Source organism: Falco rusticolus, chromosome 2, assembly GCF_015220075.1.
Source record: "Falco rusticolus isolate bFalRus1 chromosome 2, bFalRus1.pri, whole genome shotgun sequence".
NCBI lineage: Eukaryota > Metazoa > Chordata > Aves > Falconiformes > Falconidae > Falco > Falco rusticolus.
In genome coordinates this window covers 110,280,684-110,352,772 of record NC_051188.1, presented here as the reverse complement: position 1 = coordinate 110,352,772, position 72,089 = coordinate 110,280,684, and the positions used below count along the sequence as shown (strand labels likewise).

Sequence of the window (72,089 nt, the reverse complement as noted above, 5' to 3'; positions counted from 1 at the left end):
GTAATATATACTGCTTAACATTTTTGAAGGCTGGCCATTCAAGACCTGTCCTTCAAGGATGCCTTTTTGCTCCTGCTCCAATTACACTTGCTTAAGAGAGAAAGAGTGGGAAAAAAGACAAAACAAATGGCCCACAACAGGCTTCTGGTTGATAGCATGGATTCAGGGGACCTTGTTGTAGTGAACAGATATTACTTTCCAATACTTCTACACTAAAATTTTGCTGTCAGCAAGAATCCATATTTTTGCTGAAAAATAAAACAAGATTGTTTAGCCAGATGTATTACAATAAACCTTGGAGTGTGACTGGGAAGAACACATGGCTAAAAAAGAAATAAATCTGTAAGTTAAATGTATTTATTGCCCTTTGATATAATACAGGTTTTTATGTTCATGTTTTATGTTTTATGTTATTGCATCAACTTAAATGTAATGTCTGACCAAAAAAGAAAACACTTGAAAAGGGATAATATAAAAAATAAAAAGAGAGAGAAAAAGGAGAGAGATATGATTAAAATCTGTGCTAATAGGTTGAGATCTGGTTTGCTAGAGGCATGATTAGCATTGGAGAACAACCAGAATATACGAATTAGATGACAGCTTCATGGTAATAATGGAGTTGTGCCATTAGTGTGCGTTTCCAGAGCTGCAGAAAAATAAAAATATGATCAGTTCTTAAGGAGATTTGTTTTAAAGTGACTGATACAACTACTAGGTTTTCTACTAGATATGAATTGCAGAGATAAGATTAACCTGAATTGTCACAGGTTTTAAGACTTGGGGATTTGCTACATACCTATAATGAATTATAATGTAAACCATCTATCACAGTGCCAGGCAGCACGGCAGTTTCTTCTTTTTTTTTTTTTTTTTTTTCTCCACCCTCACCCCCCCTACCCCTTCTTCTTTATTTAGAATAATATAAATGGAAGCAACTCCTATTTCAGTTCAAGAGGTTCTTGCCTTTCTAAAACTCTGGCAATTTTCTGAGTCATGGGAGAGCATAAAGGCAGGTGGTTCCAATCTAAGTCTTTTGCTTCACCGATGTCTTGAAGATTTTTTTGAATGCTGTCTCCTCTATGAAGTGTTCTAAATTTGCATGACGATGGTTAGTAAGATAGAAAGCTTTAAGGATTATTGATAGAGCAAGTGTGAGAGTGGTGTGGATTCCTGTAACCATGCCATAGGTTAATAAAGTCAAGGAGTTTTATTTTATAAACTCCTTTTATGTTTTATGACAGAAACTCTGTGCCTTGTTTTTTCATCTTAAGAATAATGAGTATATTTATTGATTCCAAAAAGATATTGGGAGGCTTCATTAAATAAGTATTGCCTTTTACAGAAATACAACTAAATCTTACCAATGAAGCATGTATTAGCTAAAAGCTAGGTGTTGATTTGAAGTCAAAAGTGACAGACCATTTTATTGAAGGAATACTTGATGTCATTTAGTAAAACACTGAGGTTTTCTTTTATTAATATTTTGTAGGTTCCTAAGTATTGAGTATAAGATACTTGCAGAACTGTAAATGACTGCTACTATTTACCCATTCTGCTTTCTGCGTGTAGGTTCTGGCAGCTCATCAAAAGTAGTAGGAAAATTCCAATAAGTCTTCTTGGATTTTGTACGTGCAGTATATGAAACAAAAGACATTCTTGTAGCTTAAGTATCTTATATGGGAGTAATCTTGAATGAAATGGCTGGTATTTTTATTTGGCGTTCCTTTTTCAAAGACAAATAATCTGCAGCTGGTTAAAAGCCTGGTAGTTCCAGTGGCAAGTTAAAGGTAAATCTGTCAGCTGAGAGCAGATAACCATCCTGCATTGATCTAGCTGAGGAATTAGCTTCAGCAGCACTGCGCCATGGATGCTGCCAGAAATGAAGTGAAAGATGCTGGGAACTGTGATGTTCCCACTAATTCTCCTGATAATGATACTGGAAATGATGATCCTCATCATGGAAGTGATTAGCCTGCATTTAAAGGATCTGCACCTGCTTTTATTGAGTTCAGAGCAGCTCTGAAAAGGGTTAAAGTTAGCTGCTAACAGTGTATTTGCAGTTTAGCAGGAGTAAGCACTCTGGGAGTAAGCACTCTTTTGTCCCCTCCGCTCCTCCCTCTTTTTTTAACAACAATTAATTTCAGCAATTACTCATCCTCTTTTCTGGTTTATTGCTTGAATACCACTAAGGCCACCTTTGCACCAGTGTTGCAATACTAGTATCAATTAATTGGAGGCTTCCTGCACAGCTTCCACAAACTGTACTGATTACTGACATGGGTGGTATTACTGGAGCATAACAGACACAGGAGATGCAAGGGAAGAAGAGGCTTAAGGCTGGAGCTGCCAAAAGAAGTATCTGTGAGGCCATCTTAAGATGCCAAATCCCAGCAAGCAGAACTGGCTCAGAAGTAGGCTACAAATATGCAGCCTCTGTATAACATGAGCATCAATTTCAGTGATTTAGTATTCCTGTGACAGAGGCAGTCATGCATCCGTTCAGCCCACGCTTGGAGACGATCAGCTGGGATCTAGAAGCTTCACAAGTGCATGAATTCAGGGCTGACCCTGCCATAAGCTGGATGACAAACACAGCATTTCAGTTTGGATTGAACTCCGCATCACTCTGGCTTCCAGACTAGAGCTGGCTTGTTTCTTATTGATTTGGAGGACAAGCCACTAGAATTAGTACCCGTGGGGAAATGAGTTTGTCTGACTGATCTCCCTAGTAAGAGTAAAGTGGGGATAACATTATGCAGTGTGTAAAGATATAAAGAAATTAAAAAAAAACAACAATGGTGTCTTCAATGAAAAGCAGCAGAAAAAATATTCCATTTCTTTTGTCTTTTTCATGTAATCTAGTGTGCTGTAACTGAGAGAATATTTACTTTTTGCTGTGTTATGAAGTAATAAGGGTAAAACACTTTAATTTGTAATTAACTTTTTATTTTAAAATGACTGGGGTGGACAAGTGGTAAAAAAAAAAATCTTGCTTATAATGGTTGGAGAACCATTTAAAATATTTCATTCAGGACAGTATGCAGTGTGGAGAAAAACCTAGGCATACTAGTTTTTTCACATTGTTCAAAAGGTTTTTAAGGTCAGAATAGATTATTCTGGTAAGAACTTGATCTCCCGTCTGTAGCACGTGCCACAAAACTTAACTTGTGAAAGGAGTTTCATTTTCTTTTTACTGCCTTTAGCCTACCCTGACTAACTTACTGTGAATATTCAAGATCTGACAGGCTTCAAGGAAAATATGCTAGAATTTAAAAAACATACCCATCAAATTGAATGGGTAGATAGTCTAAGTCCAGTATGATATTTTCAGGGGAATCAATCGCTACAGAATTGCTCTTTTCATTAGTGTTTATATGTGCACATACTTCCTATTCATCCCAAGTGATTAAACACTTAGCAAGAATAGTTTACCTTCTCATAGTCTTTACTGACCTAATTACTCCAGTGGATGAATTAACATTTCTGAAGATGTTTTCTTGCACAGCTCAAGTTTTTCACTTGAGGCTTATATTGGCCTTTAAAGACATCCATCATAGGCCTTATGGCACACAACATGCACAAATAAAAAATATTATTTTCACATCAGAAAGGAGGATAGGTAGCAAAAATCAGGTAGTCACCATCACCAGCTTCCATTTTCTGGTGACTTCCTCAGTCTTTTGAAACAAACAAATAAAATAAACCACACCACACCCCAAAAGCAGGCAGCGCTCATTTTAGAGATACCGTAGAAACAGTATATTGACTAGGTGAAGGATTACATTTGAGATCCCCTTACTCCACTAGTTTCTACAGCCAACTCTACTACCGCTAGCTCTTTTGTAATGTTTGTTGCTTGTATTTTAGGGCTTCCAGTGCCAAAAGGTTTAGGGGAACGTCTGAGGAGAAATATTGTGTTAAGTCAGGTTAGGTAGAAGGAGACTCTTCTCACTTATTTATCATTGTTTGGTCTTTAATGTTCTCAGCGTGGGGAAAAAATATCATTTGGGCAAGCCTTTTTTACCTATTCGGGTGTACTTAAGGGCTTGCCTGTAATGGAACGTGGCATAAGAGTGAAATGGAACAGGCACCCTCAGCTACAAGCTACGGCATAGACACAAGCAGGTGAGTTACCTCTTGGCCAAGCCCAGTTATGCTGGCACCTAAGGAAAAGTGACAAGATTATTGGGGCAGCTTTGACAGCATTAGCATGGATCAAAGGCTTTTATGTCAGCTTAGGGCCTACAGCAGAGATGACCCAGTTAAGAGGAGTGCCCAAGTTGAGCGATACTTGTGCTTCACATGTCTGCGTGAGGAAAACAAGCAGATCCCCTTGACTAACCATGTTAGTGCTGCTGACTGCCCTCGCTGTACCTCGAGGATTTTTCAGCTTTGTTGCTATGCCAGTGGGGTTGCATGTGGGGGTTGGTGGATGCATGTGCATCAGGCTGTCCTTTGGCTTGTTGGGAGCGTGGTGGATTACTCTCACAATTTCATGTTTCGGCTGCACTTGCAGAGAACTTCTTCAACAGCTATAGCAGCTATTTTTAAGCAGCCACAAGAAACTGATTTGTCTGTCAGTGCAAGAGAATGTGCTCTGCAAAGCAGTAAGCTACATATCTGGGTCACGCTGTATGGTGTAAGGCAACCGTGTGCAGTTCAGTCAGGAATTAGCTATCAAATGTTGTTTTTTTGGGGGAAGGAAAAAAGAATCCTCAAACAGTGGGGAAGGACTCATCTTTGGGATAAAAATCACCATATGCTAAGCTTCTCTTTTGCCACAAGCTAGACAGCCATACTTTAAAGACTGTCGAGGAATAAAATTGATCAGTCTCTTTATTCCACAGTTTTTAATGAAAAAGGAAAAGCAAGCACTTTTTTTCATTGGTTGAGGCTTTGTTCTGGACATCAATAACAGGAACAGGTACCCTTTTTTAAATCATCCTAGCCTATGTATATTGCTATTGTAATTTTAAAAGCATTGGTGGGGGCGGGGGGTGGCGACGCATTTTCATTAAAACAGTAACCTAGCCTAGCATCCTTTAGGGTAGGAGAGGGACAGAAAAGCTGTCTTTACCCCTCCTGTGGGAGCCTGAGACAGGTAAGCTTGTTAGCTCCACCACTGGTCTCAAACGGCTTCACTGGAAAATGAATTCACTAACCACTGGCTGTACTGGGTCATGGAGGGAAGAGTCATGTCCCTCAGCTTCCATGAGACTCCCACCTTGAAAATATGTAAACCATGAAGCTATGAAAACTGCAGCTCAGATAGCTGAGCAAGCTGTAGGCTCTCCTGGAGAGTGGAAAGAGGCTGACCTGTAGTGAGAACAATGCTGTGGGAAGATTGCCACGCTGAGGAAAGCACAAATAATTTCAGCCCAGGAATCCAGTGAGAAACTGGAAGACATTGCAGTGTTTGCTGCTTGAGACCATGGTCTTAGGCTTGAATCTGCCCCTCAGAGAAGGTGGCAGGGCATAATTACTACTCCTTTGACAGTACAATCCTTTACTGGGGAGAAAAATGTCTGTCTTTTATCTAACTATGAAGTCCAGGCAGGTCAGAAATGGATCAGATCGATCTGTACTGCTGAATCCTTCTAAAGCAGATTCAGATAACATGCTGATAACATTCCTAAATTAAATTTTAGGTTAGTGGCTTTTAAATGACAGAAGAAATTCCATCCTGTCTCTTTGGCTTGCTGAGGACCTGCCAATTAGGTATTTGTTGATGTGGATTGACCAGGGTTCGATGCTGAAGTAGAATTGGTAGAGCTTTGCTGGCAAGTACACGTGCAATACAAAGCAGCAGCAGAGGGAACTCATGACTTTACATTTCAGGATCTTGCAACAGCATGGCAGTAGGGGCAGCAGCGTTGACATGGTCAGAGCACAACCATCTATCTGAAGACAGAAGGCAAGACAGGGAACACAAAGCTCCAGAAGCTAATGAAGTGTCATCATTGTGCCCTTCTCGCCTGGCATGGCCAGGACTGGTGGACCACAGACACCACACACCTGAGAGGAATGTGTGGCTCGTGACAGCAGATCTCCAATGGGTGGATAGAAACAGAACAGAACATGGCATGAGAAAAAACTACAACGACCACTGACTTAAGAGGAATTAAGAATGTCCATGGATTGTTGCGTTATATTGCCATCCTATTTTTCTTCCTAATTTTCTTTAGTACAGCAAGTTATTGTAAGTTTTTAGCTTGAGTGGTGCCCTAATACAAAATCTTTGAAGATAAAAGACATAGCAATTGGATCAAGGCTGCTCTGAATCTTTGTTTCCTTTAATGTTTGGGGGTTAAAATATCTAGCTGGCTTGGATAGAAGTGAGTTGGAAAAGGCAGAAGTTTCATTCGTTGTTTCATATAAGTTCATCAGACTGGATTGGAGCTAATTGGTTTATGTAAAAACCAAACCAAACCAAAAAACCCCAAACTCCAAAGAAACCCACAAAACCATGAGAAGTCCAGCATGATTATTTTCATTCTGTTCTCCTATGACAGTCAAATGGCAGTGACCTAAAACCTAGAAACTATATTTCCTATATTCAAGGCAGGTACAAGATAGCCATGTCTGCCTTTTGAATGCTTTACTAGGAAATTTCTCTTTACTTCCCTTCTTCCCTTTTCCCCCCTCTCCTCCAGTCCCTGGTCAGTGCAGCTGCCTCCTGGCTGCCAGGAGCACTGACATGTGGCATTGTTGTGTTGGGGCTGTTGGTTCCGAAGAGGCTCATTAGCTGCCACTCTGTTCCCCCAAATACACTCAGGTTCCCTACTTTATTATACCCTCCTCATGAAGTGTTCGGCTGAACTGTAGCTCCCTTTTTTGCAAGTCCTGGCTTTCTGAATGTAGTCCAAAGCTCATTAACACTATTTATTTCTGCAGGGGGTTGTAATCCAGTCAACGGCAAAACAGATTAAGTCAAATAGACCTCTTCCTCACACTACGCAGAACTGTATCTCTTGAGGTTATCGAGGTGCCTATTACATTTTTAGATGTTTTCCAAGATCAAATAATTAAATATATATATTTATGTAATTTAAAGGATACAACTTTGTTTTGACACTCCACATTCACCATTGTAGTGCCAGTTGTGCTATTGTTTAAGTGGGCAGCAAGATATGTTTGCTGGATTGAGAAGACAGTATCTGATTTGCATGTTTTTGAATAGAAGCTGATGTTACAGGGTTTAGGTAGTTCTGCTTCTGAGTTTAGTGTGCCAGGAGAATTAAAGCTGTAATATAAGGATGATTCTAATCCATTCATCTGACATGATATACATAAAATACTGTATGTCACTTGTTTGTATTTTGGTGATTTGATATTACGGAATGAGGGAAAAGGGATATTATGGCATATATATAATTCACAAATAAGAGCTTCCCCCCCCCCCCCATCCCCCCCCAGAGACTTAGGACCAGTGCTATGATGATTATAAAAAGAGATAATTTAACATACTAATAAATGCATGTACAAGACTTCAAGATGCAAAACCTTACTTTGGATTCTTAGGGTTTTTTCAGCATGCAGAACTTCAACTCATATACTGTGATCATAATCCAGCCAAATGTCCTCATGTCCTCAATGTCCTCAAGAAGGGAAGAATGGAAATGCTCCATTTTTATGAGGGTGAAACTTTGTACTCCTGGCATATTGCAAGTCTGCAAAATAACTCAGACCTCCATTAAGGGATTCCAGCACTGTATTTTCATAACCTTTTACATTCATGTCTATGCAGGAGCCAGTATGTGGAAGAGTTTGCATGGAAAACTTTGCATCTTTCCACTGTTTTTATGCAAAAATGTAAAAATCTCCATCTGGCAGCATGCACTGATACCTATTGGCCAGTTCTGTTGCTGAGACTTAAAAGCTATAGCTAAGGTTAACCAGTACCTTTTAAATATTATATTCAGATTTTGAAGACCATACGATGTAAAATACTGTTTCACTAATGCACTTTTTGCATTCAGATTGTGTGTGAGGTAGAAATTAAAGTCTTTGCTGAACTTAAACTTAACTGTTCCTTTTTATAAAGGTTGGTGAGTTTGCAGGGAATTACATCAATCTGGAGTCAACCCTTAAATCTGCCTTGCAGGCATAGTATAAAACTTTCCCTTTGATCATGTCTGTGAGTTTTGTTCAAAAAATAATAATAACAGGATGTCTACTCTGCAAAAGTGTAACAACTTTAAGCAGATATCTGAAAGCCCCTGTACTATTCTAGCAAAATTAGTTATTGAACTTGAATAATAAGCATGTAGGAAGGGATTGCAGGGTAGAGGACCCACTTGAGTCAAGTGTTTCTATGACAGAATTAATAAAAGCTACTGTAGCTTTAGCTCAGTGTTCTCTGATGTAATTACATGACTTAGGAAACCTTGTGAAGTGATGTTGAACTTGTAATTTTCATTCTGTTTCCTTCTTTTTTTTTTTTTTTTTTTAGATGTCTAGTGCATATAGGATTCAAGTTGAAATTGTGCTTAAATATATTGAGTGGCCATAGGCTATTTTATTATAAATAATACTATACACATTTATAAATTATGGACAGATAGGGTTACAAAACCAGAATAGTCTGAATAGTCAGAATAGTAGTCCCTCAAGTAGCACCTGGGGCAAAATCCATTATATGTTATCTGTGTCTACCTTGAAATTGCAAGTAAGATTTTTCTTTTCAGCAAAATGAAGTGTTTGAAATTCTTTCACTCAAATTCATTTTGTTATGGAATCTTACAAAATAAAAGGATTGGCCAAAGCTTTAGACATTACGTTGTAAAAATGAGTATTTCTTATTTTCTTGTTTAACCTGCTCTGTATTTTATGTTTCATATATAAAGTATGGAAAATAAGCACAGCAACAAAGAAGCATCTGTCATTAGAAAAAATGAAAGCAAGGTATATACTAACTCTAGGAAAGACTCTCATGTTAAGGTTAAGGTTAAAGCCAGGCCATAAAGGAAGGTGGCTGGACAGGCAATTAAAGCTCTTGTGTAGAATTCTCTACTAATTTTCCTTAGTAGATTTAGCCAAAATTTCTATTCCTGTAACTGGCCACAGACACAGGGCACCTGGTAATTACTGTGTTCTGCTCCAGTAAAGGAATGCTTTGCAGAGAGGGTTATGTGGGGTTTACTTCTAAAAATTGTGAAGGTGTTTGAGCTAAATGATTCTACATGCATGTAAAAATCATTGTGTTGTTCACCACCTCTCCAAAGATAGAGTTCACAGGTTTTTGTACCCTCAACAAATAACAATTTTCCTAACCAAATTTGCCTTATACCAACACATAACTCTGTACCACATATTTATTCTGTCCTGACAATCACTGTACTTTTGAAAAGCAATCTGCCTGGTTATGTGAGAGAATGCAGTAATGCTACCCATGCATTTTCAGAATTTGTTAAAAAAAAATTAAAGGAACAATATAGATTTACAGAACTGCACAAGTGGCAGAAGTTAAAAGATGTTCATGTTCTGGCTGGAGCTTATCAGAAGCACGTCTTGAAGTCTCTGTTTCAAATCATATTGGTGGATGTGGCTGTTGGGTTTGCAGAAAGCCGTAGTGACTGACCTTTACAGAGGCAGAGTGACTGGCTGCTGGTGACTCAAGTCACACCAGTAGGGCCTTCACCTCTCTGGAAATCAAATTGTAGCAGTACATGAGATCTTTTCTATCAGTGGAAGGAGAAGTTGTTTCCTTCCAGTGAGTTCTGGTGGACTTTTGATATTTTCCTGCCAAGTGATGGGTTTATCTGCAGCCCAAAGACAGAGCACAAGGAAGGCTCTGGAGCTGGTTTGTGAGGTCCTTCTCTGCCCCTAACCATGGCCCAATTTATCGCTGCTCCGGGCCTGTGTAACTACCTGTCTTTCCAGAAAGCTACCAAGGGTGAAGGATCTGGCAGTGAGTGTGAAAGCTCTGAAAAAGGAGTGACCTCACTTTTTTGGGGATGGCCTGGCACTCCTGGACCCTCCTGAAAACCAGACAGGTCTATGCTGCCATTTGTGTCCCCAAGGAAGCAATAGGCTTTTGTCCCAGAGACCTCATTACTGTGAAAAGGATAAGGTAAAGGTCTTTCCCTTGGGGATGGTAGTCTGAGGCTGGGAGTCATTTAGGGAAATAATTTCTGACTAACTCTTAATGTATCTAACTCTTATATGTTAAATTTTTATGCCTTAGAAGTCTACAGACTTCCTAATATGGAAATATATTATAAGTGGGTAATCAGATTTATTTTCAGGGGTAATTTTGCCACAACAATTCTAGAAAGTTGGTATTTTAAAATGAAGGCAGAGATTTTTCTCAAAGCAGTGCTGAGTAATTACAGTCTTCCTGGTGCTCATATATTGCTCTAAGTTCATTTTATTACCCAATGCATCTTTCCTTCTTCCAATTAGCTTCAAATAATTCCCATGCTTGAACCTTAGAGCAGCGTTTCAGAGTTATAGGGATGACATTACACAGCCTGTCCTCCAGGCTTGGAAAGCATATTTCTTTTAGGGTGCAAGGAAAACAAATGGACTAAGCTTCTGTAGGCTGTTGCGTAGAAATACCTCCAAGTATCTTCAGATTACTGTTTCACATCCAAGCAGAGAGGCTTTTAAGTCAGAAGGAGCCTTTTCTGATATAGGCACAACCTTGCGCATTTTAAAAGCCTGCCTGCTTGCAGAATCTTCACCTATGTTCAGATCGGAGGCTGACATAAATAAAAACGTGTGGTTTGGAAAGTTGTGTACTTAGGCACTCTAGTTCTGGGCAATATTTCTATGTCAAAAGAATTTCCTTTTGGGGGGACTGTTATTAAAGGCTTGGGATAATTTGGGGCACCTGGAAGTGGAAAAAATAAACACTGAACCATGGGATCAATGCCATAATCTATTTTTATACTTTATTGTTGTATTACTTTGGATTAATTTGCTACTCTGCAGTCCTGCCAGTGACTGGGGGACATCTTCATCAGTGCTTGGACCTGAGGAGCCATTTTGTCTTCATCTCTATACAGTAATTACTGGTGTAGTGGGGTGGTCCTACTGCATATGGGCTTCCCCTATCAGCTGTACTTACTAGAGTTGTTCTTAATTTGTTGTAATGAAGGGAGGGTCAAGGAACAGAGTGATGGATGGAAGAAGCAGTGACTGTACCATTGTGTTTGCCATAATATCAGGGTGGTGGTAGGTGCAAGGAACAGAAGGTGATGAATAGAAGAGGAAGTGATTGTATTATGTCGTTGTGATTTGAGGGACGTTTTGATGCCTTAATAGCACAGACTATTTTCCACTCAAATGGAGAAAAAACCCTCTAAGGCTAAAGTCCTACTTTACCTTTATATGCATTCTGAAGTTGGATTGGAACTTTAGTTTCCTTTCTGATCTACATATGCTAGTGTACATTCATATGTTTGCACTAAGTTTATTAACATTATAACCTTTTTTCTGTCATGTATAATCTTTGAAGAGTGGGGATGAAAATATGCTCATAAAAATTACCTCTTGCCATAACTCTTATCCCACATCCTATCATAAAACAACATCCAACATCCTTATTCGTAACAGGAGATATAGACTGAGTTACTCTCTGCACTGTATGATATTTTAACTGTATAATCGCTTCACTGGTTAACAATGTTAACTACGATGTGATTCGTGGCAGCACTCCTGCAAGTATCTTTCAGTAAATCAAAGTAGATGTGCCGGGGCTGTTACTCAAATTACTTCACAAATATTTACAGAAGTATATCAAGCCCACTGAATTATAGCTACTAAATTGCTGGGAATGTACTCATGAAAACAAATCCTGTTTGTATAAGAAAGAAGGTACAATCACTCTTCAAACTGTATGATAAATCTTACTGCTCTGAAAAGGTTGAAAGTCATTTGCATTTGGCAGAGGTAATGAAATGCATCTTAATGGACTTAAATGTTCAGCATTGTTAATAAAGAACAGCAGAATATAACCATTTTATGGGTGTGATCAGGTGGGTTCTGTGAAATTAAGGCTCCATTCTGCAGCTGGATCTTGTTCATTGCCAAAACTCTTATTTCTTTGTGGCAGCAAATCATGCAATAGACTTGCAGACAAATATAGCATCATAGCTATTATCGAAATAAACAAGATTCATTTGTTTAGTCAGCAAATGTATGCTTAACAAAGAATACAGACTACTACATTTTCAGAATCACTGTTAACTTGATTGGTAAATTGGTCTCTTTAAAGAATTTCACTGAACTCAGGAACAATAAAATATAATAGAATTGGTATCCCCAGGGGTTTGCATGTTCCTATGTGATTGTGAGAAATTAGCCTTACCACAGCAACTGTACCCAAAGGTAGTTCTATGTAGTCTCTCTCTTTTAAGACATAGCTAACATTTGAAAATGTGCAATATTCTTCATTTCTTTTAAAACTTGTTTTAAAATAATAAGCTAATTTCATGTGCAGCTTTGCAGACTCAGAGTGCAATCCTTTCCTATTAGAAAATGAAGCTATGCCATAATAAGGTCTGGATGCTATTTCAGAATAATATTAATACTCATTGTTCTTTTGTGCCAGGGAACATGGTTGCCCCAGGTGGAAACTTCTTTCCTTCTGAAGAAAAATAGTTAACTTTATTTTTTTCTGCCCCTTCTCCCTTTCATCATAAAAATAATTGTCATTTGTCTATGAGATGTTTATTCCATCTCAGTACCAGTGCAGAATAAAAATAAATGCCCTTCATACCTTAAAATGTTTATACCACCTAGCTACACTGTGTATGTGCACGACAATGCGTACACCCAGGGAAGGGGAATGAAGCCATTAAAAATTAATATGATTCTTACTATAGGAGTCTCTGTATGGAAAGTCATCTGTTTCCATCTGTTACAAGTTATTGATACATACTGATGTTTAAATTGTTGAGGCGCTTCTTTTTTAGACTTTGACTATAGATGTATTGTTTATTTAGGGCTCAGTTCTTCACCAACTTTGTAATACTTGGTTGTATTTTTTCCTAGTTAACAGGTACACAGGCATAAATTATAAAACAAATAACCAGCAAAAAAGGCAAGGAACAGGCTGTTGTATAAGTCAGCACCTGCTTTTGACTTTCTCTTCTGAGTTATTTTGAACTCCAGAGAAACAAACTGACACGGACTCCTCCCTCTCCTATAAGAAACAGCAAAAAGATCTACTCGGGTGATCAACTTGTGCAGCACTATGCTGTCTTTCAAAAGAGTTGGAGGGATTATCATGTGAAGCCCAAGAACGGTAAGCTCCGCTTGTTATTTATGGCTATTTGCATTCTAGGAAAATCTATCAAATCATGTAGAGGAGAGTAAACCCCACATCTAGCATGCTTCTGCCAGACCCTCTTTAAAACATCCAGAAGCCAGAAAGAGCAAGAGGGATGCCAGCGCTCCCTTGGAAGTGTGACTTATTTTTATGTATTCTCTTTTTCTTGTTGCAGACACCTCTTTGTTGCCTTGTCTGCCTTCGGTGCCAAGTCGCTTCCTCCACTGCAGAGCTGCCTTATCCTCCATGCACCCAGGTGGCCAGCCCCACAGCCACGGTCAAAAGCTTCCACTGTTTCAGCCCCAAGGGAGCCTACTCTGCAGATCCTGTGCTGCCCAAGCAAATACCATCCAGCTTCTTAACAGGCCAAAAGGTCTTTTGGGAAGGTCAGAATTGTTTCATCCACCTGAGTGCTCTTTTCTGAAGCAAACAGTTTTGATGCTCTGAACACCAGCATTTATATCTAGTCCCCAAAGAGCAGCATCTTTTTGAACTGAGGAATCAATGATGTTACCTAGGTGGATTATTTGAAGATAGTTTTGTTGTTGCTGTGTAACCTTAGTTCAGTGACAGGCACTATATGATGGGGTAATTCTTCTGATTCATTTGCTGTCTCTTTTGTTTGTTTTATCGTGCCTCACTAACCAGTCCTTTGCTTCTGACAATAGCTTATATGATCTTTCTTTCAGTTAGATCATATTGTATGATTACAGAGACATTTATTAATGCTTCTCTGTGATATTCAAATGCAAGCAATACAATAGAATATATGCCAGGGTACTTTAGCTTAGACCCAAACCGAAATAAGAAAAAAAGCTGGCCCATGATTTGTAATTTTTTGACAACAGAAGGACTTTGTGTGTCGTATGATACCGTTTTAAGTATAAAGTATGCCTAAAAGTTGCTTATATTACTTTAATATTTCAGAAGTAAACAGCTGGGTATGAAGGCGGCAGACAAACCTGTATAAATTATGTAAACCTGAAAGCAGAAGAATTGCATGTATAGTGGTCAGGGCTTTTTAACTCAAGAAACAACATGGAAAAAGAACAGCAGAATTATTCTGTGACATTCACACTCTGAGATAACAGCAGAAATAAGTAGAGTGCTTTGAAATTCACCACCTATACCAGGAATATTTTTAAAACTGGAATCACCTTTTTTTCCTCTTATTAAATACTAAACACAACTACTCAATGAAGGAGGTGCATTTGAAATTTAAAGAAATTCAAGGGGTCACTTTACAACCACAGTTCCAGAGGAATTCTGGTTTGAATAACAAAACCAAAAAAAAGGTTTCCTCTTTCCCTAGGATCACACATGATAATTGGTCTTCAGCTGCTCGCAGAGCAGCAGGAAGGGCCAGTCTCTGGGTGCAATGTATTTGAGAGACAGCTTTGGTTTCAATTCTGAATTGGGTTCTTGTGGTGTGAGGAATGTTCTGAATATTTACATGTGTTTTTTCCTAGAACAGTATTGTTCTGAAATGTGCTATGTTTCTGGATTGACATAATTGCTCTGTTGGAGCCCTTTGAGTCTCTCAGATAAATGCAAAACTGATGCAAGAGTCTTAAAATGTGTATTGTGTGAATTCCCTTTACTTATCTGACTAACCTTCATTTTTGGAACGATTATAATCTGTTGTGTATATCTGTCATTAAAAGCTCATTCAAAAGCTCATCTGTAAGCTAACAGATTGTGACAGCTTCTTTATTTTTTTGAGCAGTCTGAGATAGCATGTGCATGAATTTGTACAGACCTTGGAATCCATGGATTATTCATTGATCATGAATATGTGCTAGAACTGCAAGCTGAAAATCCCCTTGAGACTTTTATTGGAGATGTTACTGCATTTTCAGCCTCGCTTTGAGACAAAATAACATCTCAATCATTTTTATTTTTCTCCTTGAATAGTCAGCATATAGCATTTGAAGAAAGTCTGTAAAGGTAGCTTCATCACCATTGTGCTAGAAAAGTAATTTCTCTTCCATTTTGGGTGTTGTATGTTTTCTTAGGAAAGCTGCCCCATGGAAATGTGTGGGGGAGGTGGGGGGTGGTGTGTGTGTGTGTGCCCTTGCTGGGCAGGTAGGAGAGTCACAGCGGCTGGTTAGAAGGGGGAGAAAGTGCCACACTGAATGCAGTGATTCGCTGTCTTGGGACAGAGAGAGAAATCATCACAGGGACGCACAGGGGTGCTCAAGTATTTTCATAGGGTGGAATGGATTGCACAGAGCTCTCATTTTGAGCAATCAGTTATTAATTTAGATTCATTTCTTGTTTCACTACATTTTTGGATTAAAAAAAAAGTTATTTCTTGACTTGTTGGCAAACCCAACATGAATTAAAAGAAAAAAAAAAAACAAACCCAAACAAAACCCAACCCAAATCTGCCAAACGTCTAATAGCTTTATTTTTGTTTGTTGGGGTTTTTTATTTCCTTTCTGCAATTTACACAATTTTAAGGGTTTTTGTTGTTGTTGTTTGGTTTTGGGGTTTTTTTTTGCAGTTGATTGCAGGGGTGAGGTGGGGGGAGCAAAGATACAAGTTCCTTAGAAAACTCTTCAAGGACAAAAATCTTTTCCTCCAAAGTTCTGACTGCTACTACCACACCAGGACATGAAAGGAATACATCTGTCCTCTCTTGCTGTAATTTGAATGGGAATTTGATCTTCCTAAGGAAGGATGATCAAATATCTTCTATCTAAGCACAAATAAAGAAAGGGAAGTGAAGAGACTAATCCTGTTTGACATTGTCAGAGGTAACATGTACCCTGCTGCTTAGCGTGTTACACACCTACCTACCTATGTCAATATACCGAAAGCATGCCTATTATAGTCCCATCTAGAGACCTAAATTCTTCATTTCAGACACTAACAACTGGAATTTTCAAACTTAGAGATGCAGCTCTAATTTGACAGCCTTGAGCTCAGTCTGTACGCAAGGGATTAAATGTGCTTATTCAGGCCGTAGACTGCGAAGCAGGACTTGCGTGTCTAGTGCACCCCCCTTGGAGTCTTTGTTAGAGTGGAAATAGCAGCAAACGGAAGAAAGTATTAATAGGGGCTTGCTAATCAGTCTAACTGCTATTTGATACAGCGTGCACGGCTGGCTGCAGGTGGACCAGGCTGCCTTTCCTTGTTCTCCGCACTTGGTTAGATATGAGTCTACTATTCCTAGGTGGGATAGATAGCGATCATCCATTTGGCTCCGATAGTTTTACAGTGCTAGTGATCACAATAAATTACCTGCACTAACGTGAAGAAGAGCCCAATGAGGACAGTTATTTTGTAGTGGAGCTAAACACCACACGGACAACGAATTGAAGAGTTTATATTAGAGATTTTATTTGACAGGCTAATGCACCATAAAGTTTTGTTCAGCTTTGAGAGAGGTTCAGAGATGCTGTTGGAGAAGAGAACCAGTCTGCTGGAGTCTTTTAGCTCCTCACTACAATGCCCTCACAGGACCAACAAGAGATGGAATTGCAGGAAGAGCACGCAAGGATTTTTCACATTTTTTTTTTTTTTTCATTGAAGTACTTGTTTTTTCTTTTCTCCTTTGTCTATGTTATTATTTTTTCCTATTTTGGTAAAAACTTGTATTCTAGACCTAAATTTTGTGCTCTAATAGAATTTTAATTTTATTTTAAAAGAAAAAAGGCAAAAACACAACAAAATTTAAAATCCCAGTGACTATGGTTGTCCTGGTTTTGGCTGGGATGGAGTTAACTTTCTTCTCAGTAGCTGGAGCAGGGCTGTGTTTTGGGTGTGGTGTGAGAGCAATGCTGATGGCACACGGATGGGGTTGGTTGGTGCTGGGTGATGTTCATACTGAGTCAAGGACTTCTCAGGTTCTCGGGCCCTGCCAGGGAGAGAGCTGGGGGGGCACGGGGAATTGGGAGGGGACACAGCCAGGACAGGTGACCCCAACTGGCCAGAGGCATATTCCATACCATGGGATGTCATGCTCAGTATATAAGCCAGGGGAAGAAGGAGAAGGAGGAAGGGGTGAACTTCCGACATTATGGTGTTTGCCTTCCCAGGTAACCATTATGCATGCTGGATCCCTGCTCTCCTGGGGATGGCTGGACACCTGCCTGCCTGTGGGAAGTGGGGAATGAGTCCCTTGTTCTGCTTTGCTCGCATGTGCAGCTTTTGCTTTACCTATTAAATTGCTCTTATCTCAACCCTCGAGTTTTACATCCCTTTCCGATTCTCCTCTCCATCCCTCTGGGTGAGGGGGAGTGAGCCAGCGGCTGTGGGAGCCTGGGTTGCCGGCTGGGGTTATACCATGCCAATGGGTTAGAAGGAAGATATTTTTTCTCTGTCCAAGTTTAGCTGTGAAATAACCGATCTGGAGGAAACTACAGTCAGTCTCTGCCCTTGAAAAGCTCACCACCATACAGCTGTTGTTATAGTTGTGCACTGGACATGGTTAGCACCATAACTTCAGCAGATTTTGTTATCTTTCCCTCAGACAGATATGAACATTGTATATTTGTTCTTTATACATTGTTTGTGCCTGGAAATCAATAAGAAAGTTCAGACAATGCAGTAGTCTTATTTCCTCATGTTTTGAAACAAAATCCCTTTGTAATGCCTGAAACATCTTCAAATTATTTCTCCTGCGCTGTTTTCCCCTTAGAGGGCCGTAATATGCTATTGATTATTTTATTATTTTTTTTCTTTTTGTCTCTTTTTTTTCTTTTCTTCTTCTTTTAAAGGTAGAGCTTCCTACTGAAATCAATGGGGTTTGCTTAAAAATCTATACGGTGTTATGGCTATAAAACTTAGAAAATGATAAGTCCTTAATCATATCAGAAATTATGATTAAGATGCCACAAACAACTAGTAATCCATAGATAAAGGAACAACTGTTAAATTAAGAGCAACCACCTTCAGCAGAGCGTAACTCAGTTTAACTTCAGTGGGAGCTTTGCCTGAAAAGAGGCAGCAGAATCAAGTCAGAAATGTGAAGCAATGTCATCAGATTTACTAATCAAACATTTGTTGCTGAACTGAGGTCACTTACCAAGAGCAGGCTGGTCTTTAAATGAGCTGCACAGGCAACATCACTGATTTCTTGGTTCAAAGCACTTCTGGGCCTTGTGGACTGGGAAAGCAAGAAATGAATGTGGATGTTCAGAGCATCAAACTGCCTGTTCCTGAATGAACAGACTAAACTGATGAAACAATCTCAAGTCTTTCTCAAAAGACCTTTTGGACCTTCAAAAAGCTGACTGGACTTTGCCATGCATAGCAGGGATTTACAGCGAATTACTCCTGCGGGAAGGTGGAGTGTACAGTGACAGTACAGGTTGCTTCTGGTTATTCCAAACCTTCTGCTAGTCCAAAAGGGGTGTGTTTGGATTCTTTTTAGTAAGCTGAAAACAGATAAGCATCTTTAACTTTTATCTGCCTTATTTTTTGTTCTTTTGCAATCCACAGCTCTGCTCCTTGACATTTGTGTGAGTTTCCCCATTGTTTTCAGTAGAGCTCCGTATCCATGCAGAGGACAGGGAAATAAAAGGACCCTGACCAGGAATGTTTGTACACCAGTCCCACACCAGGATATCTTTTTCAAAGTCCAGATTTTGCATATAGTATATTTTTGGCAACTGAGTAATATAAAGCAAATAAAGCACTCTAGCGTTGTAAGCAGTATGGCAAAGATGGAGATGGCCGTGTTTGAATAAAAATGTCGAAACTGAAGACTGTGTTTCCCTTTTAAAATGTAGCAATACATTTCTTTACGGTATCAAAGACACTTCTGAGAAAATTACTGTAAGAGGAAAATATAGACAGAAACTCTATGTGCGTGGTTGGTCTTAAAGAGATGGTACTTCTGTTATCTCCTATATCTAGTTGTATCCTAGCTCTATGCTCGGGGTTAGAAAGCTGGTCACAAAATGAAACTTGTTTTTTATTACTCCTCTTGGCTACTTTTACTTCATTTTTAAAAGTGAATTTAAAGAGTTATCACAGTTTTCAAAGGTCGGAAGAAGAATTGGAATCCAGATTAGTAGTTCAGCCTGTGATTCAAGAATGATTTATTTTCTAAAATCTGATTACATTGGTTTGCCAATGAAATCTGAGCAAGGCTTTTGTTCACCTTCCACATGCACTCACTTCTGCAAACAAGTAAGTGTAATTTGTTCTATAAGCTTGTTATGAGAGGCACAGTGGAGAACAAGGCTGAAAAGAACCTCCTGCCTCTGTGGTTTTATTAAGAATTGTTTTCTCCAGAGAACTCTCAGCCTGTCGGATTAAAAATCTAAAGAGACCTTTTACTCTAACAGACTCACAGTTATCCCCTTAGTAAAGTTTGCTTTTGTGATAATTGCATTTTACCATCAATAGTATTTTACTAAATGAACAGCTTTTCTCTGCTGCTTCTAGCCTTGACAGTTCTTCTCTGAAAATTGGTGGTTACAATGAAATATTTAGAAATTAACAGTTTAACATGTCTTTGCCTTCTGTTTGTTATTTTCCTTGTTTTGTTTTGATAGCAAATGGCTTAGGTTGTGGTTCTGGTGATTATGGACCACAGGACTAGTTTGGGACTTACGCATCAAGTAACGTAGCATTAACACCGCTTTTTGCATTGAGAAGAAAGCTGCAGGCTCACGAATTTTCCCTGCTAATAGAGAAGGATCCATTCTGTCTTAAGGAGGGAGTTCCCAGCTTCCAGGATGCCTTGAAGAGGCAGGATTTCAGGATTACATCATCTCCAACACTAACAGTTGTTTTATTTTAATGAAAATATTTCATGTGTGAATGTGTGTGTGATCTCACCCTACAAAAAATTTTCTTTTTTTTTCAGTCTTGTAGCAAATAATGAACATCTGCTTGCATGTAAAACTGTAAAACTATTATTACTATATCAAACCATAATGCTTATTAATATTGATGATTTTTGATCCAAAAAAAATCTGAACTATTTCCTATGGTAGTGACATCATTGCTCTTTGAACAAAGAAGAAGGTAAAATTTTGAATAGGTCATCTAACCAGGCGCCTCTATGTAAAATACAAGTAAATATTTTCACAATTTATTTCAATGAATTTTTTTAATATTAAAGCAGTTTTGTTTAGTTTTTTGCAGTCCGGCTGGTTTCAAATCACATTTTGTTATGAATGCTTTACATTGAAAAATGTGAGTCACAACAAACTTGATACAAACCCACTTTCACTTATAAACCAGTACGAATAAAATTTAAAATCTTTTAAGTGTGAATTAAACCCAGCTTTAAGCCTCTGGGTTTTGTGAATACAAGTGAATGTCACAAGAATTTCTGCTCTACCTCTGCCACTTAATCAGGTCTGCTTGGTTCCAAAAGAAGCTACTCAGTAACAGCTGACAGAGGAGAGAATTAAAGGAAAAACACAACACTCTTGGCTGATTAAAAATATAGCTGGGATTTGAAATTCTTAAGATTTCTCCTGCCTGCAGTTCAAAGGCAGCCTTCTGTTGCTGAATGGAGTCATGAACCTTCAGCCTCCTAACTTCCTAGAAACCAGGGCCATCAGCAATATACGGTATTGAGTTAAATCTAAAATATGATTTGGAACCTTGCTATTTCTGCAAATGTAAGTCATAATCTTGGGTGCAAAATCGAGATTGTACTAGTAAATTTGAATAAGTCAGAGTGTGATCTGAAGAAAAAAAACCCAACAACCTAAATCCGGAAAAGAGTTCAGTACAGGCTGACATCTTTTTTTAAAGTTCAACTGTAAAAAAGTCCCAGCTGTCTTAAGAATAGGGCAAAAAGTATTTTCTCATCATGGTGACATACCTAATTGCCAATGCTCCTGTCATCCATGTTATAGCCTTTGTTAGAAAGCCCATTAATAATTCAAGAATACTGGTAATTGAACGAGATATATTTCTTCATCACAGCCCCTCACACTCACTTTCTGTCCCCCTTTTCCCCAAGATCTTAGTATGAATTTACCAGGAAGTGTGAATCAGCTTTGCTGAACTCTGCAAAATGGGTTTCAAGGCCAGATACAGTTGTCCTGTGCTATCTTCGAGGGGTAGGGGCTCACAGGGGAGAACAAACCTACACTATCTGTGGCATCTTGAGCCCGTAGATACAACTGCATGGTTTCTAGTATAAAAGACAAATGCTTTTCCATGGCCACAAGGTTATCAAGCAATTCTACCATTTTCCATGCTGTTTCAATATGGAATAATGCATCCATTCCCCCCATCCTAAAAAAAAAAAAAAAAGTGTGACAAGTTTCTTGCTGAAGGTGGGAGGTCTGTGCATGAACATAGGGACGTGTTAATGGGGAGTCAGGAATCTTAGCAAGCCCGTACACGAGCTTTTTTCTTTCTCTTTCTTTGTAATACAGAAGTAACTGGCTGGATTAAAGCACTAACAGTTTAACTGTTTAAGCTCCCAAATTGTCACACATTCTGGGCTGAAACAAGGAATAATGTGTTTCTTATGGCTACTCTGCATATTACCACCACTGCATCAAGCACAAATATAACAGTGGCAAGTCTTCATTAAAACCACATTAACAATGTGCCAAGCAAGAAAGCAGGGGAACTCGGAGACAAGGCAGTCCCTAATCCCTTCTCAGATTCTCAGCTGTCAGAAATCAGGAATCCAGGCACGGCGCTGCTTAAATGCCACTGTTAGAGGCTGACAGCAGAGTATCTGTAAGCACAGGCAGTGTGGAGCAATTTACTTGCTTTTTAAAAAAAGCCTTTGAACATTTTGCACTTGCTCAGGTAGTGATGAGCTTCATCTATGAAAATAAAAAACCTGAACTGTTTTACATGAGCAACTGGTATCTTTATACTGATAAATACTGCAGTTCTCTAACAGTGCAGATAACCTCCACCTTAAAAGAGTATACAGTCTAAACAGACAAAATGAATAAAAGGTAAGAAATGCATTGCTGGTTTTCCCTTTTTAGAGAAGGGGAAACCAAAGCACTGAAAGGTTAAGTGGCTTGTCTCTGGTCACACAGGGAGCCCATGGCAGGGCTGTAAATTAAATGCCACTTCTTGTAAGAATTGCACTCTCTCCTTAGGAAATATGAATAGCAGAAAGGAAGGAAACTACCTAGCACAAATGTACTGCATGGTACTTGAATAACATGGCAGGTAGCACTGGAGCAGAAATAATGAACTGATAGCTGAGAGCGGACAAAAATGTATTATAACACTGAAGAATGTAAGAAACTTGGTAATTTCTTCTTCCTCTCTAAAGCCTCACGGCAATAAAATATATGTATTTGCTCTGTCAATCCCTGCACCTGTCCACTTGTGACCAGCCAAAGGCAGCACTTCTGAAGATACCACGTTCCTCTGCCTGTTGTCAAAACTCGCCTCCTGAGCAGTGGAGAGACCCTGCTATTTATTCCCATAAATTCTGCACTGAGAGCTCTGTGGCTACCTGTTCGGCTTGGCTGGCCAAACAGCATGCACTGCTGGCATTGAGGATACCAAATTCTGCCTCATGTCCTGCCCGTGGCTCTGATATGTGGCAAAAGCCTGTGTGCCAGACTGCTGGGGCAGGGGGATGTCCACAGGCATAGGGGAATGGGGCAGAATGGCAGGAGCTCCCTGCAGCTGTGACTGGAAAACTACACAGGCTTTCTGGTGCAGAAAGCCTCTTGATGGTGACAGACTCTTGTCCATAGGTAAGAAGAACAATCTAAAATAATTTTAGTCTCTTCCTTATGGAGTTTGATAGGATTTTCTTATTTGCTTTAGGTATTTTTTTTTCCCTTCCTCTATTGCCCTAGGCAGTTCAAGTAGTGCTCCTAATTGTTTTCACTTTACACAAGTATAAATTCACAGCTTGACATTGAGGCTTATACTTGGTAGAATTTGGTTTTATTATTTCAGACTTTTCAAGCAAAGGAAGTTGGCCTATTTTCAACAACTGCCACAGCTGCCCGAGCTGCACAAAAATATGTAGTGACTAGCTAAACCTTGATAACAGGTAGTTTGATTAGCTAGTGTGAAACAACCATATAAACCCAAGAATTTTCCAAAGAATCTAATTGAGCCTAAGGCCATTAAAACTTCAGCAACTCATCTAGTTTCTTGCAAAAACCCTCATCTACAGCTTTTCATTTTATAGTTGCAAATAATATAAGGAAAAAAACCTTAAAAATTTATAGACTAGCCAGATTCTTAAGCAATCTAACAGTGTTTTCCATCGGATGTTTCAAAAATGCAGCCTTGAACTTCTTGATTGTTTATAAGGTGCTTTTTTTTTACTTTCCCTTCTGTTTCTATAGGTTGGACATCATACAATGCATACAGACTTCTAACATAAGTTTCTTTCCAGTAGTTTGCACAAAATGTTATATTTAATGCAAACAGGTCTTTGTCTCTCCAGATAACTTGCTGAAATAGCTAGAAGGATATCAACTTACTAAGAATCGTTGTCTTGTCAATTTTTTTTTGTTGTTGTTTCTTTCTTTCAGGTAGTGATTCTTCCCTAATGTGTTGGGTCTGGCTGAGCCCCACAGCAGCCCTCGCCGTGCTGTGCTTGTACCGGTACCCAGAGAGGTGGTGATAACACACCCGTGTTTTGGCTGCTGCTGGGCAGCGCTCGCACAGCACCAGGGCTGTCTCTCCAGCATCCCCCCCTGCCACCAGTGGGCTGGGGGTGGGCAGGACCTTGTGGGGGGACACAGCCAGGACAGCTGACCCAAAGTGACCGAAGGGATATTCCATACCATATGACGTCTGCTCAGCAATAAAAGCCAAGAGAGAGGAGGAAGGGGGCGTTCGTTATTTATGATGTTTGTCTCCTGGAACAACCACTATGTGTACTGAATCCTGGCTTCCCGGGAAGTGGCTGCGCATCGCCTGCTGGTGGGAAGTGGGGAATAACATCTTTTGTTTTCCTTTGCTTCTGTGCGTGCAACTTTTGCTGTTGCTTCATTAAACTGTTTTTATCTTGACTTATAAAGGTGGGGTGTTTCGTGGGGTTTTTTTCCCACCTTATTTCTTCCCCCCTTTTCTGCTGAGGAAGGGAGTGATAGAGCAATTTGGTGGGCACCTGGTGTCAGCCAAGGTCAACCCTCCACACCTAGAGATGACAAAGGGCAGTAGTTCAGCTCCTGATTGTGACTTATGGACATACGTTAAACTTGTAGCTTTTGGGAGGCATGTGTTCATGTGAAAAAAACAAAAACAAACCCAAAAACCAGCAACAGAGCACCCATCATTATTACTAAAGAAATTTGAAAAGTCACGTATGTTGTCTTTTATTAATCATATCATTCTGTATATCTGTAAATAGCATTTTTCAATATATTCTTATAGAGAAATGTGCTATTTTCCTACTATATAGTTGTGAAAATGCTTGTTTGCCTGCACATTTGTTGTCAGGCTCTTGTTCACGCTAAGAGAAAGAAACAAGAGGAAGAAAAGAGCCTAAAAGAAGATAGCATTTCTTCAGAAAAGCAATGGACTGAGGTAGCTTGACAAACAAGCTTTTCCTTATGAAAAAATGATAAGCAATGAGGAGTTGGATAATTCAGTGCTTTATCTTTTTGCCTGCTGTAACTAAACTAAGAAAAGAATTCAATAGAAAATCAGATATGAAATTGCTCTTCCAGTTCTAGTGGTGTGAAAAGAAGGGAAAAAAGGATATGGCAGCTCTTTTTCAAGAAGCAATCTACATGTCAAAAGAAGCATTATTCAAATTGTTTCATGAACAAGCATCAACTTAAATTCCTGGATCTAGTGTGTGCAACCCAAGCTTTTCCTCATCTCCTATATGTGAACAGGAACTCTGGAGGCATTTCTCTGCTCTGACACATGCTGGCTGCCTGTTCTTTATTGTACCACTTGTTATGCAGAGAAGCACAATCACTTGGAGATGTGGAAATGTTATTACTGCTTCACAGTAAAAGATCAGCTCAAAAATTTCTCTAGCTTCTCTGTAACCTACTCTTTGCTCCTCAGATGTCCTGGATTTCTTTGCTTGTTGTCACCTCCCCACACTAAAGCTGTAAATGGCTGTGATCAAGGGTCTTTCTCTGAGAATATGGGCAAGGGACAGTAGGATTGCACTGGTACTCTTGGTGCTGGAACTGGAAATAGCTGTTTCTCACTCCATTTCACCTACCACTTCTTTCAGTGAAACAAAAAGCCTGCTTTTTCTTGGCATAAAACATCGGTAGCTTCTCTGGAAGAGAAGACACCGGAAGCTGGAAGAAATGTCCGTGAAAGCTGTGTCCCTTACACCTCTGTAACATTCAATTATTGGGATCTTCCATTCTTGAAATTTTGTGTGAATCACACAAAATTTCATTTCTGTTTAAACAGCTCCCTAGTAGCACTTCATGCTTTCTCCAGTGCCCACCATGACTTGTTTTGTTTCTTTTATTTGTTTGTTTGATCCTGGGACACAGGTATGCTTTGAAAAGTAGTTTGTGGGAAATACTTCCTGTGCTTTATATAAGTGGCTCTGGGTGGCATAGCCTGTGCATTCAAATTCAGTCTTGTGCTATAGCTCTAGTACCGTTTATCTGCTGTTTTCAGCAATGTCTGAAGATATAATCTCAGGCCACCTTTGTAGTAGCACACTTGGAGTGATCAAGCTGTCCTTACATGTGCATGCCTGCAAGTCAGATCAATTGTTTGGAAAATTTTGCTGTTAGACCCTTGACACTAATGAAATATGTGGAATGTGTTTCTGCGTGCCATGCGCTGCCTGTGTCTGACAAAAGAATCAGCTCTGGTTTTAAGTACATGCCTAGCAAGGTACAGTGGGATGTTCGTGGTTAAAAAAGCACACTGCTTTTCCTCTGGTTTTGTTTCTGGCTGCCAACTTCTGAAAAACCTTTGAAAAGTTTAAAGAATGGCATACTATTACACACTATAAAAGGGGAATTTTATTGGCATGCACTTTGTGGTCACCTGTGATCAAAAGGCTGGACTTACTGTTGTTTAATATGCTTATGAGCATGTCTACCTCATTAAGAAAGCTTGGCTTTTATGAATTTTGCTTTTAGACATGCTGGCATGATATGCTGAGTAGAGAGAGGCTGCAATACACAGAGATACTTTTTTTTTCTTCTTCTCTTTTGTTTTCCCCTGCTGTATACAGATCTCCTGCTGGTTAGAGTTTGCATGTGAGATGCGCATGTTCAGATTTCTGCGCTGAACTGGGTGGGAAGAAAGGTTTAGATCCTGGATCTAAACACCACAGTGAGCTCTGGTCACAGGTCATCTTGGACATGAGATGTTTCTCTATGAAATTCTTGTTAAATGTTTTCCATTAGAAACTGTTTTGTTAGAAACTAACCACCCAAAGCAAATGTAAGAATCTCTTCCTCTGCATCCCATGCACCTCTGTTCTGTGGTGGTGAAGCGGTAGTGAAAAGGATGACATGACATTTCATGATAGACAAGGTAAGAAAAATTAATGCAAGGGCACTTGAGAAAACTATCCCATTTAATTTCCGTAAATTTCTTTTCAGTAATGGTGCCTGATACTGAAACACTTAGCTTTTCTGCTAATATTTAGGGGAATGCTTTTCCTGTCTTAACTAAACTTCTACTTTTAACTTAACTAAAATTCTGTATCACAACGATGATTGACTTTAAATCAAACTTGTTTCATAAAAAGAAAGTAAAATAATTTTCACTTTCTGCATCACATAGGTAGTTCATCCAAGTAAAACCAAATAAGGTAGAGAGGGCATTTGTGGGGAAATTTCTTGGTTTTGCTGTTTGAAATCTAGCCTAAAGAGAAAGGAAGCCATTTTGCCCTCCTTCAATGATGTATAGGGACTCGTGAAATAACGCATGTGACGTTATTTTAGTTGCAGTACTTTCTACTCGTTGCTTTTGACAGCTGATCAAATCTAAGCCTCCACCTACAAAACCAGCTCTAGCTGGCTCCAATACTGCAAGCAGATCTTTTTGGTTGCGGGGAACTGCACTAACCCTCTGTGCATCTCATAGGCTTGTGAAGATATAAGAAGCGATAAATTTGGCCCATTCTTTTCCCATTGTCATCTTCTGTGTTAGAATTCACATGCTCACTTTGATACAACAGCCAAAAACTTTACACCTCAGAATACATAAAATCTGAACATCATTCCAACATGATAAAAATATGAATATGTATTTAAAATTAGGATTTTATTCTTAATTTTTACCAATTATTAATTTTTTACATTAAAATTGGTGAATTGAATGTAACTTTAACATTTTACTAATTGCTAGTATGACTTTTGCCAATATTGCTAGAGACTTGGGAAACAGTACTTACTTTAATGCCCTTGTGAAATACTCTCAGATGATGACAGAAATGATAGAAGAAAGACATCACGTTGCCAGTTTTTGATAAGAAGGAATTATATCTATGAAAATAAGCCCTAGTCCTACCTCCTTGTTGTCCCACAGGACGTGGCAGTCAGACTGCTTTCCTGAGGGGCAGAAGAAACAGCAAAATCTGAAGTAGATAGATCAGGGTTTGGGAATTTCCTTTCTAAGAATATTGCATAAATTTGAGATGAGAGATAGATACAGTGCTTCTATCTTCAAGCTGACTTTAACTTTGATTTTAATGCAGGCAAAAAATGGTGGAAATTACGACACGAAGCAGCAGCTGTATTTGGGAAATTGTAGATTTGTCCTAGGATCATGTCATATCTCTATGCAGAAGACAGCAAGGTCATTTTCAATTCAAGTTCTCTTTTACAACTTCCATCTCTTTCTGTAAGTATTTGGTAATTTGGAGGTTAAATGTGCTAATATTTTCAGGGAAACTGAAAATGAAATTATTCAAATAATAAACTACTGTGTGGTTCTATAGCAACCACAGGCAACACTTTTCCAATGTCACATTGTTTTCTCACATTTCTATTTATTTAATAACAACATTTCTAATTTGGTGGTCAGACGGTGATCTACAGGTAACATCTCAAAACTTCTCCTCCCCTCAGACTTCATCTGTCTCTGCAAAGATTCTTGCAAATTTATTGCATAGAAATCTGACAAAAGTAACTTTCCCAACCTATCTTTCCTTCCCCTGCATGATTCCTTCCTCCCTGCTGCATATATTGATGTTTATCATATGTTCTCTCCTGGGGTTTGGCTGTTTGGCTGGATCTTGTTGAAAGCATTCTTGATTCCTTCGTTAGTATTTCATCCTCACTCCCCTTTAGTTCATTTCTTGCCACCCTAAATAAATGTTGGTGCCCAATTTGTCTCTACCGGAAGTGTATTAACTTGTTTCCATTCTGAATTTTCAAAAAATTTAGCTTCAGTCCCCGATAACCTACTTTTCCAAACAATTTCCAAGCCTTTTATTTTTGTTTCCTAGCCAAAGCTTTATTTCCTGAGCTGCTAACTGTATCCGATGCTGTCAGCCATACTTGTAAAGGGATTTGTACTTTTGCTGGCTCTCTTGCCTCTGTTCTCAATAGATCATCTTCTGACTCTCTTTCAATGTATAAACAGAATGATTCTCCTCATCTTCCTTCTTGAACACCATAGTGTTTTGCAATAATTACAAGCAAGAACTTCAAGACCTGAAAACTTAAGCAAGGTTAAACTTAGTATTTTCACAGGTTAGATCTTAGAGATGCGAGTGGATTTGTTTTCTGCAAGAATTGTATTTGTAATACATATTTAGAGGATAACCATATTATTTAAAAATAGTGATGTGTGCAAAAATAAGGAACTATGGTGAAGCACTTCTTTGATTGTAATAAAGGGTACAACTGACAAGGGAATGTTAGAGGCATATACATGGTAAATTACATCTACATTGATTAAAATTGGTTTTAGAATTAGCCTAAAGCAGCTGGGAGGGAGCATAGCCAGGATAGTTGACCCAAAGTAGCCAAAGGGATATTCCATACCACAGAACATCACGCTCAGTATATAAACTGGGGGTATTTCACCAGGAGCCACTGGTCGCTGCTCGGGGACTGGCTGGGTGTCAGTCAGTTGGCAGTGAGCAACTGGGTTGTGTATCACTTGATTTATTCCCTTGGATTTTATTCCTCTCCTTCTCCTCTTCATTACATTTTATTTATTTTTATTTTGGTTTTAACTTTATTTCAATTCTTAAACTGTTCTTATCTCAGTCCATGGGTTTTCCCTTTTTTGATTCCTGGTAGGTTGGAGAGAAGTGAGCAAGTAGCTGCAGAGTACTTTGTTGCTGGCTGGGGTCAAACCACAACAGCCCTTTCTGGTGCCCAGTGTGAGGCTTGAAGGGTTGAGATAATGACAGATCTGATCAGAGTGTGTTAGAACAAATTGGTTATAACCATTCATGGTATTGGTTTCATAGTCACTGGTCACATTGTCAATATTTTTACTCTCAGGGTTATGCTGTGTAACACCTTACTTGCACCATGTGTTTGCTCTTTTGGTATTTATTGCCTTTGGGGCCTGGGCTAAGGTTTTTGTTTTGTTGTGCTTTGTAATACTGGCTTGTGATACAAAAGAATGGCTGGTCGTGAAACTAGTCTGGTCTGTGTACTCAGCACTGCCATCACCTCTGTACTTCGGGAACCATCTATTGGGAAGTATTAATAATTACACCTTTTGCCTTTTCTCCTCAGAGAGAGCCAACCTATGGGGAATACATCTTCCCACATCTTCCTCTTCTCTTCCAGGCTAATTACAGAAGCGTTTGAGAATTTTGAAATTTTTTTATGTCTTTGAGATGTTGACACCAGCCTCTTGCTGGTCCTGGTTGCGTTCTTAGGACTGCTGAATGTGGTTCAGATCTTGTTTAGAATTAAGCAACTGTCTCCAGCTACTCTGACCCCCACAACAGGCACTGAGGCTACCCCAACCCCAGTGGCAGGCACTGCAGCTACTTCAATCCCCACAACAAGCACTATGGCTACTCAAACCTCAGTGGCATGCACTGCAGCTACTAAAAAACTGGCAACTAACACTACAGCAACTCAGACCCTGGTGATGAGTGATGCAGCTGAACCAGAGGACCAACCCATGCTGGTATCAGTTGCCCCTATACACAAGAAGAAAGGGACACAAAAGGCAGCTTGTTTAGTAAAGGAAGACGAAGCAGGGTCATCACAGGAACAGCAGGAAGAGTTAGCACAAGAGGTAACCACTCGATCCCTATCCCTGAGTGAGCTGCAGGATACGTGAAAAGATTTTGGCCATTGTCCATGTGAGCACATTATCACCTGGCTGCTCCAATGCTGGGATAATGGGGCTAATAGTCTGCAGTTAGAGGAGGTGGGGGGCGGGGAAGCCAAGCAACTGGGATCATTTTCTAGGGAAGGGAGTACTGACAAGGTGATTGGAATAGGGACTCAAGCCCTCACCCTCTACAGGCAACTCAGTCAAGTGGGAAGGAAAGGTTTCCCTTTGAGGAAAGTGTTACATGTTGCCCAGGAAACTGGACCACAATAGAGAGAGGTATCCAGTACTTGAGGGAATTAGCCATGCTAGAGATTAGTTATTACAACCCAAACCACATGCAGTTACCTTCAGAATCCAAATGAAATCCAATGCATACAACCCACATGGTGTAAATTTGTAAGGAGCGCACCATAATCGTATGCCAACTCATTGGCAGTAATGAGCTGGAGAGACCAAGCAGCACCAATGGTGGATGAAGTGGCTCACCAACTCTGGGAATATGAAGACAGTCTCTCTTCCTCTCTCATCTTGGCTGTGAAAAAACTGATCCAGCAACTTGTCGAGGATAGATCCTACCCCCCATCTCTACAGATCTGCATCTCAGCTATTAACAGTGATTCCTTTTGCTCAAAAGAGAGGATATAGAAGGCACACACTACAGGGTACCTTGTGGTTTTACCTGTGGGACCACAGAAAAGACATGAGGAAGTGGGATGGAAAGTCCACCTTGACCCTAGAGGCACGGGGCATGTGAATCACAAGGAAAAACAATCACAAATGGAGGTTCTTCCAGGAAGGTTGCTGCCCCAGTCTCCAGTGGCCAGTTTCCCAGACAGAGTGGAAAATCTGATCTTATTCCGGATCCTACAGAAAGAAATTCCTATCCATTTTTACAAGAGGTGGAGAATCTTATGACCAGGACTAGAGGAGCCTGCCTCCAGCCAGATGAAGGAGAGGGACAACTGGATTTACTAGACTGTGTGGATGTGATGGCCTGGCACATCAGACCCACAGCAGTATGAGGCTTTAGCAGACACTAGTGCACAGTGTACCCTAATGCCATCAAGCTGTGAAGGGGCAGAACCCATGTGTATTTCTGGAGTGGCAGGGGGATCCCAACAGCTAACTGTATGGGAGGCTGAAATAAGCTTGACTGGGAATGAGTAGCAAAAGCACTCCGCTGTGACTGGCCCAGAGGCTCCGTGCATCTTTGGCACAGACTATCTCAGGAGACGGTATTTCAAGGACCCAGAAGGGTCCTGGTGGGCTTTTGGTGTAGCAGCCTCGAGTTGGAGGAAATTAAGCAGCTGTCTACCTTGATTGGTCTCTTAAAGGACCCTTCTGTTGTGGGGTTGCTGAAGGTTGAAGAACAGTAAGGGCTGATCACTAGAACAACGGTTTACCAGTAGCAATATCACACCAGCTGAGACTCCCCGGTTCCCATCCATATGCTGATTCATCAACTGGAGAGTAAGGAGTGATCAGCAGGGCCTGCTCACCCTTTATCAGCACCGTATGGCCAGTGCAGAAGTCTAATGGAGAGTGGAGACTAACAGTAGACTATCGTGGCCAGAATGAAGTCACGCTGCTGCTGAGCACTGCCATACCGGACATGCTAGAACTTCAATATGAGCTGGAGTCAAAAGCAGCCAAGTGGTATGCCACCACTGATGTTGCTAATGCGTTTTCTCAGCCCCTTTGGCAGCAGAGTGCAGGCCACAGTTTGCTTTCACTTGGAGGGGTGTCCAGTACACCTGGAATCAACTGCCCCGGCTTGGAAACACAGCCCTACCATTTGCCATGGACTGATCCAGGCTGCACTAGAACTGGATGAAGCTCTGGAAGACCTGCAATGTGTTGATGATATCACCATGGGGGGCAATACAGCAGAAATTTTTTTTGAGAAAGGGAAGACAATAGTTCAAATCCTTCTGAAAACCGGTTTTGCTGTAAACAAAGGTAAGCCAAGGGATCTGCACAGGAAATCCAGATTTTAGGAATAAAATGGCAAGAGAGATGTCATCAAATCCCAATGGATGCGACCAACAAAATACCAGCTATGTCTCCACCAACTAGTAAGAAACACAGGCTTTCTTAGGTGTTGTGGGTTTTTGGGGAATGCACATTCCAAACCACAGCCTGACTGTAAGTCCTCTCCGGCAAGGGATTTCACACGGGGCCCTGAGCAGCAACAAGTCTCGGAGCAATTTAAACAGGACACAGTTCATGCAGTAGCAATTGGGCCAGTCTGGGCAGGGCAAGATGCAAAAAATGTGCTCTACACCACAGCCAAGAACAATGGCCCTACCTGGAATCTCTGGGAGAAAGCACCAGGGGGCACTTGAGGTTGACCCCTTGGGTTTTGGATTTGGAGATACAGAAGATCTGAGACCCGCTATACTCCAACTGAAAAAGAGATACTGGCAGCTTATAAAGGGGCTCGAGCTGCTTCGTGAGAGATTGGTACGGAGACACAGCTCTTTCTGGCAGCCCAGCTACCAGTGCTGGGCTGGCGTTTAAAGGGAAGATCTCCTCTGCGCATCATGCAACTGATGCTACATGGAGTAAGTGGGTCGCACTGATCACACCACCATCACGAACAGGAAATCCCAGTCATCCAGGAACCTTGGAAGTGATCATAGACTGTCCAGAAGGCAAAGATTTTGGAATGTCACTGGAGGAGGAAGTGATGTGTGCTGAAGAACCCCACGGTCTAACAAATCAGCAGACAATAAGCAATGTGCCTTGTTTGCTGATCTGTCCTGCCATATTGTAGGAAAGCATCAAAGGTGGAAGGCAGCTGTGTGGAGTCCTGTATGACAAGTTGCAGAAACTGCTGAAGGAGAAGGTGAAGGTGAATTGAGTCAGTTGGCAGAGGTGAAAGCTATCCAGCTGGCTTTGGACATTGCTGAAAGAGAAAAATGGCAAATACTTTACCTCTGGACTGACCCATGGATGGTGGCAAATGCCTTGTGGGGGTGGTTGCAGCAATGGACGCACAGCAACTGGCAGTACAGAGGTAAATCAATCTGGGCTCCCGCATTGTGGCAAGATATTGCTGCCCGGGTGGAGAACCTGGTTGTGAAGGCCCTACCCAATCGAGACTTTTACATACTGTGGAAGGGGATAAAGTTCCAGTGGTGCACATAAAAAGTATATTAGGGAAAGCAGTTTGGGTTAGTCTTGCCTTAGGCAAAGGCAAATCTATCCATGGAATTGCTTTTGCTCAGGGCCCTGGGTACACTTGGTGGGTAACACAGGAGGATGTGTACCTCAAGGGGATTTGATTTTGGGTGAGAATAGCGAATGAATTAAATTGTATGATGTCGACTGATTGCTACATAACACTGTATATTATCACTACTATGGTGGCTATATGCCCATCACTGCACTGCACACCTCATTGCGTCTGTGCCACTCCAGATCAGTGAATCTGAGCCCACCTCCTGTCCAATTGCCACATTAATGAAGAATGAATGTTAATGAAACCACCAAAGTGCAGTGGTGATGGAATCAGAACTGGCTTCACCCAATACCACACACCATCTTTCCTGCCCTGAAAGACTTACGGCAGATGGAGCCAAAGTTGTGGACTAAAGGAACTCAACAGACATTTCAGAGGGATGGCCCACAGACTAAGGGAACGATACCTGTATGTGTATACCAATATCAAAAGACAGGAAGGTGATGGCATATTGGAAACTGAGACCCAGGCATGATGTAAATGGTATAGAATTAGGGTTGGATACTGTCCTAGTTTTGGCTGAGATAGAGTTAATTTTCTTCCTACTAGTTGTTACAGTGCTGTGTTTTGGATTTAGTATGAGAATAAAGTTGATAACACACTGATGTTTTTAGTTGTTGCTGAATAGTGTTTGTACTGTCAAGGACATTTCAGGTTCTCAGGCCCTGCCAGGGAGAGGGCTGGGGGGGCACGGGGAATTGGGAGGGGACACAGCCAGGACAGGTGACCTGAACCGGCCAAAGGGATATTCCGTATCATGGGACGTCATGCTGAGTATATAAGCTGGGGGGAGTTGGCTGCAGGACAGGAGTCGCTGCTTGGGGCCTGGCTGGGCATTGGTCAGAGGCTGTTGAGCAATTGTGTTGTGCATCACTTGGAGTTTTTTCTTGTGTTTTATTTCTTTTCTCTTGTTGTTATTTCCCTTTTCATTACTATTATTAGTACTAGTACTGTTATTGTCTTTCACTTTATTTCAGTTCTTAAACTATTCTTACCTCAGCCCATGGGTTTTGCCTTTTTCCAATTCTGCTTTCCACCCCGCCTTGGTATGTGGGGAGTGAGCGAGCAGCTGCATGGTACTCAGTTGCTGGCTGGGGTTAAATCATGACACACTTCTAATTGACTTTTGCATGACAAGAGATGAGAAGAAAACAGGAATTTGACTTTTGTTACATGTGATGGACAGGCCAGAAGCAGCCCCTCACCATACTTTTTAAATAAACACAAAGAAAAAGGAGAGAGTGGCTTGCCAAAGCAGCGAACAGTACAATGGTTACTGAATTGGAGGCATTTTAGGGAAGTTTTGACAGAAAGAAGTAAGTTTAGGGAAAAGCAAACCGAAAACAAGCAGAGAGGAGTAGACTGAAGGGGAGGCAGAAGAAAAGTCAGCGAGACACACTTGGATTAAAATCCTGTCTGCCCTCTGTAAAACTGATTCCTTCCTCTAGCCAGTTGTGCTTGCCAGTGTTCTCCCAAACCTGGGTAAAGTGGTATGTGACCAAATAGCCTCAGAAAGCTGAAAGCACAGGGTTCCCCTCAGTGGCACGTTTGGGTGCTGGGTGGGAGCGCTGCTGCGGCTGGGGCAGGTAGCCCCCGGCCCTGCGGGCTCCGGCTGTCCTGCTGTACCACACTCTCAGAGTAGACACAGGGAACTCTCAGATATTTAACTTTCTTCTCCAGCAAGGCAAAAAATCCCTCTGTTAGGTTTTTGGGGGAAAAAAAGGGAAGAATTATTCACATGCTTCACTCTCATTAAAGACAGGGAGAAGTTTTTTTATTTTAGCAATTTTGTAATAAATCAATATGCTAAAGCTATTATTTTTTTCTAACTAAAAATACTAAACAGAAGGCATTTTTTTCTTAAAATTTTTATATTTAATATTAAAAAATTCCCATAGACACAGCTTTTTGGCAGAAAAAATGTTCGGGCCAGCAGTCAGTCTCAGCTTGCAGTACTTATCTGTTATGATGTAAGTCAAAATATGAAATACTTATTAAAGTGAAAATCAATTATTGAATGAAAATAAATACATATATATGTAGTTATGTTCATTAAGTACAAAGAAGCTATGGCTTTAGCCAGTAATAGACTTGCTTCAGAACTGTAGTGTGCACAACTGTAGTTAAGGTTGAATTTTTTTGTTTTGCAAAGTTGCAAAAGAAAATTACATTTCCAAAATGGCGTAAGAAAGCTTCATTCGTTGAAAGGGAATGATGTTCCTCGTTAAAACTAGTGCAAAACTTTTGGAAAGCTTGGAAGATGTCAGAGGAGTGTACATTTGTACTGGGTCTGGGTGGCAAGGTGCTGGTGCGGGGCTGCAGGGGCGGCCCCTGTGAGAAGCTGCCAGCAGCTGCCCCCATGTCCCACAGGGCCCGTGGCAGCGGCTCTGGGACGGACCCGCCGCTGGCCGAGGCCGAGCCCGGCAGCCGCGGGGGCAGCGCCTCGGGGGGGGTTTAAGGGGGGGGGACCCCAAAACCCAGAGCGAGAGCAGCCAGAGAGGCCTGAGAGCGTGCGAGAGCCCCAGCCCCGCAGCCCCCCAGGCCGGGGCAGGAGGAGGCCGGGGGGCTCCAGGCGCCGCAGCAGAGACCCCCCGGCAGCCCCTGGAGAAGCCCCCGGCCAGGCGGGCTGTGCCCCCAGCCCATGGAGCCCCCGGGGGAGCAGCTCCCCCCCGCAGCCCGGGCAGGACCCCCCCGGGGCAGGGGGTGCCCGCAGGGGTCTGTGACCCGCGGGCAGCGGCGCTGGGGCAGCTCCTGGCAGGGCCCGTGGCCCCGCGGGGAGAGGAGCCCGGGCTGGGGACCCCGCGGGGACCCCCCTGGGGCCGGCTGGGCCTGGGGGGCTGCGCCCTGGCAGGGCCCCGGGCTGGGGCAGGGGCAGGGGGTGAGGAGCCTCCCCATGGGGGGCAGGGGCGGCAGGGACAGCTGTTGAGGGACTGACCCCAGCCCCGGCCCGGCCCGGCGCTGCTGGGGGGGAGACAGAGAAAATCAGGAGGAGGGTTCAGCCTGTGAATAAGGGAGGGGTGGGGGGAAGATGTTTTTAAGATTTATTCTGTTTTCCCATTACCCTACTCTGATCTGAATGGTAATAAAACTAATTTTCTCAAGTCAGGCCTGTGTTGCCCGTGACTGTAACTGCTGGGTGACCTCCCTGTCGTTATCTGGACCCAGGAGCCTTCGGTTGTATTTTCTTTCCCCCATCCACCCGAGGAAAGGAGTGATAAAGCAGCTTTGGTGGGCACCTGGTGTCCAGCCAGGGTCAACCCACCACAATGCTGCTAATCAAGAACTATAGATATATGTGGAAAAGCTAAGTAGAACATAAAAATGTGGGGCCAAGAGAGACAAATTCTTTCGGTGCAGGAGAAACATGGAAGGCTAACAGTGGTGCACAGCTGATACTTGACAAGGATGGTTAAGCTGTCAGCCACGGTGCAGAAAAGGTACAGGAACCCAATAAATATTTCTGTTCTGAGTTGGAAAGAACCAGTGTGATATACTCATATCTGACAGTGATAAGGACTACTTTCTACTCGATCAATAAACTGGGAGATTGTTAAACAGTAACTGTCAGAGCTAAACAGTTTTTTGAATTTACAGGGCCAGATAACTTGCACCCAAGAGTATTAGAAGAGCTTACTGAGAAACTCTCTTTAACCGTTAATGCTGATTTTAAAGAAACCATAGAACAATGAAGAAGTTCCGGAGTGCTAAAGCAAATACAACTCACCAATAATTTATGGAGGTAAATGTATAGCTATAAATTGAGTTGGCAACCTGGTATTAATCTCAGGCCAGAAGTCAGAAAGGCTGACCTGAAGCTCAATCAGTAAAGATAAATACGCGTACCCTGTTATGCTATGTTGTAAACTAACTGGAGCGGGCGTGTAAATGTGAAGGAGAAGTCTTCATCGTCTGCTGGTTCATTCTGTCTGGGTTTCCTCTTGGCCCAGCACTATTTAGTATTTCTATTAACACAGCAACATGTGCCACTGGGCAATTCTTTCCGCAGCCCGGCTGTGGGCCACCTGGGAGGGGATCCCAAGGGTGCACTCAGAGTAGCTGGAGCTGAGCAGTGCCCTGTTGCAAGGGTTTCAGTAACATGTGCGAGGCTTCACAAATCACTGAAACTCACAGTTTACTAAGGACTTCTATTAAACTCAGTCAGGGAATAGAAATAATTGGAAGTGCAGCCATTTCACATGATCAGAAAATAAATCCTTCTTCATACACACTTCCAATAAATATGTTCTTCTAAGCTTTACTTGCTGTGAAATTTTATACAGTGTCACCCTCTGGTATTAACCTTTGTCCTCAATCCCTACTGGCTTTACCCAAACTGTCAGACAACATCCTACTAACTGCCTTCTCCAAGCAGTTCTTAAACAGGCTTTTAGCTTTCTCTGATATGGCACAAATTTATCCTGAGTTTGTTATTTTGCGTGTGTGTGTGTGTGTGCGCGTGTATATCTATCTATCTATCTATCTATCTATCTATCTATCTATCTATCTATCTGTCTATCTATGATCAGACATATCTCAAAGGATTAAAAAAAAAACAAACAAAAGTACACATGTATTTTCTTTTCAGCTCTTACTTGCACTGGATTTTCCAAACTTACTTCACACTGAAGGGGTAAGATGAAGCTTAGGTCGCTTGGATGCAGATCTCAAGTCAAGATTGCACCTGCCCTCAGGAGCTGCTGTCCTAATATGCTTTAGAGCTGCTTGCGTTTCACCTCAGATTACTCAAAAAAGGCATGGGCTCCTGTAAGTAAAATGTGTGTTTCCAGAAGTGATATAATGCAGAACGAGAGTGGGTGGGAAAGACACAGACCTACCCACTGCCGCCAAAGAGACCTTGTCACAGCCCAGCGTTTGGATGCTGGAGCATCCAAGTCCCTTCATTAATGCTGTGGTTGTGATTTGTGACTCCCTGCTTCAGTTTCCTTGAGCATTGCACCCAATAAGGCCATAAGGGTATCAAGTTTTAATTAGCCAATGCTTTGTAAAGTGCCTCTACTACAAATGCGGAGGCTTCTATCATGTGCCTGCATTCTCTTCATGACGTGGTACTTACAAAATGGGAAGTTTTGCTTTCTTCTCAGAGTTTGGGTCCGGATGCCACAGCCTAAGCAGGTGAACTGATGCTTAACCCCAGAACTGAAAGACAGAGAAAGGTAAGTCTTGCAATCTATATGGAAAGCCAATAAAAAGGCATTTTCAGTCTTGACATTGTCAGTGCATCCTCTGTAAAGAAAATAGAAGTATTTTTATATCAATAAAGCCTACAGCATGTGTCAGTAGTGGATCAAATATTAAAAGTAATTTTTAATAAGCGCGAATCAAAGAGGGATTAGAAAAGCTCAGGGGATTTAGAGATGAGTCTTCAGTTCAGGGAATTCCACAGCTCAGGGGCATAACAGGTGAATGCTCTGCTAGTCATGGATGAGAGACCTGGCAAGGGGGCTGATGAATTTGAGATTTATTATTAGAAAGTAAGGACTGAGGGTATGTATAAATGGAGGCCAATTTTGATAGGTATGAAGGGGATATATCAGATGGATAATGAAAAACTCAGAACAAAATTTTAAAGTCAATGCATTGGCTGATAGGAAGCAAGTATAAATCTGCCATAGCTGAAGTAATGCGATTGGATTTATTGCCATAAGTGAACATATGGGATGTGGCATACTGAACAATGGGGTCATTTGTGAATATTGTTGCATATATTGTATGCCTATTATTGTAATCTAAAAGCTATAAAGATGTGGTTTAGAATGGGGCAAGCAACACAGAGAGTAGCAGTAATACCTGTCTTACACCTGCAAAGTTGAAGCATGTCACCTAAGCAACTGCTTTTGAGAAAAGCTTTTAAGAAGCTAACAGTAAATGAACTAGAGGAACAAAGAAGGATGCAAAGCTGAAAGTTTTGGAGGATTCATTAGATGTACACAGCTGCCACCAGATGGGAAAACAGAATATGACAAACAGTACATAAATGAAAGACAGATGAAAAGGGGGAGGGTGAATTTGGGGATTTGACTTCAGAAAGCAGTGCCTTATGTATCCATCACAAGGAATGCCTTCTAGCTCTTTCGTGTGCGTGAATGTGCATGCCTTTCTTCCCCCTTCCCTCCACCTCCCTCCCTCGCTTTTTCTTTCAGTGATTGACAGACCACAGTTTGAAGAGAAGCTTAGAGAAAAATCCATACCTTTTTTGTCATACATCATGAGCTGAGTAATCTCCTGAGAAAGAGTTTTAGCATAGTAGGGGCTTGTGAAGAATTTGGATATGGATCCTACACAAAAGATTTTTGTACACTGCAGTAGGTAAGAGCCAGACCACTTGGGTCAGTACTGAAATTGTATATTGCTTAGAAATAATGTTGAGAGTTATCACACTTGAGCAGTCACTCATAACATTTATCTGAAGATCTGATTTATAGTAATGGAAATGCTTGCTCACTTTATTACCGTTATTTTTGGCTTCGTTTTTAATGTTTTGCATATCTTAAGCATTAAAAGATTATTTTTCTGTCCCTGGACAGAATTCAGTACTAGAGAGTTACAGCTGCCTGCTATTACCCACTGTCTCCTTTCCTGAAACATTTTTTGTGACAGGTTTGTGATCAAGGTGTTCAGCACTTCAAAGTAATGAGATATTTATTTTTGTGGATAACACATCTATGTTGTATAAATAATATGATATAATATGATATTCTTTATGCACAAAGCTTTATGCATCAGAATATCCCAGTATTTTAATATCAAGTCTTCAGGGATTTTTAGTGTTACCATTTGGTGAACCTGGTATCTCATGACATCATAGCCTAGCATGACAATGCAGTTCATGCTTGTTCTGGAGCAGGTTGTGAATGGAGTTACCAGATGACTGGTATATCCGTATCTGGAAGGGGCAAACACCGAGCTGTACTTGGTTGCAATTCTACTGCCTTGACATCCCAGGGATATGGTTTTGAATCTTGTGGTTTCAGTGGTCTAAACTAGAACTAGCAAGGAAGGAAGGCCCTGAAGAGATGGTCTAGCTGGTCACAGAGAGGATAATTCCTAGCATGACTTTCTTATTTTGTATACAATAGTACATAGTGATGAATAAGTTTAGGAAAGGCAGCATGTTCGTTTTTAATTACTACTCAGGGTGAGTAGCAATGTCCCCTAAAAATGCTCTGGCTGGCATGTAATTTCCATTATCATGCCATTTTACTCTCATTTTGATGCCCCGTTATCACCCACTAGGGACAGAAAAAACATTGATATCTTTGCCAGTCATTTTAGATCTCTCAATGGCTTTTTAACTCTGTTAAGCAAAAGGTTTTTATGTCCCAAAGGTAAAACAAACTACTGTATAAGACCACTATCTTTCTGTTTATAGGGAAATGAGAGAGCATTGCTAAATAGCAGGTAAGACAGCCTCAAAGCTCTCTGAATACTAATTGGGGGGCGGGGAGGGCAGGTTGGTTGTTTTTTTACCATTAAAAAACCACTTATAAATGGATCTATAAATGTATTTAGATGCACAAATCCTACCGATATCAGAGAAAGCTGATAGTCTTCATGCACCTTGAGAAACTAGGTTTAGTCACTTTCTTACTACTTCCACAACACCAGAGAAGCCAGGCAGCTTATATTTTTTGACTTGTTCAGTCAGTTTTTGATGACATACTGTTGACTAAACCAGATTTCTTTGCATATTGGAAATTCAACCTCTATTAATACTTGAAAAGACGTTGCTTTTGATTAAATTTCCATTCTTTATTTAAGTTTCCTAATTTTACCAAATAGGTGTGATTATTTAGATAGCTTAGTTTATCTTTCCAAAGACATTATTGTGCTACTCAACCACTGTTCAGTACTGGTTTGTGGTGGTTTTTTTTTTTTTTTTTCCTGGAAAATTGAGCAACTCGCATTCAGTGTACTTCTTGTCAATGTATTTGTGTGATTTGTCTTGGCTAAAGTTTAGGATCACTTCAGGAAAGTATTGAGGAGCTTTGACCCACTTTTGGGGAGTATGCAGCTCATTAGATGTTTCTATTAAAGGTCATGTTTAGACCCTTGATTATTTGTGGAACTCCAACAGATGGTATGAAAGAGCAACTTTTCTTCTTTCTGGAAAACATACAAGGAAAGAGCTGCCAGAGTATAGCAAAGGCTTGCAGACTGATGAATGAAGATGAGTAAAAATCAATTGCTTGCTATCTTGTTTGGTGTGATGACATGGGGGACATAAAATTAAGTCAATAGATATCTGGTTCCAGAAAACAATGTGGGAGAGAGAAAAACAGAGGAGGAACATGTTTGCAACCCAATCTGCAAACATATCCTCATATTTTGGGTAGGTATTGCTGTGCAATTATTTCCTTTTTGTATTCTCTGGATACCTTGTTTTGGCCTATCCTGAGGCAGAATGCTAAACCATATGGACCTTAGATTAGGTTCGACATAGTATGAATCTATGATGATGTTTTATTTGTACTTTGTGCACAGCTCTCCTCACCTGTTCCCCAGACATATGTTCCAACTGTAACCTTTGCTAACATCCTTTAGTCAGGATGCAGCACATACCTCACTTGATGAGTACTGTGTTTCATCAGAGCACAGCAACATCCAGAAACAGGAAACTTCATTCAGGAACACCAGTATGATGCGGAAGAAAAGAACAAAACACCTTGGCCCATGGTGGGACCACACTGACTACACACCGGTCTCACGTAAATTATATATTTTGCTAGAACATGTCACTTTAGGATAAAAGGGGCGGTCACAGATGATCAGTCTGTTGAAGAAAGGGGATGTGCTGTCTACCTTGGTTAAATACGTAGGTGTGCATGGTGGGGTTCAGCAGTGAGGGGCCGGGGGAAGGAGGGCGAGAGCTGGGGGCCGCACTGCCACCCAGGGCCCAAGGGAAGGCTGCTGCTCCCCAAAGCACATGGGGATGCATGAGAGCTGCTTTTCAGCTTTATCTGCGATTGCTTGTCTCCCCTTCCCCCCCCAAACCCCAGGAGAGAACAATTAAGCCATGCCTTTTTGCATTGTCTGAGGAACTGTGTGAGCATATCTCTCTGCACATCCATGTGAGTATATTTGAAACATGCAAGTGACTGGTGCAGAGTGAATAACATGGTGTGCACCGACTGGCTATAGCACACTGAACTGGCACGATGAGGAATTACACAGTAGCTGCATCCTCTGCCATTTAAAGTCTGCAGCCACATGGATTTTACAGTTTCGTGTATTATGTGATCGGTCAGGTAATTAGTTATGCTATGAATTCATAGTTCGTATTGCCTAGCAGTGAAGGTCAAATGCAGGAATTTGTTTAGGTGCCCCCAGTGCAAAGGCACAATCAGTTGTTTTCATATTTTAATAAGCATTGTTGTAATGGTTCTTCCCCTTTTTTCTGAGCCTCCCCCTCCCAGTACTCATCTTAGACTAGACCATTTGCTTAGCTGCACTATGACCTTCAAAAAGAAATGGAATTATTTATTCCTATTTTTTCTTTCTTTTTTTTTTTTTTTTTTAAGACATTCTGTTACAGAAATTATTGTACACAACATTTGAACCTTTTAGCAGATCTTTTAATAGCATGGACATTACAGCCATTAGGGTAATGCAGTAGTTTTCAAAAAAAGAACAGTCAACCAAAAAGTTAATTTTCTGATAAACACTTAAAAAGACTGACTGAGGGGAAGCATTGATTTAGATTCAGCTATCTTTTCTTTTAAAATAATAATTGTGTTAAAAACTAGAATGTACTGTAAATGTGTACAGAGCAAGAGTTAATAGAAGCTATCTGCTATATTGGCATTTCTAGGTTGGGGTTCCTAGCTTGAGAAAATACAGTATATTTTTGCCATGGTCATACCAGCAGTGCACTGATGCCAATCAGATTTTTATCTGACCTGGTGGCTATGTCTAAACAGCACAGTTCAAACAGTGCCAAACTGGAGCCTTGCATCTTAAAAAGGAATATATATATCTATAAGTTAGCTCACTGGAAAAGATATCTGTTCCACCTGATTAATTCACTATTTTCTCTGTCCTTCCTGAGGCTCCTTTGCTTGTCTAAGAAGTTCATCATAATTCTTTGAATGGTAATTTCTTCAAATAAATAAAATATTAGGGAAGCCACTGCAAGCAGAAATATAACTGCACATTGTACTAATTTCTTTTGTTGTCTGACTTGAACAAGCTTTAGCATGGGCTACATCTTCCCAATTAGCATGCGGCAGGAAGGATTTTCTCAAATAAGACATTGGTTGTGTGGTGACAAAAAGCTGGCTGACTACCTAAGTAAGGCACTGTTATAATTAAAGTGGAAAAGCAAATCCATTTTATGAAACACTGAAGGTTTGAAGCCTATTTCATTTTGCAGTAAAATGAATGTGAGACTAGGTTTTCACAGAGGAAGAAAGACTTTGCACTGTCTGCTACTGAGTATTTAAAGCATGGAGTGAGGATGGCTGAACTAGATTCTTTGCTTTGCCTCTTTTGGAGCAGTGAGGTTTTATTGATTTTTGCCCATTCTGATTCAAGCAATTGTTATTTCTGATCTGACAGATTCTTTCCACAACCTGTCCTTTCCTAACTCTCCATCCAAGCCTTCGGTGTATAAGAATTCATCCTAGGAAATGTTTAACTGAAATTGATTCATTTTCACAAAACATTTAGCTTCAGCTAAATTGCATTTTTCCTAGCAAGAGAAAAAAAAAAAGAAAAGAAAAAGAAAAAAGGAAAAGATGGGTGTAATTATATTCTGTACATAGCCATTGGGAAGAAAGTATGCAAGATCACAATGGTAAATCAGAGAGTGACTTACGAAGTTTTTAACTCTTCTGCATAGATTAATAGTAAACCTCATTTGTCTTAGACGTGGCACACATCCAGACACCGGATGTGGTCTACATCTCTGTATATAGTGGTCACATAAAATGATCAATACTGAAAGTTCAGTGGAAGCGGACTGCATGCATAGCAGCATTAGGTTGCTTAGGTGACCAGCCCTTGGACAAACCAATTGCTAATAAGCGGTGAATTGGTATGCTTATTCTCAACTTTCCCAAAATCTACATGCTACTTATTTCTTACAGCTCACATTTCTTTTGGTGCCAGGGTAAGTAATATCCATTAAATATCCCAGGTTTTATTTATTATTTTATTATTTATTTTATTTTATTTAGTGAGGAACAAAGTTAGGGCAGTGCAGAGTCCTTTAAAAAATATCTCAGCCATTGGAATGAGTGCTTGACATTTTAGTCAACAGATTTGTGATTTTTGGTGGTTTGAGGGTTTTATTTTTGCTTTCTCCCTCTCCCAACCCCTCACTCCCTTCTTGGCAGGAGACTGTCTTTTTTCCCACCCCAGATACAGATCTTTCTATCATTATTCCAGTGACGTAAGTCTGAGTACAAAACTGATATGGCACATGTCATGTATGAAGATCATGCTAAAATGCAGTTGCACATGTAATATTCTCAGGGTATCTGTTATCAGAACTAATAAGGTGGGCCTTTAATGAATGTATCAGGTTAACGAAGCTGTAAGGGAGGCTCTGCAAGCCTGGGGTTGCTCAGCTGGTTTATTGGTCTGGTGGAAAATAAACCCGCTAAAGCAACGTGTTTTCTGCCAGATTACTGTGCTGACCTGCCTCCCCGGAGAAACCCCTGTTTCTACACGAGGCAAAGCAGGGGAGCAGTCAGAAGCGGGAGATGGAGGGAAGCAGAGTGGGACTGCCTGACCTTCTGCAGATGGACTTAGGCACGTGGGAGACTGTGTCTCAACGTGGTGAACTGGAGAGAAAAGTGAGCCAGAACTGGCACTCTGAGCCTCTGAGCCTCGTGTCAAGGCATCGCAGGCAGCCCATGAGCTCACCCTCCCTGTCTTGCAGCATCCAGGGTAGCTCAGGGGGTTTAGCTCCCTCCTGGCTCTTTCCTGCAGTGTCTCCTCCCCTGCCTGCTCTGTATCAGATCTTAAATTCTGAATGTCCATTTCTTTTTCCATCTTCTTTTCTGGAAGAAGCTGAGAGTCCTTCCCTTTTCTGGGCAGGAGTCAGAAGCAAAGTGAAAAGATTTAGTCTTCCCTGCCATTACAGCTTTAGCTGTTCCAAATAATATCACATGCATACTCTCTCGTGTATGCAAAAGCTAGCTCAGGCATCCAGCTATCAATAGTACTTCTTCCCGGTCCTTTTTGTGGGCATAACATTTCTAAAAATACAATATAAGCTTTTACATAATCAGGCAGTCTCTCTTTAAACCTTCTAGTGAATAGTTATTCAATATCAAGAAGTAATTCAGTATTCTCATTTTGGGGATGCCAATTTTATGGTGCCAAACAAAAGTCTGGGCTTTGCCACACTGATACTAGTTTTTACAGGCTTGTAGAATATAGGTAGCTGAAGCCTGAATTTTAAAATACACTTAAAATCACATTCTTTAACATAACTTATAAATACAGAATAATTGAGTTGCAGTTCACTGTCTGTTCTCACCCCAGCCAAGCTGCCAAGTCCAATACATACTGACGTTATGCATGATCTTAGATGCTGGAGGTTTGCATTTTGAAATATTTCAGCTTCTGGATAATAAGGGGAATAACCTTGAACCTGCACCTACTCACTGTCTCATAGGATAAGAATCAACACATAGGGGACACTCATGATCATTGATCTAAATTGCCTTTGAGTGTATTCATACACAACGCATCACTTTTTGCTCTTGTCTTTGCCATTTTTTTTATTGCTACTATATTTTTAAATTTTATCTTCCTGTCCTTTGCCTGTTTGCTAGCTATTTTTGTGCCTTTCTGTAGTTTTACAGTCTTTTTAGCTACTTTTAAAATCCTCATTGCCTTTCCCTTTTCTTCCAAAGCATTTCTTTCAATGAGCTGTAGAGTCTGCCATGTTTTCAATCCAAGGAGAGATACTATTTCCTGAAACAATGCTAACCACTCTCTAAAGATTTTTTTTTTTTTACCAGTTAGTTCACGTTCACTCACAGTAACTTTATCCCAATGCACAGTCTGAGTTTTATCTCTCTGTGTTCAACATGATGGGTTTTGTTCTATGAAAATGATTTAGTGAAATACAGGAGATCATATTAGCTTCTGCATCAATGTCTAAATTGTAAGACATAAATCTATATCATATTCAAGGAGGTAAACGCAGCTTCTGAATTTAGCTTTCTCTTGAACAGTTCCCATAAAGGAATTTTTGTTCTTTGTTCACTGTGCATACGATGCACATTTAGTTTCTCTTTGGGTAGTTTCAGTTCTTTGACTGCAGGTTTCTGCAAAATGTTTTAATTTCAATTATGACCCTGTCCAAGCATAGAGTATTGCTCAAGGTTTATTTCCTTGTCAAAATTTTGAGTAACCTTTCATGCTATCTTGTATCAACTTGTTCCAGCAGTATTTTGCAGATATCTCTTTTTAGCCCTAAGCTGTTTTCCTTTTTCCTGTTCCGTATGCCCTGATGTTTGCTAACAAAGGCCATCAGTTTGTCCTTCTGTTTTAATTCTGTTCTTTATGATACTGCCTTCTTTTATTAATTAATTAATTAATACTTTTATTAAGTTCTCCTAGCACTCCTTCACAGTTCTTGATTTCTAATGCCATCACTGTTTGACCTCAGATTATTGATTTCATAAGCTCTCTAATTTAACAGGATCTGAACTGTATTTCAGATTTGTTGAAAAGGCTTCGCAAGTTTCTTTCGCAAGTTTCTTCCTCTGCTGGTGTTCTCAGATGGCATTCTTCACTTTCTAAAACAATCCTAAAAGAGAAATATTTTCAAATTTTATAAGCTAAAATGGTAATTGGTTTTGACTAATTTATCTATAAACTTCTAAATAGCTTCTGAGTATCTGAAAGGTTAAGAAAAGACAGTTTCCTTTAGTGTATCTCTACCTGACTTCATAAGGAGCCAAAGCGCTTACATTAATTTCTTCCAGTTGCTGGCTGTACTACCTAGACTGCATAGATCCATATTCCCTTCACTCTTCATCTTTCTCTTTTGTTCTGTTTTTAGACTTGTTCTCCTGCTCCTTCCTTATACCAGATGTACCGTGATAGGGTCCCTAGGGACAGTGAGTCACTGCTTACAACTGCTAGGTGCCTGGTGGTACAGCAAGGAGGTAAGTATGACGAGGCCCCAGACTGTGTAGACCCATTTTTCCTGACAGTGAGCCTCCCAAGGAAGATCAAAAGATTTTTGTATTTAAAAAGATTCATGGGGTTTTAGACTATAATCTATTTGGTTTAACTTTTTTAAGAGAGAAAGCCAGACAAGCCAGGTTAAGCAGAAAATGAGAGTAAATGATTTATAACCAACTTTTTCCCAAACCTCAGTGTCCTTGCAGAAAGGTTTGTGTTTCCAGGCTAAAATTGAGGCAACTTTGAATTACAGCAAACCCTAGCCGGATCTCTCTGGAAGGCCAAGAATTTATTTCTAACTATAGGGGCTTTTTGTACCCTGTTCTCCTGTTTTCTAAATTTCATTTCTTCTCCCTAGACTTGCCCCCTTCATCCAGCACTTGTAGGAGGTTCAGTGGTTTCTTTCCACCAGAAAGTTCCACCTCACCCGGTTGTCCTTTTTGTCTTAAAATAACAATATATACAAATTGAGAACAGGCAAAACAGAGACAATTACTGCAATACTTAACACACAGATGACAAAAAGGTTGCAAAAGATGGAGAAGCCTGTCTCTGTCAGGTTGCTAAAATTCATCAGTGACAGCAGCAGCCCCCTCAAACCAGTCTTCCCGGTCTCTTAATGCCAGTTAACAACACAACTGGATTAACCATGATATGCTGTCAGTTTTCATAGTAGTTGAAAGTATGGATTTGTTCTGCAACTGCATAGTTGGATTGCTGAGGTACAGGAAATAGGAAACTTTTTCCTTTCTGATTTTCTGCTATCTGAAAAATAGAAGCAGTGTTCTGCTAAAAAAGATAAAATAAAAAAAAAATGGAGCAGCATATTTATGCCTTTTTCATAGTTGTATCCCAAAGCCCACAGGATCGTTGGTTTAACCAGTGTGGGACCCAATAGCTTGAGTATTTTTGTTTGGTCCAGCACACTCCGTGGCTGCACACACAGGTAGCACTGACCAAAGTGGAAAGGGCAGGAATGTACCCAGAGGAAAGCTTTGAACCATCCCTTTCACCAGCAGCACAGACCTGGATTAGCATAAACCACAGGTGCGAACATATCCCCGTTTAGAGGCATGAAGCTTACTCAGTCCAGCCTTAGGGATGACTGTTCCCAAAATGCATGAAGTGTTCCTGCTCCTGTGCAGGTGCTCCTCATCTCCTGTGCCTGAATGTAACAATCTTCAAAACAGAAACTACCCAGTTGCTCTATCATGGTACATTAGCTCTCCCAAAACAAAATATCAATGCAGATGTATATCTTCTAGAATTAGGTGATCTGCACCTAGTTAGCGTGGAGTGTAAGTAGAGGATTTTGCATATCTCTGTCTAAATATGCTTCTCTAAATTCACCGAGAGTCCTAGGTTACTACTTCTCCTTTGTGTCTTTTGAAAATGGGATGAAGCTTGTAAGACACTTTGGTATTTTAGAAGTTTTTACTCAGGATTTTTTTGTTTGTTTATATTAATGTTTTTTCTCCCATTCTTCCCCAGTTTGGGTTGGTTTGGTTACTGGTTTTTGTGTTGTTTTGGTCGGGTTTTTTGTTTGTTTGTGGGGTTTTTTTTTAATTTTATTTTATTTTATTTTTTATTTATTTAAAGAAAACCCACTAACATTTTACTGTTTGTTAAAGAAAAGAAGAAAAGAGGAAAACTCTACAACTAGGAGTCTGTGACTTTTGTTAAACATTAACATTGATACTATTTTGCAGGGCTTTTAGTTTGAGGACGTGTTTCTTTTCAATGACAAAGAGGATACAAGTTCTTAAAAGGCAAAAAAATAGAAGGAGTATAAAATTAAATTGGCAATGGAAGGAGGTTTCTCTTGTGCTTTGTGAGTAACTGCTGCATTTTGTGGTGCAGCATGTACTGCAGAAATATTTTGGTTTCTTGGATACAGGTGCTTTTTAACAGCTGTATTCTGATGTTGTTTTGATAAATGTTTTAATTATAGAAATTCAACAAAGATTTCTGAACCACCACCACCACCAATCAAATAAAAAAATTCTTTGGGTATGCTGTGCGCAGACCAATTTATGTCCTTAGAAGTGGTGATAAACATCTGTGGTGGAGAATCTGTACGTTCCTTCCAGACACTCCTCCAGGGGGTTTCTGCTGCAAAATTGATAAAATTGTACAGAGATAAGACACTTCTAAATAGTCAATAGAAACTTTCTGTAGAGGCAGAAAAGGTCATGAAGGACAGTCTTTTGTATGTGAGATACTTGGGAAGTGTATCTTGAATGCAGTTTAAAGTAGCCACTTGCAATGGATCATGCATGTGGCCCAGGGTGGTCACATTAAGGCCATGGACCAGCTGGATTACTGGGGCTGAGCAGAGCAGTGGTTCAGGGGGTCTTTCCCAACCTAGTCAAAGATGTTATTGCAAGGGTCTCTGTAACATAAGCTCCCACTGACCATCCAGTGTAAGAGATTTGATCCTTTCTTCTGTGCAAGCACTAATCTATGCCAAGATCTCAAAAATTAATTAGTTTTTTAATACAGAATCAGTTTATTCATGTCTGTGTCTAACAGGTTTCAGGTATACTACTGTAATATAAGCAGTAGTCTGGGAAGATTCTCAAAAGAATTTGGGGTCTGATTGGGCATCTAGCAATGGATTTTTAAATTTCAGGAGGAGTGGTAACTGGAAACAGAGCTGACTAGATTTTCCAAAATGAGAGCTGTGAAGCGTTAAGCACTTTTCAAAATTCACACAACCAGGTGAGAGCTGATAGAACTGTGAAAACCTGGTGCTAACTGCTGCTGTCCCCCCACTGTAGGAGATACCTGCCACCAGGTTGAAGGGCTGGTTACAGTGTGACACTAGAAACCAATTAAGGTAAATGCAAACCGTTTAATGTAGATTTGTGAGGCTGTCCTCTGCTCAATGAAAAGAAGTTAAAATGAGATAACTCATTAGAAGGAGCAATGTTTGAAACTGGAGCTGATAATTACATGTCTTTTAGCATTTCCAATTTTTCTTAGATGTTCCTTTCTTTAAAATTATTGCTGCTTCTGAAAGATGCTAACTTTTAAATATATCAGTTACTTGCGTTATTTTCCATTTGGAAAAATGCCTTCTGCTTAATACATGGTGTAGAAAACCTTATGCTTGCTGCCTGATACTGTAACACACACACATAAAGAATAATAAAGTGTCCCATGGTATGACTGTTCCCTCTCTTCTCTGACAAAGTTATTTTTAAAACTACATATTGATTTTCTTCCTTCCACTTTAGAACTCCCCGGAAATGACCTCCTGTGTCCTGCAAGGACTGCTGTTTGTAAATGGTGGCTCAGTTTCACAGTTAAGTAAAAGTCTTCCATTGATCCCTGAAGGACCACTGATGAGTTCCTGAGGGACCTGGTGCCAGAATGGGAAGCTGATATAACAAGCACCCTTTGAGGGACATATTGTATGAAATAAAAGAGAGAACCTGTGAAATGTCCTTAGATTTATATTTCCATCAAGATTTCAGGGAAAGCACACAAATCTCCTGGACTTTAATTAAATTTTTGTCATTCAGTAATAGTTCACTCAGGATACTGCTGCAGGAAAGTAAGAGAATAGAAAGCCACAATCACCTTTTTAGAATAATTTCTATGGATTCCTCTTCATTTTAGTCTAAAAAGAAAAATAATTTGGTTCCTCTATTGAGATGTCATTTTGAGAAGAGGTCCAAAAGCACCTGGACTCTCAGCTTGAGTGTATTCTCATTCTAAAATACAACCTTCCTTGGGTGCTTCTTCCCCCCTCTAGTTCCTGGTGAAGATGTGGGAATGTTGTCTAAAATAACAAAGATGGAGCTTGTGGAAAACTAATGTATTTTATGCTAGGGGTACTGCAGGACCAGCATCAGAAGCCACATATATTTTTATGAATTCTTTATTGCCCACCTCGACAGACAAGTCAGAGCTGCATAGCAAAGACTGAAAGTAAATATTGCATGGGAGAAAGACACATGAAGGAGATCAAGTTTAGGAGACTTAAATATTTCACAAGTGTTAAACTTGGCCTATGTTTACTAAGCACAGGTTTTTTTTCCTTAAAGCGAAGGAAATGTACAAGTAGTATTGTCTAAAACGAGGTGTTGCAAGGGAAAAAGTGCTTTCATACAAAGCTGGATGTCTATGTTTGTTTTTAAATGGACTGTGAATATCTGTCCTTATGTCTCCTTTTCCTGAGTTTCATCGTCAGTGACAAAGGTGGTATCTTTGGAATTGAAGAACCATAGATTGTTTTGCATCTTCACAACTCTAGGTATATGATTTCACATAGATTAAAAATAATTTCTCCAGATGTTTCTTGTAAAATGAATTGACAGAACTATCACACAAAATGTTTATTTCCAGAAGCTTTGAAAAAATGTCAGAATTTTCATTTACAGTAATTCTTGTGTACATACATCAGCTGTATTTACATTCCAAAATGAAAAATCAACCCAAACATTTCCAAAATAGTCTGTTCGGTATGCTAATCGGTTCTTGCTGTGGCAAGGTGCAATATTTTTTTAAAAAAACCCAATTATGTTACTTGGCTTCTAATATTTTGCCACCATACAAGCAATGTAGATATCACTGTGAAGTTTGTGACCTCGAAAGAAGGATAACATCTAAAGATTAACCAAGATCAATAGAGAGTTATATGGACAGAATCCAGTGAAATGTCACTTCTGTTTTATGATCGTCAGAGAATGCTTGAAGCGATTTTAACAAACCTAAGTACTTATAAGCAATTTCTCCTGCTGGGAAATGCAAAATATTTTTTTGCCTGTCAAGTAACAGAATTTTACCCCTGGTTATGAGTTTAAATGTATTTATACTGCAGTAATTTATTTTTCTGGGTGTTCTAACTTAGAGGAGGTGCCTAAGTATGTTGCTGAACTCGGTCGTTCAGGGTTTTCACCTTTCAGGGGAGTGGAAACCAGCATATCTCAGTACAGTCAGAAAGTCCTATGGCACAAGTCCTCACCAGATGTAAAGTGTCATGATTCCAAATTCACAGAATCACAGACTGGCTGAGGCTGGACACGACCACCAGAGGTCATCTGCTCCACCCCAACCTGCTCAAGCAGGACCGCCTAGAGTCAGCTGCCCAGGACGGTGTCCAGACAGCTTTTGAATATCTCCAGTTCACTCTATATGGAGAAGGGATTGGGAAACAGTGAGAAAAGAAAGGGATTTATTCCTGTGTATAAAGGTCTCTTACAAAATTCACACATCACAGTTTCTGGAACTATGGTAAGTGGCAGCAAGAGAGCATGAAGCTGACAGTCATATGCCTATATGACTGTTAAAAAGCTAACATATTTAAATAAGCTTTTAAATACTCAGACTCACTGGTTGTGGTGGTAAAATGTGTGAGTAGTGAGAAAATGAGTGGCAGAATTAGATACCTCTAACAAATTATCAGTCTCTTAAGTCTACTGAAGTCGACCGCAGCAGTTTGGTGATAGCATGTTCTGAGCTTAATGGGAACAGTAGAATGAGGTAGAATTTGCCTTCAGAAATCCCTCTTCATTCTTTTAATGATACTACCACCAGCAGCATTAGGGACTTCTTCATGTTAAGACAGAGCCTGGACACTTTCTGGAGCTGATTATGTTTGGAGGTGCCTGGATGGTTTCTGCTGCATCTGCCCCTGGCTGCTGAAGGTGCTCTGCTGGGAAAGATCATCCTGAGAAATGCCGCAAGATTCAGGTTGGAAGGGAAACCTAGAGGTCGCCTGTTTGAACCCTTGTTTATTGTGTCCTGGGTAGCAGGCCTCCTACCGTAACTGTGGTCTACCTGTCAGTTGTCCCTTTGCCAGTGAGAGGTGATTTAAGAAGCCATCAGGCTCAGAGATGCCCACCTGTGCAGCTGCACTGGGGATCCAGTGCTGCATGGGGGATGAAAAGTAAAAGAGCTGAAACACTCAGAAAAAAGCAGCTGCTTTTGCTAATGCAAAAATATTTTCTGTTCAGAGTGAAAAACAAACCCTAGAGGAATGCCTGTTGCAAAGCACTGAACTATCAACAAGGACATCATATTTTGTAAGTATAACTCATTTAACTTCTAACATTTCAAATAGTTAACAGCAGTATGATCTGCTTTGTGGGTGCCTGCTTTGCCTGTTTGTTTTTTAAGCACTCCTTTCTATTTTTTTTGGCAAAAGACTTTTCTATATCAAAGTAACTGCTTTTGTCCTGTCATTAGAGCACAATAGCTGTGGTATTTTTTTTTTTTTTTTTTGTCAAATTATGAGATATATACTAGCTGGGTTGGCTTCCAAGATTTAAAAGGTATCATGCCAGTGGGTTGTATGCTTGGAGATAATAGCAAATGAATGGTCATGAAGAATTTAGTTGAACCAAGTTTAAAAGATGCATCTCTGAACTGAAGGATGCAGCCTATCTAGATGGTAAACAATTGTGAGATGGGTAAAGGCAGAATATGGCTGTAGAGAAACCTATGTGTAGAGAAACCTATGTGTGAGCGACATTCTGACATAGCTACTCTAAAATTTGTCTAGGATCAGGTTATTTTTAATCTAAAATTGATAAAACTTCAGTCTGTATTTTATTTTATATTTGAGTGTGTCTAATTTAAAAAGCCAATGGTTGAAAAATGTCCAGAAAAACTGAGAAAAAAATTAAACTTGTTTTGGTGTAAACATAGAAGAAAACGAGAGTTTCTATTATTCTCTGTCCTGCCAAAATAATAATAAAAAAAAACGGAGAAAACATCTCTAAATCTCTTGTGTATTTTGGACACCATATTGGAGAAATGTAGAATATTGTCATTAGGATGACAAACAGTTGCAGGTGTTGTAACTGTGAGGAAAGGAAAAATTAGGCCTGCGGTCTTCATGAAAGGGAGATTAAGAGGAGCCATGATGTAGGTGTTTACTGCTCTGGGGAAAGTACAGTGGATGCAGATGCAACAAAACTGCTGGAGAGCATGTGAGGTTTTAAAACTTTGTTTCCTTATAGAGAAAATTACTGATGTGTGAAGCAGAAAATATTTGGAAGTTTTGGAATGTTGAATATGTCAAATGCAGTTTCATATATAGGAAGAAAATTGCATGCATGGTATCCAAAGTTATGTTGGACAGCTTGAGATATGAAACTGTTTCGGTGTCCCTTGACATTGTGCCTCCAGCCCAGATCTTTGAATAATGTTGCCATGACTACTTCTTTCATGTTTAGAAGCATGTCTTAATTCACATGGTGCAGACACATGACCTGTCACAATTCTTTGATCTCATTCAAACCAATTGAACAGTAGGATGCTCTAAAGAGTGTTCTCCATCACGTCTGGGAATGGGTTGGCCACAGTCTTACTCAACAGAAGTCAGTTACTTAGCTGAAGAATTCATGATATGGATCTTAGAGTCTGAAGTTCAGTTTCCCAGCATCAAAGCAACTGGAGATAATGCAAATATTGTGCATCACAATGACGTTTTAAGTCCTATGAACTGTGGAGATTTTACCTGCTATGTCCGACTCCCATCCAGGATCAAATGGGCCACTCCACTGAGGAGCAAAATAGCAGCTGCTTACAGCATCTCAGGTGAAGCCGACATCCTAAGCTTGATACAAACTGGAAATCATGGATTTGCATCAGGTTCAGTAGTACTTAGGGCTGGTTGCTTGCTATTACTAAACAGAAGGCAGTTCTGCATTCAAATCAGCTTGGACTTGTCCCTTCCTTTTGGAATTGCTGACAGTGACATAACGTCCTATCTGATGGAGACTGCAAGTCAGGGAGACCATCACCAAAACAGTCTGTTTTCCTTTGCCTAGCAGAATGATTAAACCAAACAAAACTATGAGTACTCCCATTTTCAAAGCTCTGTAGGGATTGTTTTTCTGTTCTGTTCTTTGCAGTGCATCATAGAGCTATAGGAGCTGGTGAGCTATTTTGAACTTTGACATCAACAGTATGCAGAAGTTATTTTCTCTGCTTATCCATTGCAGTGTAGGAAAACATTATTGCTGCCAACCTAACCCAGGCACTGGCTCATATTTGTTAGCAGATGAAGAACAACTCGTTGAAACCAAACCAGAACAAGGCTGAGCTCCGGCTGGTTGGCAAAAGGGCACAAAATAGGACTCCTGGCCATATTAAGAAGCAAGAACTGAAGAAATATTTTTGCTGTTCTGGTGATGTATTCAGTTTGACTTAGAACACACAGTATTAAGTATCTGATGAGATCAAATGTGTTTGAAGTTTCTGGAATGGCAGAGTAATATTGGAATGCTTGAATATTTTGTGTAAAGAACCGAACTTCTGGAGGCCATTCAAAGCAGGCTTACCCTCTGGGGTTAGTTCATCACTAGTACACTTCATGACTTTCTTCTTGAACAGCAGCTTTTACTACTGTCTAGGATGGATGTATATGGTACCGTGTTTCACAGAAAAGAAAGTATGAAAACTGTGTTCATCTTTTGGTCACCTTACAAACTGCCAGCACTGCATTTTAGCTGGAGAAAAAAAAGTTTTAAAAAAAAAAAAAAGAAAAGAAAAAAAGGGTACAAATAGGACACTTTCTACTATAGAAGTTTATTGAGGTTTACTTTGTAGAAGTCTGTATCATGTAGAAATGAAAGTTACAAACTCCTGAACACCAACATGAATATTCTCAAAGGCAAAAGTAGTAGAGTTCAGGTACCTAGAATTGAAAGAATATATACCTCTAAGTGCCATTTCTAATACGTGAATGGAAATAAAGCAGTGACACAAGCATTCTCCTACTCAATCGAGGGGAGAATGCTCTTTGACTTCAAATGGAGTGACACCAAGTTAGAAAGTATTGGTTTATACATATATAAATTGGTTTTTGAACACGACTAATTCTATCGATGTTTGATCTTACCAAGATTAATGATCAAAGAAAAATAATTCCTGGTTTGTGATGGTATTATAGGAATTGTTTATATTTAAGCATCTTCCCACAGCCTGTTAATCTTTAAAAATGAAAAGACATTCTGATCCTGTAGCAAAACCTGAAGTCTCACAATACATGTATGTTACAGTTTAACCATGATACAAATACTACAGGATAAACTCATACCGAAACAGTTAATTGGTGACAACAGCATTATGTAACCTGGTCTCTAATGTCCCCAGTCTTATTTACTCTCGGTCTCCTTCCATCCATTCTCTTTCATTCTTTAATCCCAAGCAGATGTGAAGTAGTTCCCCTGCTCACGAGCAGAAAGCAGAATGAGGAAGAGATCAGTCTTGAAAATATGTCTTTATATGCAGATTTTTACTATAAACTGTGTTTAAAGGCAATAGAGAAAGAACATCAAGGCTCTGCCACCTGTTATTAGCCTCTCACACACTGAAGCAGGAGAATCGTATGAGGAGAAAGAGAGACAGAGGGGAGCTGTTACAGACGGACCATGCCCCCATTCCCCAGTCCCCTGCTCTGCCCAGGTTGAGGGAGTGAAGTTCAGTCTGGCAAAAGGGTGGCAATGTGTTATTATTTTTTTTTTTTTTACTTTGTTTCTCACTAACCAAATCTATTTTAATTGGCAATAAATTAAATTAATTTCCCTCAAGTCTGTTTTGCCTGTGATGGGAACTGACAAGTGATCTCCCTGTCTCTCTTGCCCCATGAGCTTTTCAGTTTTATATTCTTCCCCTGTCCAGCTGAAAAGAGTGAGTGAGAGAGCAGCTGGATGGGCATCTGGCACTGGGCCAAAGTTGGCCTACCACAATACTATTTATCGTGGAAAGATTTTGGGGTTATGAAAGCAAAAGACCTTATAGAGAGCCTACAATATTAAGAAAAAAAGTGTTCAAGAAAATAATAATTATTCTTTAGACTAAAGAGATCTTATCCTTTCAAAAGGCCACCTATCTGACATCCTAAATAACGTACATTTCCAGTCCCTGCTAAGGTAGAATACATCTTAAGGATCTGGGGTGTATTTTTCACAGAGCAGTTAACATTTGTTCCAGACCCCAAATACCAATAGAATTAAACAGAATATGTTCTTAATAAGAATCAATGAGTTCAGGTGGAACCAATGTATTTAGTTATATACATGAATTATCTTGCTTAATAAGTGTAACATATTTTAAAACATTTTGTCTGCATGAAGTTTCCTGTATGCAGTGAGAAATGTAGTATTATATATATATATATATATATATATATATATAATGTTTTCTAACCAGAGCAGCTATGTAAGAACAGTAACAAAAGGCTGTGCACACAAAAACAGAGATGGTGAGATTCTGATCATTTGTGAGCTTCCATCTGTGTTTAATAGTGGTGTGGTTTAGGCAAGGGAAAGAGAAAGTGACATCTAATATGTGGTGAAAGAGTATATTCAGTTCAGTAAAGATTGTCTCAATATTTTGCAGTTTCTGAGTTACACTTCTCACTAAAATGCACGTCTCTTTAATGTGAAGGTGTTCCAAAGGTAAAACACAGAATCCACTTCCCCACTGAGTTACTGTTACCAGTATCTCATTCTTTCTAACATATATATGTATACATATTGCCTCTAATCTAAAATGACAATCTAGAGAGTGAAAAACTAAACTAGCTTAATCTTCATTCATATATTTAATAACATATTTACATTGTTTATTTGGAAAAAAAGATTAATAATAAAGTTGTTCTGAGTCAGTAACCTGCTACCTGTGGAGAAGATGCCCAATATTATGCATCTCTGAAGTTTACTAGTTGAAGACATAAAAACTTGCAGTGGCTGAAAAGTAGGCTAAGTTGCAACTAATAATAAGACTCAAAATGTTTACAGATACAGTGATTAACCACTGGAACAGAATGGGAAGATACGTGTTAAGTCCTCTTTGACACAGGGCCTGTAAATCGAGACTGGGTGTCTGTCTGAATGTCGCAGGTAGTTCAGCCGTAAGCTGAACCTGACACAGGAATGGCCGAATAAGTGGCATCGCTTGTGTTGCACATAATGTCAGACCACATTCCCAAATGGTTGCTTCTGATTTAAATATCTGTGAGTTTCTCTGTGTCTGTCTTGCCCACATGTGAAGAGATGGAATAACACTGTGTGGTCAAGAAAGGAAATTCTCTTAGTCATAGCTATCAGAAAAATAAAATTATATAAATTAAATTGTAGGAAATCAGCAAACTCACACACTACTTGAATTTTTAAAGACATATAAGAGAAGAATGGTTGAGCTACTGATGTGATTTAACATGTATTTTCACTTTATGTTGTTTGCAAGAAGGGTGACTTGTATTTATAAAATGCACTTGAAGATACCTGAAAGTTGTCCAAATAAATATGGACAATTAGCTGTCAGGAAAAAAGAGAGATCAGAAGTCTTACCTTACAGGAAGTTAATTTACTTGCATACTTTTAATGTTGGAAAATGTTGTGCTTTTGTGCATGGATAGAATAGGGTGAAGCAATTTTGCATGAGTTTTAGATAATTCCAAGAATGCTGTGTTTTAACAGTCTCAAATTTATGGAAAGGTGCATATGATATGTGTTTTATCCTAATCGCCCCATGAAGAATGAGATGATAGTCCTTAGAAGTGAAATACCAGGCTAGATGTACTGTTCTTCTGTTTACTATGCCAAAATCATGTGTTTCTATGGCAACAGTTAATCTATACTGTTTCAATTGGATGAACCCTGATAAATTTTGCTACCTAAAGTAATCTCAGCTGTAGTCCCAGTGACATTAGATTGCATAAAATAAATTGTCTGAGTCTAGTCTTTGTCACTGTTTAACCAAGATGCATTAAAAAAATTCAGTAAGGTAACACCGCAGTCCCTATTCAGTACTACACTGTGATGTGCCTTCTCTAAATTATGTTTTCTTAGCCACTGAAGTAATTAAGTCCAACCAATCTGGCTTTCTATCTTTTGTTCAATCATCTGCAATTTTCAAATTTAACCTCTCTAAAAATTAAAATTATAGTTGAACTGCTCTGCCACACAGCTTTGCAGAAGTTCAGCTAGGAAGACATCCTCACAAGGTTCTAAGCTTGGCTCCCACCACCCTTGGTCAGAGAGCCCCTTACACAAGCAGGATCTCGTGTCCAGCTCCCATAGATACCCAGCTCCGTAAAAGGCTTCAACTCAACCTTGTCTAGTGTGCCAGCAACACAGACACATTGCAGTTTCACCTTCTAGGAATATACAGTTTTGAACTAAACAAAGACACCCATAAATTTTTATGTGTAAAGGTAAAAAGAAAAACCAAGCTTCTTTTTACTGCAAGGAATGCAGGTCTCAGTTAAGGAACGACTGCATATCATGTGTGTCTGCTTTCTGTTCTTTGGCCTTAGGCTGTGGCTTCTTAAAGAGTCAAGGATTCATTCCCTGTGGCATTTCCCTGGCAGTGGAAGCCTTTTTTCCTGTGGTTTCCTTCTTCAGATGAACTTGCAATTAGTAGACGTCTCTGCTCCTGCAGTTATTTCTCTTTCCAGACATGCTCTTGCCATTCTTCCTCAAAACATGGCTTAAAACTTACAAGGGAACTTACAGAGCTTTCAAGTTTCTTTGTCAAATGATCCTGGATGAGTATCATCAAATGAGTATCATCAATTTATTACATTTTCTTTGCAGGTGGTTTGTTACTTCACATTCCCTGTAATTCTTCAGATCTGGAGGTATAAAACCACAGACAGGACCTCTTTTGTTCATAGCTTGTTCCACTTGGATGAGGAATCACAAAAATTTAGGGATATCACCTCTGTGTTAGGCATAAGATTTGTTTTTCATCGCTACTGGATTCTAGCTCGCTGTGGAGGAAAAGGAGAGCCGAGAGGGTAAACCAGCCTGATCTCCACAATGGATTTCCTACTCTAATGCGAATAGTGACTAAGTCCTAACCAAACTCCACACATATTATATGAGAAAGAGGCCTCAAAACATGTAATACTCCCAGATCCAAGCAACCAAATTATTCCTTAGACCTAATTTTAAAACTGCAGTTCAGTCAACATGCTCCAGATGGCACACAATGATGATGAAATTATGCATGTGCTACTTTGAGGGATGGAATATGCAAACAGAAGTAGCTTGTTAACACAGAGCCCCTGAAAGGCACCTTTAGGACCAACAGTCATCAGCCCACACTCAGAAAACAGCGTTTAGTTGTTGGGGGGGCAATAATGACACACCCCCCAACCCCCCACACCCCCAGCCCATGCTAGTCTCAATTACAATGCAGGAAACCCAAATGTTTGCAGAATTTTCATTCTTTATATGCTAATAAATATTGAATGGCAGATGTTTTCCAAGCAGACAGATGATTAATTTGGCCCTAAGTTACAAAGAAATACAACACAGATGAATTTTTACGGGAGAATATTACTTGAACATAATTAGAAGGTATATAAAAATAACTTCTTATATTAAAGACATGTTGCACTACCATTTTCTCATTCTGAGTAAAAATTTTCCTTGTGATTAGTCCTAATTAAAATATGTACTGCAAGGGGCAACCACATCTAAACATTCATGTGCTTAAATTTCAAGAATAATTTCATGAGACATCATACATACCTGTATATATGAAACAAGGTAGAATACAGTTCTCTGATTGCATTTTAGCAGGTAACCAAATCCCATATTGCATAAAAAATTTTCAGAGAGAAACTACAGAAGCCAGTGAGGCTTTTGATTTGTGGGATAAAGCCTGTCCTTCCAGTGGAGTGCCAGATTGTACCGGATCTAAGTGCTGGTTCTGACTCTGTGCTGAATGAGGACTATGCTTTTGAACAATTACAGAAATAACACAAAACAATTTCTGGAACTTCTACAGTTTCAGTGTTAATACAATTTCTGACCAAAATGCAGCTACGTTACAGAAGCCCTTCAAATTGGCCTGCTCACTTTGCTGACCGAAAGGCTACTTCAAACCTCATGAAAAGAGTTTTCCTGAAGCACTGGGCCCATCTCAGGCTAGGCAAACGGCAAAGCGGTTGTCTAAAAGAAACAGAAAATGACACTAGTAGAGCAGCTTTCCTTACAACAACCCTCTGAAGCATATTTATTTTAAATAGTTTATTCTGTAGTCTAGGTGGTTTTAGATAAATGCCACAGCAATGCTTTTTGTAATGCACAAATCTAGGTAAGTACTGTATTGTGCGAGGGGGCAAGGTTTACTTTTTGTAGTTCCACACATTGATTCTGATGAACATTTCATGCAAAAGAAGTTTCTGTAGTAGAACATTTCAGAATTCATGAATAGTAATTGAGCCCTTTAGTTCTGCACTAAACTTAAATCCATTATTCTCCATTTAAAGCAGACACATCATGTTGCTCTACAGAGCACTGCTCTGTCAATTCAGTGCTTTTTTCAGTGAGCTGGGCTAGAATATTAAGCACTCTTTGCTCTCAGTATTCTTGCTGTGCTTGGCACATTTGGATTCCATTTGAAATAGGCAAATAGCAATTCTGTTGTTCATAATGAATAGCCTATACGTGTATATGCACCTTGCTTTTGAAAGGGGGAGCATATATTATTCGCCACATCTTGAATCTTTGGCAACCAGTTTGCTTCATTTCCTCTCTCTCTGCACGTAAGCAGTGAAATGTAAAATGTGATAAAAGTCCATGACAGATTTCTGTCCTCTATACCAAACAAACCAGTCTCCTTCGGCATTCAAAGTGTGCATATATTTTCTGTCATGGACAAATTAAATAAATGTATGTAAAAATAGAGAGTTAAGCAAGAAAGATTAAAGTTTCCAGAAGTCCCATTCCATGCTGAACATTTTTCAAGCATTTGCTAGAACACAGCTATTACTGTGCCTAGATTTTACTCTGCTGATGTAGCCATGTGTCTATCCCTACCATGCTCGCAGAGATACAATTCATTCTCTTCCCATTTAATTTTTTTGTTGCTAAAGTTCTATGAATACACAGCTTAAACCCTGCTAGCATGTCCAGTTATGTTTCTGCACTACAAGAGTTTTGTATTTATCATAAGCAATAAATCACGCAATTTTGCTTAAATGGATTATGTTTTTTGAGAACAGTGTGTGAAGCTGAATTTTATAAAAGCATACCAAAATCTTAAGTTTCCAGCTTCCCATTTTTTTTCCGCTGTTAGCTACAGCTACAGTTCTGTTACATTTAGATCTTTGCATGTATACAGGCTGGAGGGAGGAAGAATTGAATAGAACATCTGAAAAAAAATTATCTATATCTTTTGCTTAACACATCTCCTACACAGATTCCTATGACTAAAAGAAATGATACAAGGAAATCTCTCATTTCCATCCTTAGTGTTCAAGTAACCCTAAAATAATGAGATTACAAGGAGAAATTATTATGATGCTTATGTGGCAAGCCACACAAAGCATGATGTTTCTCTCCTGTACACACAAAGTTGAAATACAGTTGTATGGGATAGGTCTCTGTTTCTGAGCCACTTCTTTGTGTGTGAGGTTGAGCCTACTGTTTCTGTCTGCATAGGCTGATGCTATTTTTATCTGTGTATCAAATAGATGTTCAGGTAAAGGTGATCAGCAAAAAGCTGAAGCTGCTGATACGATGATAGTTTAAAACCTAAAGTTGCTTAAAATGGGTATCACAAGTGTTTACTAGCAATTAGCAGAAGTTAGATTGAAATGTCTATGCAAATAAGCCCGTAGGGAGCGAGTATGCCCGGCAAAGGTTTCTCCAGCATGGTGCTCATGGGTTCCAGCTGTCACAGCACCCATGTGGTGGCACTGAATAAGCTGTATGTTTTCTTTGGTGTGGTAACACAGATGCAAAAGGAATCCCCATTTTTCCAGACAGCTAGCAGGATAAAGCAGCTTGAGAAGACCTACAAGCATACTCCAGTCTTCCTAGCACTGGAGATGTTAATGAAGAGCTTTAAGATTATCCATTACAACTGTCTTGTTTGAACTGAAAGATGTGTGAGGAATGGTGATGCTAGTTTAGAAAATTTTTTAAAATGCAAATCATTGTCTTGCCTCACAATCAATTTTTCAAGAAAATAAGAAGGTAACACTTCAGACTTTAAAGACTGTAATTTGAATTTAATATTAATGCTTGGATGCTTGGATTGTAAAGGTAATTGATCCAGAGCCTCACGCACTGTACAAAGTAGACGCTCACCCAGAAAATACATTTTTTAATTATTATTATATTTTATTTTTTTTTCCAGAAAATGGAGACATTCTGCTATGGGCTGGGTTTTGTTCCTTGCAGAGGTCAAACCAGTGTCTGTTTGAAAAATTCATGATCCAGAAAAGGTAATTTTTAATGAATATTTATGAGAGATGTCCTTTCTTATCAGAGCTGTGCAAGTTTTCAGAAGCTTGCCACTAAGTCTGGCTTCTGATTTTTAGTAAAAAGCTTATGAGTTCCATCTGAGAAAATAGTCAGGTTACACTTTTGTCTAGGTTTTTGTAGCTTTTTCTCGTATGTATCTTTTTGCATAGTAAGTTCATTGTGATGCTTGTGTAATACATCATATATGCAGCTTGTTTTTTCTCTGTAGGAGACTATTACTTTAGGAAGGTTAATGTTTTGAATTAATTATATTATTTCAGTGTTAATCACTTTAAAAAAAATCATCATGAAAATAAACATGAGCTGGTGGGTTTCCATAATTCATTTCTGTAAGAAATTTTGTGTAGCTAGAATTGCCAAAGACCAATAACTACAAGGCTTTGCTAGACTGGTTTGCTTTTTTGAGTCTCAAATCTTAACTGCAAAGCCTCAGAGTACTGTCAAAAAATAGGCAAAAAGAATATTTCTATTTCAATTTGGTTTTAACATTGTTGCAGCATCTAGAAAAAGAGGCTGAGGCTGGTGTCTGGTCTGGTGTTCATAATGACTCTTAAGCACTGTGTGTCTGTAAAGCTTGTTTTGTACATGGCAGAGAATATGGGGTCTGGAGCCAGAAGTGCTCCAAGGTGCAGTGACTGTCGTGTGGCAGAGAAAGGCTGAAGCATTATCACAACCAACTTCCAGACAGTCTTGTATTCCCTGGAAAATGTTGCCTTTAAATTAGTCTATGCAAAATATTTCAAGAAAAAATGCTGCCTCTAAGTCTAGATAGAGTCATAAAGAATAATTATATGATTGGATTCTGATTTCCTCTCGCAATTACACAATTTACAATTACTGTGTGAATTTTCAGTCACTTTCCCTTTTTTATACTTTTTTTGTGTTGACAAGGCTTTACATTTTTCTATTACTTTATTTCTCATACATGAAAGGTTTAAGTAATATGTCATATTCTCCTTGCCTAATTTTTTTCAATCTTTTGTATCTTATTTATTAGGTATTTTATTGTACATAGTATTATAATTATAGGTGATATTTTTAATCATGCATTTTAAAGCATGCAATTTGATCAGAGCGATGCATCTTTTCTAGCATGCCACCTTGCTAGATGCCTTTACACCTACTGACCACCCTGGGGCCAGCATCAGAAGCAGATGTTTAAGGTGCATCCAGTGAAGGAGGACTCCGACAATGCTGCTGCAGTCTGAATTTCTGCTCTGCCTGCTTAAGAGTTTCCTTTTGTTTCCAGCCCTTTGGGCTGGCTCCCCCAGCATTTCTTTCAGAGATAATCCCATGGGGATGGGAATTATTCATGACAATTTAATATAAGAGTACAATTCTCAGCTGGTACGTAAGCAGGCACAGAGGTAGTACATTGTCTCAAGATTCTTTTCAATGCTCTAGCTGGTAAATACAGACTTCGTAGACAATATCAGAAGTAGTATTACCTTTCAGTGGAATCTGGTAAGGTCCTGGTGAAAAACAATCACCTCACAATAAGGTTTCAGGTTTCTCTGGTCCTTTTAAAATATTTTAATGTCAATTATGTGTATAAAATATACATTTACCTGAAAAATTAGGGAAATGTATTTTAATAGGAGAAATGTAATACCATGTGAATGTCCAAAACCATAGTTGAGTGTATTTGATACTTTATGGGGAACAAGGTCAAAAACAAAACAACTCTCAAATGAGTAATATTTGCAGGTGAATTTTCATAAATATCTAAACAAGGTAATTTCAATAATGTTTAGGATATCCAAGAATCCACAAGTTACAATGAGTGTTGCTGAAGTAAAATCATAAAACACTCTGTAAAACTGTTATCGTTAAGATTGCATTTGTATGCCTAATAAATAGAGAAGGAAGAATATTGAAGAACAGCTGGTTTTGGAAAATAGCAAAGGTAAGTATGTGACTATCTGTTTTGACTATCTGTCCTTGTTTTAGATAGCTGTTTCTAATGGATTTGATGAAAAGTGTGATAGAGTGTCTGGTGCAAACCTAATCATTATATCATAGAAGTCACTTTGAATTACACTAAAACATTAAGGGACTACATCTAGAAAATTAAAACACAGTTAAGGTCTTTGTTGCTTAGAGTTAAACTTGGCTGACACTGCCTGTACCATTTCCCCCCAGTCTCTGATTATGTATTTTTCCTCTCACATCAATGAATGCATTGGAAAGAGTAGTTCTGTGACCATCTTAATGATGGTTTCTCCTGTGCCCTCACCGCTCATGCACAATTAGCTTTGAGAAGATCAAGTAGGAGTGGTGGTTAATCTAACTGCAAACTTCCAAAATAGATTGATTTGATGAGAAAAGTCATGCAGCATTTATTGTTGAGTTGTGAGGGATTTTTTTTTTCCCAAGAGCCTTGTAGTGGTGCTTCTGTTCCTGAATAACGGGAAACATTCTCAAAGTGCAAAATAAAGCATCTTTTAGAAATAACAATAAGTGCGTAATGAGATGTGCAAGTGGCTGCCGGCCAACAGTACATTTTTCTACCTCTTTTACATCTCTTTTTATACAATCCTACATCTACATACAGTCTGTTCCTCCTTTATTCTCTCTGGTGCTCTTTGTGACTCTGTCAATTTTTTTTGCACGGAAAATAAATGGTAATATACTGACAACTCATAAAGATACCTTGGGTTTTTTTTTCATTAGTGACTGTAGCCAAGCCTCATCTTTAATTGATAGCTTAACTGCTTAGTCCTATTTAAGAAATTAGTCCTGCCAGGTAGAATTATGTGCCTCTCTTTGTACTAGGTGGTCTCTTACTCCATCACTCCCTACTGTCTTCCTTCACTCCCCTGCTGAACTGATGTCTTCATTCACATTTTGGTTGCTCGACTTACTCTGTCCGGACTCTGTAGATACCATTCAATAAGCTTCTGAAATGTATCTTCTCCTCAGGTCAAATGCTTTTTTAAGAAGCTGGTAGTTTCCAGCTAAAAGAAAAAAAAGGTAAAAGCTTTGATACTCTGAGTCTGTGTGCTTGGCCGGCTCTGGATAAGCAAAATAACAGAAGCAGGTTTTTTTTTTTTGGTTTTTTTTTCCTTTTTTTCTTTTCTCCTTTCTTCTCTAACATCTAGAGATAATGCTAAAAGGTCCTTTCGCTTACCATTCAACACTATACAGAGGAATTATTGAGCAGAAATGCAGAAGAGTATCTAAACACCCTCAATAGTGACCTGAATTTTTGAAATTACTTGTAGGTTTTAGCGAGAAGAAAAACAGAAAGAGTAACCACAGAGCATTTTATTCTTTGGGTTTAAATACCCTCCTTGTCCTCTTATTTTGTAGGAGCCCTGAGAGCAAAAACATGCAAACATGCACCGTGCAGTACAGTCTGCTGGCAGGAGGAGTGGTGGCATGCACCTGAAAAAATGGGTGTAAGACCAGTATATGTTTAGGGTCACGAGAGTCTTGCTTTTTCACATTATATATAGCAGTATGCAATGTGTTGCCAAATGTCTGGGGGGAGGGGGAGATCAGCAACCTGGGAATCCAGTGTCGAAACTGCATTGATAAAAAAAGATTGTGATTAATCTTAGCTGTCTTTAATGATTGTTTTTGACTACAGATATTTTCTGAACAGTAATTATTGTCTCTTGGCTATAATTTTTTAACCTTTCTTTTAAAACAGAAGTTCTTAAAAAACAAGTCCTATTAGGAAATGCTTTTATGCTCTTTTTTGCGTCGTACTTGAATTGCCATCTGGGTTTTAACTTGCATATATCAGATGTCTAACTCTGCTCCTGATGCAGTGAAATAGTGAAGCATTTGCTTAATGGCTTCACTGAAGCGGGGTTTAAGATTTGATACATGTTTGCTTTAAAAGAAGATTTTCTGAAACAAGTAGTCATTAATCAGCCTCTGGAAATCAGTAGCCACATTTAATAGAATCAAGGTCTGTGTATCCCTGGACAAAAATGTCAAAGAAGGTCTAGCCTAAACTAAAGTGGCACTTAGTATTCCAGGGGCCTTTTTTATTTTTTTTTTCCTCTCCTTTCTGTATTCTTTTGAAAAGGATAAACAAGCCAAATCAAAACCCCACACACTCATTCATGTCATTCATGTCACTAAAATCTTTAAACATCGAGAATGAAAAGCATCTGTACACCCACCATAGTATGACTGCCGGAGCTTTTTTTGTCTCAAGAGTTTCTGCCTCTGGTTTCTGGACAGCCAGATTCCTTTGTCTTCCCCCAAAACAGGCAGCCTAGCTTCAAGGTTTGGAGCCTTCATCACTTCCCTGTCGGGAGGGAGTTCAGCAGTTCTGAAATCAGCTTCCGTGTGGATTTATCTCTCAGTTTGATGTCACAGCTTGGTTTTGATGTACCTTCTCCTCAGGGAGCTGCTGGGCAAGGTGTTTTTAAGCCCCTGCAGAGAGTCCCTCCAAATAAACATATGAAAGTTGATTCATCTCTATGCAGTAGCTTCTTTCTGTCTAAAAGTAGTATGGTCAAAAGATTGATCATAGAAATTCAGTCTCCCTATCTGAAAATGGAAGAGGACATTTTCAGAAACCCTATAGTGTCAGAAGAAAGCTAACTGCTATTGAATGCAGTGGAATGTAATCAGGTTGTGAATAACCTGTAATTCACGTACTTTACAAAGGGTTCTAAAATAATTTTCTGGGGTTGAAGTGATTTCCCCCCTATTATTATACTTACAAATAAATTACCTTTTTAGGATTTTTTTAATTTAAGGAATGGAGATTCTAAGATCACAGTAGGCTGCAAAAGATGATTCCAATTTATGCAATAATTGAATAATCTCCTTAACATACTCTCTGTTGGGTACTCAGACACATTCGAAAGCCACTGCAAAATCTGATACTCCTCTGCAGCTCTGCCAACTCTTTTGTGCCTCAGAAGTAACAGGAACGAAGTGTTACAGAGCACAGAGGCAGAGCACAGGACAGGAAGGTAGAAAGGGATCCCCCATCCTGTGTGCTGGGCAGATTATGAGCTCCTCTTAAATGAACACAAAAAGTATTCCACAGCGCTATACAGTCAAAGTATTGTTTTTTCTTTAACAGGCCAATAACTCATGTACCACCACTGGATCGCTCGGGGAGCCCTGCTCCTATGACAAACTGCAGCTGACATTTTATCTTTGGGCAGAAACCTGTGTGCGATGGGACGGAAAGCTTTGTCACAATCTTTTTAGTTGTTTTTGCTTGTTTACCCCCCACCCCAGTCATTGTGGTAATTCCATCACTTACTGCCTTTGTTTTCAGCCTTCTCTTTTTTTAATTGATTTCGTTCTTTGTGACCTATTGAACTCAAAGAAGCCATGCTTTAACATTGAGAACTTGGGAGGTTTTGTGCAGTTAATTGAGGCTCATTAGTGCAAGCTGAAATAGAAGCCACTGAAGTCATTCTCTGGAATCACAGAAATATACTCTGTGTGAGGGAAATTAGTACTGATTATTTTTAAAATATTAATGTGGTAATTGAGTTTTTGTTTAAGTAAGGATATATGAATGAGTAGCTCATTAAAATACTGAAAGTAAGAGAAAACTGAAAAAAAAAATTGAGCAAAATGAACTGCACAGAGCAGCGATCTGAAGATATCTGTCACTGGATAACATCAGAAATATCCATGAAGTATATTTGATATGTCACTATTACTTATCTGTTAATTGGTTACTTACATGATATGTAAACACACCACAGCAAAATGTACATTCCTTCTAATTAAGCAGGCACTGCTATTTAGAGGGGTAAATGAATGCTCTTTAATTTTGGTTAAATGTTCTGTTCATATTTTCAAGAATATTCTTTACAAAGGCAGTCTAATCAATGTTCCTTGATTTTAAAAACTTGTTTTTCACTTATGTAAAGAACATTCAAACAGGAGCCCATGAGACCTAACCTAGAATTTGTACCTTTTCTTCTAAGTATTTTCTCTCTTTGTGTTTTGTTTTTTTTTTTTTTTCCTGATTAAAGTGAAAATTCAAAGAAAATGGTTGTGAAACTCAGCCATTTCTGTTGCATAACATCCCTCTATTAGAATAAAATTCTTAACAGAATAAAGTGGGACATATTAGAATCCTAGAATCATTTATGTTGGAAAAGAACTTTAAGATCATCAATTTCAACCATTAAATGCTGAGAATCCCTGAAAGCTTCTCCCATTGACTTTAAAAATGTTATTTTCCATTAAAATAAAATAGTCAGTCATCTCTTTACCTCCAGAATAAAAGTTTCTCAGAAGAATTTAGGGAACAAGTGGCAGACCAGCTTCACAATCAATTTGGTCTGATTCTGTGGCAATTATATACTAATGAGTTGTTCTTGCAAACTCTATTGACTCATTGCTTGCCACTCTGTGGAGCACCACTGGGTGGTTTGTGTTAGTAGCTGGAATCTTTAAGCAAATTTCCAGCTGACACTACTCAGAGAAGCACTGAGGGTTGCATACTTGGGAGTTCAGCTCCATAATATGCAAGGATTATAGAAAGAGACTAGCGACGGCAGTGAAGTGAGGAGAACTATTTGGGATGAGTAGCATTGTATTTAGAAGTATTTGCATGGTTAGGCTTTAAATCAGTGTGAAATATCTTTAAATTTCTTATTTGGACTTTAGAAGGGAATTAACAATTCACGATTAAAATGTGATTTTTTTTCTTTAGCACTTGCATTTAATTTCCTTCTGTGTATATTCAGCCCTGCTGTGTTTTTTGTCATAACACTATGCAACTTCCAATTATCTGATCGCTTTGTCTTTGACAAGCTGCTCTTTTTTAACATACCAATCCAGTTTGAAAGCTATTAAAATTCAGCGGATGCCTTTACCTCAGGCAACATAAAGGGATCAACCAAAAGTCTGCAACTTTGGGCAGCGAAGACTACTTTGGAAAGTTCACATCTGCAGCTCCTCTTCTATGGAGCAACAGTGACAACCAGCGGCCAGTCACCTGAAGTTGGCCGAGTTGTTCATTGTGGATGTCCTTCAGATTACCAGCCACCCACACCCATTCTTCAAAGGCAAAGGAGAGAGCTAATTTATTTCCTTTTACTTGTCTTAACTCTGGTGATGAGTTTAAAAAGACAAGAGTGCTTCTCTTGTCCAGAATGTATGTGTTGTAGCAACTGAGTACAGAACTGCTGCTTTTAGATCTACTGACCCATGTTTTTGTCCGTATTTCAGTAGTGTAGCTACTACATGTGTATGGACATTAAAGGTTTTGGTGCCCTGCTGGTGGTATATGACACGGAGCAAATGAAATTTACTGCACAGAGCAATCATGCTTTAGTTCTGAAGAAAAAAGGAAAAAGTTTGAAGAAAAAAGGAAAAGGTTTGAAGAAAAAGCTCATCCTTTCTACCGATGGGCACTTAACGCGTCTAATACATAGCACTTGAATATAAATAATTTGAGAATAGCTTGTGTTGTCTGCATTTTAATTTCTTAGTTCTTCCTTAAAAACACAGATTTTATCTGAGAGAGAGTTACTCCTGGTGGTGATGCTTTAGAAGCTGGGGTAAAAATAATCTTAGCCACTGCTTTTTAGTTTAACGAAGATAAGGGTTTCACTTACATTCTGAAGTTTGAGCTGGCTGTACGTCGCCAGCAGTTCTCTCAGGATCAGTGGGATTATTTTTGTGGAGAGGTGCCCTTAAACTTGAGGAAGATGCCAGGACTCAGCCCAAAGGCGATTGGTTTATATTGTTTAGAATTGTTCCATGCATAACATTTAAAGGCTTAAGCCAAGGTAAATAGTTTATATCAGGCTGGAAATACCAGCCCTCTAAGCATCTTATGACATTTCTCTTACCAAAGATCCTTTCCCCACTACTATACTAAAGAGAAAAAAAAAAAAAAAAAAAAAAAAAGGTGGGTGTGTGTGTGGGGGTGTGACTGGAAGAAAAAGAAGAAAGAAAAAAAAAAAAATCTCCAAACCTTCATTTTCTCTTCTCTGGCACTGCTTTGCGAGTGCTTATGGCAAATTTGCTTCTGTAATCATAACTTGAACCCATCTGGGGATGAGATTGGCTGCTAGCTTAGTATTTC

General features: G+C 39.6%; 1 long non-coding RNA gene across 1 annotated transcript; it reads left to right on the top strand.

Annotated features, from left to right (window-relative positions):
• Positions 1 to 53,778: 53,778 nt before the first annotated feature.
• Positions 53,779 to 65,230, top strand: LOC119142834. The gene is made up of 3 exons (XR_005102445.1): positions 53,779 to 53,842; positions 63,930 to 64,017; positions 65,150 to 65,230. It is a non-coding gene; the product is annotated as an uncharacterized LOC119142834 (long non-coding RNA).
• The last annotated feature ends 6,859 nt before the right edge of the window (positions 65,231 to 72,089 follow it).